Source organism: Ambystoma mexicanum, chromosome 5q (assembly GCF_040938575.1).
Source record: "Ambystoma mexicanum isolate Mex_15411 chromosome 5q, UKY_AmexF1_1, whole genome shotgun sequence".
Classification (NCBI taxonomy): domain Eukaryota; kingdom Metazoa; phylum Chordata; class Amphibia; order Caudata; family Ambystomatidae; genus Ambystoma; species Ambystoma mexicanum.
This window is the reverse complement of record NC_090933.1, coordinates 453,227,233-453,299,321: the sequence shown is the minus strand read 5'-3', so window position 1 is coordinate 453,299,321 and position 72,089 is coordinate 453,227,233.

Here is a 72,089-nt window from a genome sequence, read left to right as displayed (position 1 = left end):
GTGCCGGTGCATCCAACCTCCCCATTCCCATTCAGCCCTATGGGGACGAATGGGAATGCGGAGCATCTTTTTTCCGGTGCTCACAAATGGGTAATTACTGGGTCCGGCAGGGCCGTAATGACACAGTAATTGGCCATTTGCGGGGGCGGGAAAAAATTGCAAGTTTGGCGGCAGCCTGCCGGTTTTACCGGCAAGGCTACCGCCAAACTTGTAATGAGGCCGAATCATTACTTTCTTTTTAGAAAGCATCCATGTACAGGACCCTGAGCACAGCAGGAAAGGGGCATCATCATTCAGAATAACAACACATACGATCTCATTTGTCCATGAATGTAAGTTCAGAGTCATTGGCACTCATTACAAGGCTACCACCAAACTTGCAAGAAAGTCTGGCACCCGCAAATGGGCAATTACCAGGCTATTCCGCTGGCCCCGGTAATTGCCCTTTTGAGGGTGCTCAATGGGAATGGGGATGCCTGTAGCACCGGCAACGTTCATAACAGTGCCGGTGCTACAGGCACGATGTGCTCACGGGTGCCTTTCACTCCGCCAGGTCAGACCTGGTGGAATGAAAGGCACCCGCGAGCACAACTTGGAGTTTGCCAGTCTGGATACCACAGTACCGGCAAGCTTACCGGTACCATTGCATCCGGACCGGCACGCTCATAATGAGGCCCATTGACCCTCTAAAAAAGGCACTCAAAGTAAACAATTTGTATGGCCTAATTCAAACAAACTTTCAAATTCAGGTAAAGTTGAGGATGTACGTCAATCTTTTTCTTGGATGGGAATCATCCACTTTACCGCCACACTCAGAAATTACTGCTGCAGTAAAAGTGGCAGTAATTCCTTTACTGTGAAAGAAGTAGTGATAAAGGAATTACCACCATGTTTTTACTGCACCATCACACTTGTAGCGAGGCCCTATAAGTTACTTTGAGATTCGGAATACTACATCAAAGCGAGCTCCTGAAACATAGAATCTGATGGTTTTGGAAAGTTGTGCATACTGCAATAAACTAGTAGAAAAAACTGCTCACTTTATGCTAATCTGCCCTTTGTATACAAGATTCAGGAAACTTTACTTAAAACTGATATTCCTTAATCTGGGAATCAAGAACACAGCACACGCAATTGATCTCTGTTATAGAATGGACAACAGAGCCACAGACTGCCTACTAATGCTACTAGATCTCTCGGCTGCCTTGGATCTGGTTGACCACGACAAACTCTGTACCACATTAGCCAATAACTTCAACCTGTCCAACAATGCCACTGACTGGATCAAATCTTTCCTGGCAAATAGGACTTTAAGAGTGTCCATTGGCAAAGAATCAGCAGACCCCATACCAGTTCCTTTAGGCGTACCACAAGGATCTTGTCTATCCCCACCCTCTACAATGCCTAAACAAAGCTGCTTTTTGCAGCCCTGGATGCTATGGGTGTCATCTACACTAATTTTTCAGATAACACCCAGATCCTCATCCTGCTAACAGGCAACCATGAGCAAGACTCATTGCTCATCAACAAAATGTACTCACTAATCCAAAACCAGATGGCCAACAATACCTTATGTTTCAATTATGACAAAACAGAGCTGATCATACTAGGATCAGCTTATAAAATGGACTCCCTACAGCCTGCTTATACATCCTTCATCATTGATGGCACCACAATCCCAGTGCTCAAACAAGTTAAGACAATTGGTGTCTACCTAGACTCCACACTAACGATGTCCAAGCAAGTCAATACCCTAGCCTCCTCCACCTCCTACACATCTGAACTCATCTCTCTCAGTCACAAATTCCTCACAGTCGATAACTGCGTCACATTAGCAAGAGCGCTTATACTTTCCAAGCTCGATTTCTACAATATCCTCTTCCTTGGTACCTCCAATACTAATGCAGCCAAACTCCAATTTATGCAGAACAAAGCCCTGCGAGCTGCACTAGGCATAAAGAAATCCGAACACATCTCTAATATCAGGAGAGACAACCATTGGCTCCCTATCAAAGCTAGAATACTATTCAAAACCCTAAGTATTACTCATAAATGCATCGCCAACAAAGCTCCCAAATACCTCCTCAATACAGCTATGAAGAAAATTCACACTAGACTCCTCAGATCCAACAACAACGAAAACCTTGAAATCCCACGATAGAAAAGAGAAAAAGCGGGAGGCAGCAGCTTTTAAGTTCTCGCTCCCAGACATTGGAATGCCTTACCTGCCAATATCAAGAATGAAACGTCCTACCCACAATTAAAAAATCACTGAAAACTTGAATGTTCAACCAATACTAATGTGAACTGAGACCCCTACCCACTTAGACCAGACTGCTCACCTCTTTTTGTATATAAAATGTATGTTTTATCCTTTTCTTATTTGACTGTTTCTCTCATAATATTAAGATTGTATTTATCCATTGTCTGTAACTACGCTGTGATACCTCTGGGTCTGGGCATATAACAAATGTAATTAATAAATAAAGAAATACATCAAATAGCTCAAGAGATCGTAATTCCTCAAGCTTGTGGTATGAATTCTTCTCTGCCATGCTCAGAGGTTAGCGTATAGTACTACGATTCACCCGAGGAATTTTCGTGATACATAATAGTTGTCATTATGGTTGTACTAACGTCATTGTAGAGCTATTGTTTCTCCTACCACTGTAGAAAGTAAGGTTGCATGGTTGGCTAATAAACAAATGCATCAACACTTTTTTTCTTACAAAGGCTGTCATATCGGCTGTAATGAAATTAGTTATTTTGTAATTTGTGCTATTTTAAATGTGTGTTTTATGAATTTTATTTGAAGAGTCTGATAGATGGTTCAAGGGTTTGTATTAGTAGCAGTTGAAAATTGACGTTTTAATGCTCATGTGATTGCAGGTAGACCTGACTACTGTGTAGCACTGACTTGTCCCTCAACCTCATGTGGGCTGCATCCACCATAACATAGGATTCCCTAGCATTCAGGGTTAGCACGAATCAGAGAGATCGGTGACCTGTAATGCATACTTCTATCTTCTTTACATTGGGAGCACCAAAATAAGGCTGTATATAACAAACACCCTCCCGGGCTTTGCAATGGTGTAGTGCACTAAGAATACCACAAGGATCGTCTCAGTGATGTGCTGAATAGTGTCTGCCACTCATTCTCTCTCACCCACAATACCTCACTTTCACACCTATCCAGCTCCTCCACTGTTCAGCTCTCTTCTCCACATTCAGTCCTTCTCGTAGTTTCTTGGTCCATCATCACACCTCCTTACCTCACCCATTTACCTTTCACTTGTCTTTCATATCTGTTACTTCATGTTTCAGCTCTCCCCGCCTCCCCCATTGGGTTCTCATTCCACCTGACCTTGGGACATAATCTCCATCTGTCTTTTCCCCTTGGGTTGCGTTATTGTAGTGCAATGCTATATAAGGTCACCTTAGCTCGATCCCCTTTTGGTGTACAGTGTTTTCTACACAGTTATTTCCTCTGTTGGATATGGGCTTGGTGTTCTTTCTACTGTGAGCCGTGGTGACAAACACTTCCCTCTTCTGAACAGGGCTGGAGTGTCAGAATCTATCTGGAAATCATCGGCTCTCTCCAGTGGTACACTGAAATAAAATATAGAGCACTTAGGCCAGAATATGTGGTGCAAAAATTGTGTGATCAGAAGTAGTACCATAATCAACAATAAAGGTACATAGAGAGGTCCTTGTCCCCCCTGATAGGTTTAAGCCCCTGAACCTGTCACATACCTTTCCCTTGGCTAGCTCTTCTTGCGATATGCAGTTTCCTAGAAGGACTGTATGCTGACTCCCAGTATCTAATAAAGCATTAACCATTTTTTCCTGTACAATTATGGGAAAGTGGAACTGCAGAGACTGTTCAAGGAATTAGACCAGCAAAGCCAGTGGTTCTTGTGCCTCCTCTTGCTTCAAACTTTGATTGGGGGAATATTACGGGAGGATTACAGTGTCCTCTGACTCAGAGAAGCTTTGTGAGGACGCTCCTCTTGGGGTTCAGATAAAGTAAGTCCATTGGTTCGTCCATCTTCACGTCAAGACAAAATGACACAATAAGCCCAGGTTTTCTGCAAGTAAAGCACTGGATGTCTCGGTCTAGCCTAGGATGAGATTACCGCTGGTTTGATCTTCAGGAGTCAGCTTCTCACTGGGCCAAGGTACTATACTGAACCACCCTCCAGCAAATCTTTACTCCCTAGTTTGGCTCAAAGGCATAGTTTCCCTGGGATTTTTAGATCTGATGAGTGGTTCTCTGTGGTTCTTGGCCCTTTGAAATTGATTTCTGGTCTGTTTTGCCTCTTAAAGGGAGAATTCATGAAGTTGGTGAATGCCTTTCTAATGGTATGTGGGCAAAGAGTCAGTAACTTGCTCTAAAATAAACATGTAACATGTTCATATGTCTTCCACCCCATCATTTTACTCAGCATATCCCTCATTCAGTTAGCCAGCTATCATGGGGTCTCCCCATGCCATAACCACATGCCTGAGCTTCTATCTGTAATGCTATACTCATGCCCCATCCTCTCCAATATTCTGCAGTTCAAATCTGCATATGAGTTGCTTCTAACCAGACGTAAGGTCTGAAAGGCCTGTCGGCTTCACCAGTATGAAGGATGCTATATACTGGTCCACTAGTCCATTGGTGTATGGTTTTGGCCAGCCTTTCAACGTTCACAAAAAATCCTGCAGGATTGTTTCCACCTTTTAACTTCTGCAGGATCATGTGTGGGTTCCCTTACTGACTAGGTCTGTCAACCAGTTCTCCAGGTAATGCCCGTAGTGTTTCCTGGTGTTGTTGGTATATAGCCAGCTGACCTATAAATAGGGATCTGAGCAAACCCTCCATGGTGACTTGATGGAGTTTTACTTCAAGGTCTTCCTCATTCCTCGCCCCCCACCCATCTCCATCTCCTGCACTTCTCTTCACTGCACTTGCACGTCCGAATACCACAAGGCCTAGTAGGACCACAACTGTATATTTACTGTCTTGACAATGATTTTCTCTCCCCTGTTCCCTTCCCATTTAGCCTTGTGGCGCTTTGAAACACAATTCTGTTGCATAAGCACCTAACAAAAGCTTGATAAAATAAAAAATAAAAAATGGTCTTGGAGGAATTTGGTCTCTTCTTCTTCCTCATCTCTGGGCTTGTATTTTCATTGGATTCACAGATCTGCTCTCATATTTCTGGGCCAGTGTTCCAGACTGTCCTAGATCCCCTACATTGGATTGGATATCTTCCTACTCATTGAGTTGGAGGAATTCTAGTCCTCTCCTCTATCAATGAGTTCAACTGCTGTGGTCAGACAAGACTCACTGGTTTCATATTTTCAGTCATCTTTTTTTGAAGGGCCTCTCTATCAGGGCCTGAACAAATCCACTTCTGACACCCCTTGTCAAATAGATGGCCTTCATAATCTCAAGAGCCCTTAAGATGGTTAAAGGTTTTTTAATTAATAGTGCTTGAAAATGAACTTTTTTGGTGCTCTTGTGACTGCAAGTAGACTTGACTAATGTGTAGTTCTAAATGGTCCCACAACCTCACATGGACTCCTTCCACCATGTGTTAGCATACATCCTAGATATCTGTGACCCCTACTGCCTAATCTATCCTCTCAACAATCAGAGGGTCTAAAGGCCAAGATGTTATCAAAATAACTGCCTCTGGAGCCTCCTAAGGGTGTCCTGTTCTAGGAATAGCACAATATTGGTCTCACTGATTTTCTGAATGTTCATGGCAGGCACAATCTCATTCTCTCTCTCCCTTCATTCCATTTTTCTTTTTCTCCTGTTTCATGGTAGGCAGGGTTTGTATGCAGTACCCTTTGGGACCACTACACACAACTAAGACTACAGGTGTAAGCAAAACCAACCTTTGGTATAAGTCTGTACTACACAGTTTTGTGGTTTTGACCCGTGATAACCTGGGTATCACTGGTCAGGCTCTGGCGTGGCTGACCTCTTTCCTTTCCAATCGACCCTCCCAGGTCCAACTTGGGTCCTTCCTCTCCGACATCTTTTTCTCCACCTGTGGTGTTCCCCAGGGATCTAATCTCTCTCCCTGGCTGTTCAACCAGTATCTGGCACTCCTTGCCCACCGCATCTCCGCTCTCTGCCCCAACTTTCAGTGCTATGCGGACGATACCCAGCTCATTTTCAGGCTACCCTCGGCCTCCTCCTCTCCTTCCCTCATCTGTGACTGTCTGTCTGCTATCCAGGAATGGTGTGCCGCCAATGACCTCTGCCTTAATGCAGACTGAGATTCTACTCATCGGCACACCCACTCCCTCCTTCCCTCCAGCCCTCTGGCCAGCCTCTCTTGGCCCTCTTCCTGCTCCTACCTGCAAGGCAAAAAACCTCAGGGTCATCTTCGACTCCACACTCTCCTTCTCTCCTCATATATCTGACGTCTCTAAGAAGTCACACAACCAGCTGCACCTCCTCAGACGTATTCTCCCCTTCCTCTCCTTCCCCCAGACGCTCACTGTCTCCCGAGCCCTGGTTCTCTCGAAGCTGGACTACTGTAACAGCCTCTATCTTAATCTGCCTGCCTCCACTCTCGCCCTCTGCAACTCATCCAGAACAGAACTGCGAGACTTGTCCTTGGCCTCAAGCCCAGGGACCGTATCTCTCTAGGACTGAAATCTCTACACTGGCTCCCAGTGACTGCAAGGATTAAGTTCAAAACCCTCTGCATTGTCCACAAGGCCTTCTGGGGCCTAAATACCTTCGCTCATCCGTCTCCAACTCGCTCAGGGTCAGCCGCTTCTCGAAGCAACACGCTGGGGGTAGATCTCTCTCCGCAGCAGGGGCCTCCCTCTGGAACAGCCATCCTGCCTCCCTGAAACTTGAGGAGAACCATCACCGGTTCCGGAAGCATCTCAAAACCTTCCTCTTTGCTTCTGCTTTCTCTCTCCCTCTCCCGTGCTAAATTCTTCACGAAACTGCACTGAATCTGCAACTGGGCCACTCTCAGCGACCTCGGTCCTGGGCCCAGCCACTCTCCACTTGCACTGCCTCCCTGGCAACCCCTGCACTGTGGGACTGTCTCTGTATCCCTACAGCCCCCCCTTCCCAGCACTTGTCTGCACTTACCTTGCACTTGCCACCATCTGGCCCTATTTATTTATTTGTATTCTACTTACTTTGTACTGCACCCCCCCCCTTCCACTTTTTCCCTTCCCCCTACCCCTGCACTTGCGTGGTCTGAATGACACCTGGCCTAGTAGGATCGTTGTCTGTCTTCCCCTTGTACCCCCCTCCCTGCCTCGTCGCGCCTTGAAACACTTGTGTATAGGCGCGTTACAAATGCCATATCATATCATATCATATCATAGCGTTGCTGAGCAGCCAGGCTTATTTCAAGCGGGAATGTGAGCTGTAAGGATGTTACACAGAGGTCTATAATTACAAGTATTCAAACAGACTCCTATACTCAAGGTTTCTTGATAAAACACTTATTAATTTATTTCACAGTCAGTTAGAAAAAAATCACTAGAAGGAGGCAATCTATATCACACATAAATATACTTCAGTACCTCACAATATCAGGTTCTGAGGCAATTAAACTAGTTTGAAGGAAGAGCAAAATGACTTTCAGAGCATTTGAAGTAGGAGCAAAAAGGCATACGTTAATAAAACGAATATCACAGTTACTCTTAAAAAGTGCAAATAGTTTGAGTTCACCAGAGGAGTTGTTTCAATGCAATAGGTTAGGCCAAAGTCAATGGGCTAAAGTCTTGTATGGGATAAATGGTTCTGGTTGTTAAACGGAAAAGTCTTTGCCAAAGTTCTCAGAAGTAGTTAATAAAAGAAAGGTTCATATGGTGGGTCACAAGCTGGCTAGGTCTGCAAGTTGCCAAAGTTTTAAGCACTTTTGCAGTGAGAGGTAAGTTCTCTCAATCGGGTTTTCACAGTACCTTACAATAAAGAAAAATATGAAGCTGAAGATGTCTGTTCCTGGCAGTTCCTGCAGATCTCGCTGTTCCTGGGCCTCAGTCGTGGGGACAAGAGGGAGGATGCCGGGGGACTCCTGCATTGTACTGGGACTGGTCAAAAAGCTGCCAAAGGCAAATCTTCAATTCTGGTAGCTTTAGTCAAGCACACAAACTGGTGTCCTTCTCCCTGGCTATTCGGTGTCCTGCAGCACGCTGAGGAAAATACAACCAGTTGAAAGAATGGTATCCAGGTGGCTAACGAGTTGATTGGTCCCACTGATTCAAAGGGAGAAGTCGTCCTTGAAGGGCTTCTCTGTCGAGATGAACTAGGCAATTCGGACCTGCAGCAGGGCTTCACCGGGAAAACCAACAGTCCAGGAGTTGCAGCTGCCGTCCTCTTCCAGCTCGTCTCTGGTTCTTTCAGTCCAGTGGTCGACTCTGCCTTCCAATCCAAGAGACTTGCCTTTTATCCAGTTTCCTCCCATTTATTCCAGCCTAGCTGCCACTCACCCAGCAGAGTGGCTGTTCTTGGCAGACAGTCAGCCAGCCAATCACGCCAGAGTGCATTTGGGTCTTCTAGGAGGCTAAGCACAGGGAGTTTCAGGCACCTCCCTCACTTCCTGCCCACCCCAGACACTCAGGCGCCAGAGGCGGTCTTCAGTCGTGAAGCCTGTCAAAGGCGAAGGAACAAAGGGACCAAACCTGGTTTGGCGCACAGAAACAAACCCTAGAGGGACCTTTCCAAAAAGAAATGGTGAAAAAGAAGACCCGGACCTGTTTAAACAAAGGGGGCTCAGACGCCATCTTGAAAAACATGGCTCCTGCGATTTAATGCTACCACTGTTCGCGGTCAGGAAAAATCATGGTAGTTTGTTGTAAAACCACTGCCACCAGTCATTTTGAGAGGAATGGATAGCATTTGACTGCTGAATGAGTTTCTAAGCATGAGTTTCTAGACATAGGGGATACTAAGTAACCCCTCCCGGTGTGTTGGGTCTAGGAATTTGAAAAGACTAATAAAGTCAATTTCACGTTACTTTCTCTGGGAAACAGTAGTTCATCCCAGAGAAGGTATTTAAACCTTGGGACAGCCTAAAATGCTTTCCTGTGCCACTGCACTGAGGGGTCTGTGTGACACAAATGAAAAGATGGTGCCTATGGAGTTGTCTAAAACTCCATAATCAAAGAACACAAGAGTAAAAACACATTCAAAATACATGAAAGAGTGGGTAAAAATGGCTCACACTCTCTCCAGGTAAGAAAATCAAGTCCTCAAAATCCAACAAAGTTGCTTTGGGTCTCTAAGGTGAAAGGAATTAGCACATTTATGAGAATTCTTCCTACCATTTCAGCTAATCCCTTCTCACCCCATTGGGTCCTCATTCAACATATGTTCCGGAGCATAAGCTCCATCTGTCTTTTCTCTCCATGCTGTTTTTTTTACATAGTGATTTGAACAGTCTTTGTTGTTTCCTTTGTTGGATATATGCTTGGTGATCCTCTCATTGTGAGTTGTGGTGAGTAATGCTTCTCTCTTCTGACTGGCTCTGGAGTGTCAAACTCTGTCTGTAAGTATTTGGATTTCTCCAGTGATCCACTTGGCTCTCCAGGCACTTCATTGAATGCTGCTATTTGTAGTTCTTAAATAAAGCAAAGAGAACTCTCACCAGAACAGTGGGTGCAAGTTATTGAGTGATTGACAGTGATACCAGAATCAACAATCAAGGCACATATAAGGAACAATGGTTGGGGCTCTTCCTAACATCCTCACCACCCCTCTGTGGATTGAACAGCTCTGGCATATACCCGAGTAGGGTGACTATTCAAAATCAGGAGGGGGTCTCTGTTCCGATGTGAAAGGATCAAGCCACTGACCCTGTCACACTGCTGGTAGAAGGTGTGCTCTTTTCTTAAAGTTGGTCTATAGCTACACCTACAAGCACCACTAGGAGATTATCACGAGGGACATATTGTGGGACAGACCTTTATTTGAGATGAATTGGACATCAAATGTGGGTGGGACATAGGGGAAAAAAATGTCTTCCCCCTTTCTGTAGATGACATTTTAATTTAGACACAAGATCTCAAGATCTTTGAACGTACTTGTAGCTGTAATTCTTGTTGGAAAACGCAATAAAAAAATGTAAAGGGCACCTTCTTATTTCTAGAATAAAAATGTAAAGGGGTTAAAACAGATTTATTACTTAAACATGCTAGGCTATTCTCCTCTTCAAGCCATATCATATTCCAACCTTTCAATGCCTATAATCTAAGTGAGAAGAGAAGCATCACAGTCCATTTTATGAGTTGGAACACACTAGAATTCATGATTTTGGAATATTTTTATCCACACCACTGTGCCACACTGTACCCCTTTGCCAATGGGGAAAGAAAAATGTCAAAAATTGAGGAAATAACCCTGTGCGTGCCAAATCTGAAAAACTGTGCATGGTGCATAAACCACCAAAAAGCTGCACACCCTGCCACACGCACAGGCAAAGTTGGTAAAAAAACAGGAATCACTGCTGTCACATGTCATCTGTCACTGTCACTTGAAATAAGGCCACAAAAGGGCTAACATCTGAAAATGCTCTTAAATACAGTTTCCTAATCAATTCCAACCTTCAACGTGCTGTTTCGGCGCTAAATTCAGTCATTTCCCAGTTAATTATTGAAAGGAAAGTGTGCTGAAATCATGGATTATCCAGGCAGTCATTGGAATCCAGGCCTCACTGACTGACAGCTACATCAGAAAATTAGCTGTCAAACCCTGTTTAAAAGTGTTTCTATTCCCTTATTAAAATGGCAAAAATCGCCTCTGTTGGTGAAGGGCTCATTCTTTTAAAATGTTTAAACCCTTTATAAACTGTGCTTATATTTGATATGGGAAATGAAAAAACTTTAATGTCAAAGGGCCCAGTCTGGCACCAATCCACTATGTAATTCTGATCTGATAGCCTGGCCTGGGAAAACTTACATCTCTGCTTGACACTTCCTTGAGAACAGGAAGGCTAATGGCTGTTAATGTGTCCCGCATAATGAAAACAAACAAAGCCTCAGACATTTGTCTCTTAGCTGACCCAAGGACAAAGGTAGCCTTGGTTACCCACCTTCCTAAAGGAGGGGCCGGATGTGGAGGACGTTTCTCAGTGAACTTCAGAGGACTGGCCATTTGCTCACTTTGAAAGTAAGAAAAAAAACCTGGACTGGATTTTGAATGGAAATTACTTGTTTTTGCTTCAGAACTTTATGACATTTAACATGACAGCCAAAATAAGTAGACAAGTGAAAAATACACACTTACACATCTTAACTCATGCTAGACAGTTGAAGATGTGCTAGGAGTTTGTACTGTATAAGGAACCAAAGATACACTAAAACACTGATTGTGGCAAAACTATTAATGCTGCAAGATTAAAACTGTATGTACATGATCCCCTGATCAGCGCCCAGAGATGTATCAAATAACACATAATTAATCCAAAGCATTATGGATAAAATTGATAAAAATCCATAGAACAACCAATACAGCTCTCACAAAGATGGGAAGGGGATGTAAATGTAGATAATCGAGTATAAAGTATATGTGTACAATTTTATGAGGGTACATAATGGAAGAAATGTACATTTGTGCAAAAGTATGTTTTTGGTAAAAATCCAGGTGGGAGTTCCTAAATTCTGTCACAAGATGACAGCTCTGTTTAGACTGCCAACCAGGACAACACACACGCCAGTAGCCACTCACAGACATGGGGGTGTGTTTTGAAGTTCTGCCCACACCATAAACTGGGGGATGGCATTTGTAATGTATGCATATAGAAGTTTCACTACACAAAAGAGAGTCTGCTTCCAAAACACACTGATTCCAGAACCCTTACAGATGTCCGCACAGCACCTTATTCCAGAACTCTTCAACTTGCAGGTGACTCCAGAATTCTTGAAAGATCCAGATTTCTTAGCAGAATCCAGACTCTAGCATTGCAAAATTATTACTAGCCTGACCCAATTGCAAACATCCCGTTCTGACTTGAGTGTCGTGTAGACCGTTGATACCTCCGTCCCCAAGTGACGCACAGGGGAACCTAAAAGAACCCCGCTGTGTGACCTTTGGAGCCACAGGTGGGAGATGTTGCTTCCCGGATCCACGGAACCTCAGGAACACCGATGCTGCTGCAGAAAGAACGGGGTTAAGTACCAGGCAAATACAATACAATACAAGCATCACAGGGTCTGAATAAGCTTACCTATCCGGTGGTTGGAAAACCTGGGAGACCTAGTGGAGGAGGTTCGAGACTCAGATGAGAGGTAGTCCCCAGAACAACAGGGACTGGAGTCACACGTGGGTACAGGACAGCCCACCTGAGCCAAGGGCTGGAGTCGTAGCGTGAGTCTCCAAAGGGCAAGGGCGTAGCGAAGACAAACAAAGTTCCAAGGGATGATCCGAAGGCAAGTGAGGGACGGGCCGAGGTTCAGCAATGAGTCAACAGTTCCAGCAAAGTTACAGAGGAAAATCCAGGTGAGTGATCCAGAGTCAAGGTAAACCAGCAAAACAAAGTCCAAACGTAGCGCCAAACAGAGTCGAAAGACAGCTGAGAAGCGGTGAGTGCTCCGTGCATCAAGCGTTATGTACTGGGCGCTTCCGGGTCACGTGACGCCGTCCATCGTCATGTGGGAAACGCCGCCCTGAGTCACGTGAGCGCGCCCTGAGTCACGTGAGCGGATGACTGTCCGATGCGGAAGCGTTCTGCCGCCCCTTCTGATGTGTGCTCTCCATGGCAACTGCTAGTGCAGGAAGGGTTGCAACCGGGCACGTACATTGTACCCGGTACGGAGCTTTCGGTCCTGTGGAGCAACCAAATCACGTGAGTCTCGAAACCTGGGGGGAGTAGTGTGGGGGCCCAGGGAAGGTGTTGTGGGGATGCTAGCAGTGTTCTGATGTACGGAGGAGTGTCTAACACATCCCAAACTTGAAGGGATTTAATTCTGATTCAGCTTGGCTTGATACCACAAAGGCTTGCCCACTGAAAACCTGTATCCTGCTATCTACCGTGTCCAGGAACCAGAAGGGGACCTTCCAAATCCAGGTTGAGGTGCAGTCCAGTTGACCAGAACCTTTGCTGATCCAATCCCGCTAGAGGTGCCTTGCTGCCGGTAGACCAGATCCAATTTATTGAGCTGAGCTTACAGTCCAATTTAATAATTTCTTCTGTAAGTATTACCAGGAAGAACAGTGACCCTTAGTATATCTGCATTGTATTATCCCTATCTCAACCCATCCCATCTTTAATTCAGAACTCCAGTAGTGTTAAAATTCTGATTGTCTTACCTGTGTTCCAAAACCATAACTCCATGGTGATTCTGATAACTAAAGTAAATCCCAGGAAGAAGTAGAGAATACACAACAGGACGGGTTACGCTTATCAGGTGACTGTAAAATCCATCTGTGGCATTCTCTTTTTCATAGTCATAATATCATGTAATCAAACCCATCTGTCATTTTCAAAAGCACATTTCTGTTTTCAATTTCGCACCTATTTTGCAAAAACGCCTCTCACTAAAACCTCTATAACTCCTTCAGTTTAGAGATGATAGAAAAGAAATTTCAACTCTCACTGATACCTAACATCCTTAGCTATCTCCACAACTAAAACAGGAACAGTGTATTTGACCCATTTTTCTTCAATATCACAAAGTAAAAGTTTGCCGCGAATTTGCAAAATTCCCAAGTTTACACATGTCATTTCCCCATTTCAAAGTGCTTTTTCCATCCCATCCTGATCTCAAGTGCGTATTGTTGTTTATATTATAGCTTATGTATGTTAGGACCTGATTAGTGTTGCTTTCTTTAGAAGTTGTCTCCATTTAAGCATGTTTGCACCTTTTTGCAGTCTTTCACAAAGCCATTTTTCATCTGCCAGTTTACAAGTGTCATTTGCTAAAACCGTTTTCCTCTCTTGTTTACGGTGGGAAGATTGCCTATAACTCTAGACATTGTGTTTCATTCCTGAAAACCTGCCGATAACTCACATTGGTGTACGACTGGTCAATTGTATTTAAAGAAAACTTTGCAGGGGGAACATTAACCTAAACGATATCTGTTTGCAAAACAAACTTCTTTTCCCCAGTGTTTTTGATTTTGCCTCCTTCTAAGTGAACTCAATTGCTTTGCTTAACTTTCTGAATTGTATTGTCACCCTTTGGGTGATTGCTGCCCCATATATATCTATATTAAACCTATGTGTGATTAAATATTAAATAAATAAATACATCTTTACCTTTGCCAACTAGCCTGATTCCTGGTTCAGTGTGACCTGGGTGGTATTTTGAGAAGGGTGTGATATGAGTGGTACATCATTCAAAATATTGAACTTTTAGACAAAAATAAAATAAGGGTTTAATTTGCGCACTACATACTAGGCGAGACCTGGGTGTGTGCCTGATTGAAATCCCTTACAGCTTGGGGGCTCATGCCGCGATTCTGAATTGAAATACCACCTGTGACAGTCTAAAACACCATACTAGCCTGCAGGGTACAGACACCCTGCTGGGTTGGCATACTGTGCTACACTGTACAAGCACCCCTCAAAAGTAAATACTCAAAAGAATTGGCCCTGTTTACAAAAGTAAATTAACCCTGAAATAAGCCATAAGGAAATTGGTATTTCTGAGATGGTGACACCAGTGGAAATTAATATTGCTAGGGAACTCTCCTGCACAAACAGTTTGTCATGGGTCAGTGGCAAGAACAGGATGAACAGGTATGGTTGCAGGAAATAAAAGCACAAGTCACTGCAATAGACCTGAATACATGGCAGGACAAGGGTCCATTACATCAAGCGCTTAGCGATCTGTACATGGCCCCAAAAATAAAAGAGGAGCAGTGTAAAATTGACAAAATAGCAGCCTACCTGTACCTCCACATAGGAATCATACAGGAAAAGCATGCAGACAACATAGATCTGGCAAAGAGGCAAGAGGAAACACTGTAGAAAATCCAGACTAATCTGGACTCTGCAGAGCAAAAGCACCAGAAGAGCCAAGAATCAGAAACAGAGGCTAGGCAGTATGTCACCAAACTAAAAGAAGATTGGGCTCTCTTACAGCAAGAGAATTCAGAACAAAATAATCAAATACAGACACTGCAAAAAGAATGTCAGGAAAGGCTTGACTCTACAACAGAGTCAACAAAAGCTGGCACAACAATTACATTTTAATAGAGCCTGCGCAGAGCAGATAGTCACATTACAGAACCACATGGAATCCTTCAAAGAGGAAAATAATAATTGAATTATTAAAGACATCCACTCTCAAGAGGAGTTTGATGAGGAGCGCCAGAAATCCCATGCATTTAAAAGACAAAGGGATGACCTGGCTGCACAGAGGGGCACTCTAACTCAGGAGAGGAACGCCTTAGGCCAGGAAGTCAGCCAATTAAAAACTAAGTTGGAAGAAAGAAAGCTGGCTCTTCAGGAGTTTAGTGAAGTTACAACTGAATATGAAAAGCTACTAGAGCACACCAGGCGGATGGAGGATGCTCTGGCAAAGAACACTCAGACCAACAAGGACCAAACTCAGGAGGTGATTCTCATTCAGCAAAAATTGGCCCAGTATTCCCAATCCAGGCAGGAAGCACAGAGATACAATGAGGCTTTCTGTGAAAAGAATAACAGGCTCCACAAACAGATAGCCATGCAGGAGCAAATCATTGAGACCAGTAAGTCCTTAATAGAAGAGCAAAAGGGTCAGACTTTAGCATGTCACCAGGGAATAGGGGCTGAAAGAGATGAGGTAAGAAGGGACAGAGAAACCCCTGAGCATAACCTCAGCACCCCTGTCAACAGGGACTTTAACCCCTTCAGTTCCATGGACTCTGCCACCCTCATGTCCACTGGCTCATATGAACCAAGGGCCACAGGGATGGTAGACTTCAGCAGAATGGGAAATATAGGACTGACAGATCAGCGCCTCCCAGAACTGGACGGGCGGGCGTCCGTGTACAGAATCCCAAATGTTAGGGCTAGCCTTTCTGATCAGGAAGATGCCAGTGAGGGGAGAATCAGAGAATTTGATCCTCAAAAATACTGCTTACCGAGGGATGAGTCTGTCAAATTTGGTGGGGAACGCCATGAAACCAGACCCACAAAGAGCATCTTAAAGACCTCTTCCCAGCTAGGGCAGTGGGGTGGGGGGGGTACTCAGCCAATCCTGGGAGCAAGGGAGAGTCAGAAGACTCTTCTAAGCACCACAGGTCTCGAGAGAGACATTCTGCAAGCCATTCCCCAGCAGAATCAGAGAGAGCCTAGAGGCTCAGAATGCCACCTCCTGTAGCAGTGCCTCTGAGTCAGAGGATGAGTGGACAAGGGTGACCAAGACTAAAAAGGCCAACAAAATTAAGAGGGCCCTACTGAAAGATCCCCTGAAACAGATAAATGCCATTAGGAGCATCATAACTCCCTATCATTAAAATGCCAAATATTCAGTGTGGGAGCACCTCGAGTTATATGAGCAAATGATGGATACTTTCCATTTGAAAGATAGCCAGAGTTGCATTCAATATGTCAAATGGATATTTTCCCCTGAATACTCCAGCTTCTTTGTGGGGCTGGAAGATCAGAAACATTCAAGATGGTCCACCTATAGGGCGGCCATCTTAAAGCATTTCTCCATACATAGGAACCCTCAAGAGGGCCGCAAGGCAGCCTACAAACTGCAATGTGGGGAAGACCAGGCCCCACAAGAATTTGTACAAGCGTTAAAATGTGCCTTTGCGCAGACCAACAGGAGGGTGCGCATAGACAGTAGGGAGTTCATTAATACCTTCTTTCATGCACTCCCTAATTACATCATGACCCAGCTGGTGAGGGACTTTCATGAGAAGAGATCACTAGACTGGGTCATTGAACAGGCGACTCGCATTTATGAAGTGCAGAACCCGGTAGAGAACAAAAATACAAATAAAAACCCCAAACCAGCCAACACCCCTGCTGCTGCTAAGGTGGGGGAGGTGAAGGTTGCCCCCATTTTAGATCTGGAGATGGGGGGCCTAAAAATATTCCTGTGCAAAATCCTCCTAACCAAAGACCCAGAAGGCATTCGGGCCAGTCCCAAACAGGTAGTCAGGGAGGTAATCCCACAAAAGGGACCCCTAACTCCCCTGACTATATCAACCCCCGTTACAAGGGCAACAGACCCATCCTGGGCTATGTGTGGACTCACCTAGCCCAAGCGTAGGGGGGATCCAACCAGGTAGCTGGAAACCCAGGGAACTTCCCTCCTAACTTTCCCCAGGAGGGCAGTAATCCCCCAAATGCCGGGTTGAGCATCTTTCCCCGGTACCCGTCAAACATCAACCCCCAAAACAACCCTTCATTCTTTCCCCACTTTCCTGAGCCCAGACAACCCAATATGGGAGACGGGAGGCCAAGGGTGGAGGGGTACCAGAACTATCCCAACCAAGGGTTCTATGGGAGAAGGGACAGTTACCCTTCCTGTGATCAACCTAGGATGGACCAGAGACCCCCGTACCTCAAATCAAGGGTCTGGTACTCCAGAGCAATGACGGGGAGAGAACCCTGACAATCCACTGGTTCCAAGGGAGGATGCACAGGGGGAAGGGGGATGTAAAACCTTAGAGGAAGCTTCCTTCCCCACTTGTGAAAAGCCCCTGGAAACCAAAGAACCGGAACCAAAATCTCCTTCCCCCTGAAAGTCTGCAACCTAAGGAACAGAGGGCGGGTAGGAGAAATAAAGGGCTTAAAAAGACCCATTTTGTGGAGGAGGTTAGAGTCTTCCAATTTGAAGGAGAGGGGACCTTAGAGGATTCTGGGAAAAGGATCTTCTCCTTGAGGGGTGGGGGAACTCCTCCCAAAGAAAAATGGGTTCTGAGAGATCCTAATCCAGACTGGGTAGATGTGGGGACTGAGTTGAAACCGCCCATCATTGAACCCCAGAATGACCAGCCAGAAAATCACCTTGCCCAAACCAATTCTGGTGACTGCCTCCAAAAAGGGGGTGGAAGCCCAGAATCAGAACCAGGGGAGCTCTAAACTTCCCCAATATCCAACTGTCACCTTTTTCCTACAGATTCCCATACTCCCAAACAAAATCCTGCCCAAACTACCCCTCTGTCAGAATCAAGAGTAAACAAATTAACCCACCAATTGGACCAAAATGCACATTATCTTTGCCCCCTTGAGGGAAAGGAGGGAATATTTTATGCCCCGGTCCAAATACAGGGGCAATGTACATTTTTGGCACTGGTGGACACTGGATCCCAAGCCACCCTTCTGTCAAATAGGGCCTTTGATAAGCTGAATTCAGTAAAGGGGGAGAGATACCAGATCCCGCTCACCCCTCTTCCTGGGCAACTTCAGAACTTCGATGAGAATGAAATTCCTGTCAAGGGGACTGCAGATTTAGACATTAAAATTGGGTGACACAAGGTGAAACACCCGGTCATAGTTGTGACTCCAGATGGCACAGCATGTTTACTAAGGAATGACATCCTGCATCTATTGTCTCCCCTAAGAGATTGTGTAAACAAGATCCTCTGGACCCAGACTTACTAACCAATAAAATTAAAACATAGTGTCAACCATGTTAGTTTAAATGGCACATGTCACATTGTTGAACAAAAACCTGACCAAAATGAATTCCATTTTCAAAACAACCAAATCCCTGACGTGAGAGTAATTGCAGTAGGACAACAAACTGGTGATGAGAAGTCCTCTCTATTTCTGAAAATCAACCTTCCTTCCAGTCTAAAGTGGCATTCCACACTGGAAGGAAATACTCTGAAATTTTATACCAATTCACAATCAGAAAGTCCCACTCCTATAGTCCAAAATGATAAGAAATCAGCTCAAAGCTTGGCTGACATTCAGAAAATTCGAGAACAGTTATTCATCCCCATTCAGTTAAATGGGGGAAGGACTTTGTTCTCGCCCGAGTGTGCGTGAACAACGGTCAGAGCTTCATCAGCGAAGCCATGTTCCGAAAACTCCCAAAATATCCAGCCATTCCCACATTTAAATTGATAGACAAATGGAAAATGGACCGGGAAACTCCCAATTCCAAACATCTCCTGCCTAGCAGGTGTATACTCAAAATTTCCATAGGAAATAAGAGCATAGTCCATAATTGATGGGTCGTGCAAGGGGTCCCTGCCGCATTTTATTTAGGCAGTGACATTCTCAATCGCTTTGCCATAAGTTTGGACCGAATAAACTTCAAAGCCTGGTCCTGATTAGCAGGTAATCCCATGGACTTGGAGGACCCAGAGAAAGCATTTCGGTCAGCTCAATTGCTGCCATATGCAGTTGAAATTCAGATTGGAGAGGAAGTCACCACCCCAGAATGGACCAGAAAATTCACACTTAAAGTAAAAATGAAAAGGAGACAGAAACTGCAAAATCCTGATGCATATGTTCACCTCAACGCCCATTTCCAACAGCAAGGGTTGGGGTTAAACCCAACACCACTAGTCAATACAGAACACAACCAGAACACAACACCATTCCGATAGTGGTGGATAACAGCGACCTTAGGAGTATCACTCTGGGTGCAGGCACCATTATTGGAATGGTGGTTGATGACGGACATTTTTCCATAGATTTAGGTAACGAACTGGTAGGACCAATCCCCAATGACTGTTTTGACAGTGATAGGGACAATGACACAACACCAGACAGGATCTTCACCCGGCATGGGGGGAATTTCCTGGTGTACTCTTCCTGCCCGTATGGTAAGGAAGAGATGGCCTGTGAATTCAGGAGGGATGACGTGATCTTTCAAGCCCACCAGGACTGCCTTCCCCACCTGAAGCCATCAGTCCAAGTCAGTACTTTAACCAGGGACTTCTCCACCTAGCCGGAGGAGGCCACTGAGATAGCCAAACCAGAAGTCTTTCCGGGCTTCAGGCAGATGGTTGAAGAGAGTCAACCTAGCTGATGCCTGTGAGACTCTGGAACACAAGCAATCATTTTTCTTAGATTTTCAAGATCTCTTTGCGGTGGACTAATATGACTGTGGTCGCACCGAAATCCACATAACAACAATTCCCACAAACCCTGGCATGACTCCAGTGTTTGTGAAGCAATATCTTTTGTCTCTCGCATTAATGGAGTCCCTTACAGAAATAATTAAGAACCTTGAGTACCCCGGGATAATTCAACCAGTCCACAGCACCTTCAATAATCTGGTGCTGGGGATTTTGAAACCAAATGGCCAGTGGAGACTCTGTTCTGACCTAAGGGAGCTGAACAAACAGGTCCACACTTCCCGATGGTCTCTTCCTTACATTGACCAAGGTCTGGCCCAGGTCCAGAGGTCAAAGGTATACACTGCCATTGACCTAACTAATGGGTACTGCACTGTACCTGTCAGTAGGGTGGACCAATACAAGCTGGCCTTTACCTTCGGGGGGCAGCAGTACACTTGGACCCGGACTCCCTTTGGATACATCAACTCCGGCAATGAATTTAAAAACCTTTTGCATAAGGCCATGCCCGACTTGGGTGAAAGGTGTAACCTGGCCTATGTAGATGATGTTCTAATCAAAAGCTCAATTGTCTGGGCATTGAAGAATTACCGCCCGTTCATCCAGGGGGAACACATCATAGTGGAGACTACACACCAGCCTCTGCAATATCTTCAAAGGGACAGAATCTGGGCCGGAAATGTGAGTAATTCCCAAATTACTTCTGGATTCTGTCAATGCAAGGCTTTCCTGTGGAGGTCAGATATGGCCAAAACAAGAAGAGTCCCCTCGCGCAAGATCTGTCTGACTTGCATGATTGTGCCAGAGAAAACTGTCTCGAGGACGAAAGTCTTAAAATCAAGGACAAGATGGAGGCGTACCTTAATTTACCACACAAAGTCTATGAAGAAGACTAGTGTAAGGGAATGCCCACTGTCTATGTGGATGGGTGCTCCTACCATGTTGACAACAACGGGGAAAAGGAACTTGTGGCCGATTTGGGGAATGCATGGGTGAATGATATCCCAGAACCCTCCACTGGGTACAAAATTGGTCCCCATAGTAGTCAAGTGGTAGAGCCGATGGCTGTGCATCAAGCCATCCTCACTGGTGTCCAACACCAACTCCACAAACTGGTCATAATCACTGATTCAGATTATGTACGGAACGGGTTCGTGGAGCACCTGGTTAATTGGAAAACCAGAGGCATGCTAAAACATGGAAAATTAATACAGAATATTGATGATCTGGTCACCTCAAATGGGATAACCATCTATTGGAAAAAGATCAAGGGTCATTATAAAGTAGAGGGACCAGACAAAACTGGAAATGACCCAGCTGATCAGCTGGCCAAAACCGGAGCCATCCAAAGGGATCTACTTGAGATCGAGTCCCTGTTGGGGAAAATCCAGGTCACTGCTATCACTAGGTCCCAGACAAATGCTCACAATGAACTCTCAACTACCCAATGGAGTAAGGAGACCCCAGATGCTGATTTCATTATGGCTCAAAAAGGGGATCCAATAATTGGTAAGTTTTATCAACACATTGAGGACCGTGAGAACTTTCCCCTGACGGAAACCGATTGCATTGGGAAAGAGGACCTCAGAGTGTTGATGAAATGTCCAAAAATGTTCCAAATCCAAGACGGGTTGTTGGTGAGGAGATCCATATCTGGCCATGACAAGTGGGTGGTCCCTACCCCATTCCGAAGCCTGATGCTAAGTCACGCCCATGATGCGGCCACAGCCGGTCATCGGGTGTTTCATACGACATTAGAAATCTCACGAGAGTTTGCATAGTGGCCACACATGGGGCAGGACCTCGACCAATACTTGAAGGGGTGTCTTGGGTGTGCACTATTTCAGCCAACATCACTCACACACCATGCTCCCCTCCAAAAAAGGGGGAGGACACTGCCTTGATCAGATTTGGAAGTCGATTTTATCGGGCCTATGATTCACTCCTCTAGGGGGAACAAGTACATGTTAACCGTAACATGCTTGTTTACTAAATGCGTGGAATGTCTCCCGGACCCAAATTGTAATGCAGAAACAGCAGCTGCCCTGATGATTAATCACATCTTCTCGCGTTTTAGGCTACCGCAAAGGATTGAGTCAGACTGAGGAAGTCACTTCACTAGCGAAGTGATGACAAAGATGTGGGAGATACTTGGGGTAAAAAGGAAAGTACACATTGCCTACCGGCGGTCCTCTAGTGGTGGAGATGAGAGATACAATAAAACTATGGTGAGCATATTAAAAAAGTTTGTGGCAGATTCTGGGGCAAGTTGGGATATTCGATTACCACTTGTCCTTACAGCCATCAGATCTACCCTTTCTTCTGCATCAATGGTGTCTCCATTTGAGCTGATGACTGGACAAAGCATGGTGCTACCCCAGCATCTGCTGTACAGAACCGAAGAGCAGACCTTGATAAATGCCTCCACAACTCATACGTTGAAAAGATCTGCAGACAGTATGAAGAACCACTAAGACCTTAAGACAACTAAAAAGGAATATCAAGTAGGAGACCGGGTCTACTTGTACAATTTCCAAAGGAACCAAGGGCTTTCCTTTTGAAATTGTGGACATAATCTCACCAGTCACCTATAGAATCCGCATCCCCAAGGGCAGTTTTACAGAAGGGGAAGACAAGTGGCTCCACATAAACCAGCTAAAGTGTTGCCATCCCAGGCATACTTTGCGGAAAATAGAGGAGCCAACCGGAAACCCAGAGGGGGAAAAAGAATTATAAAGGTTCGTGGAGTACGTACTAGGAAAGAGTGTTAAGACCAGTATTAAACATAGGTGGGGAATATTGTAAATTGTATTCAATGCATGCATCTGCACCACTACATCCTTGGGGAGTAGTAGTGGGGAAATGTCCATAACCATGCAATGTTCTGTTTTCTAGCACTGGAACTAAAGCTCAGCTAATCACCAAGGAGGACTCCTCGGGGACCGGAAAGGAAAAAGAACCATGAGCCCGGAGTGTCGCTCCAAACTCCCAACCAGAAAAAGTATGGAGATCGTGTTGCATCTATCGCTGATGAGAGAAGCAACCAGATTTTTCACATGAACCGAAAGAAAAATAATCCCACTTGCCCAACTCCCCCACGAATGGACATTGCGCTGGAGTCGGGGGGGATATATGTGGAATATTTGTATCCACACCAATGCACCACACTGCACCCCTTTGCCAATGGGGAAAGAAAACTGTCAAACATTGAGGATATAACGCTGTGCTCACCAAATCTGAAAAATTGAGCATGGTGCATAAACCACCAACGAGCTGCACACCCTGCCACATGCACAGGCAAAGTTGGTGTAAAAACAGGAATCACTGCTGTCATCTGTCATCTGTCACTGTCACTTGAAACAAGGCCGCAGAAGGGCTAAATCAATGGCAACCTTCAAAGGGCTGTTTTGGCGCTAAATTCAGTCATTTTCCCCAGCGAATTATTGAAAGGAAAGTGAGCTGAAATCATGGATTATCCAGGCAGTCAGAGGAATCCAGGCCTCACTGACTGACAGCTACATCAGAAAATTAGCTGTCAAACCCTGTTTAAAAGTGTTTCTATTTCCTGATTAAAATGGCAAAAATAGCCTCTGTTGGTGAAGGGCTAATTCTTTTAAAATGTTTAAATCCTTTATAAACTGTGCTTATATTTTATATGGGAAATGAAAAAACTTTAATGTCAAAGGGCCCAGTCTGGGACCAATCCACTATGTAATTCTGATCTGATAGCCTGGCCTGCGAAAACTGACATCTCTGCTTGACACTTCCTTGAGAACAGGAAGGCTAATGGCTGTTAATGTGTCCGGCATAATGAAAACAAAGAAAGCCTCAGACATTTGTCTCCTAGCTGACTCAAGGACAAAGGAAGGCTTGGACACCCACCTTCCTAAAGGACGGGCCGGATGTGGAGGAGGTTTCTCAGTGAACTTCAAAGGACAGGCCATTTGCTCACTTTGAAAGTAAGAAAAAAAAATCTGGACTGGATTTTGAATGGAAATTACTTGTTTTTGCTTCAGAACTTTATGACATTTAACAGGACAGCCAAAATAAGTAGACAAGTGAAAAATACAAACTTATAAATCTTAACTCATGCTAGACAGTTGAAGATGTGGTAGGAGTTCGTGCTACATAAAGAACCAAAGATACACCAAAACACAGATTGTGCCAAAACTATACATGTTGCAAGCTTAAAATTGTATGTACATGATCCCCTGATCAGCGCCCAGACATGTATCAAATTAGAAATGATTAATCCAAAGTGTTATGGGTAAAATTGATTATAATCCATGGAACGACCAATACAGCTCTCACAAAGATGGGAAGGGAATGCAAATGTAGATAATCGAGTATAAAGTATATGTATACAATTTGATGAGGGTACATAATGGTAGAAATGTACATTTGTGCAAAAGTATGTTTTGGGTAAAAATCCAGGTGGGAGTTCCTGAATCCTTTCATAAGATGACAGCTCTGTTTAGACTGCCAACCAGGACAAAGCACATGCCAGTAGCCACTCACAGATATGGGGGTGTGTTTTGAAGTTCTGCCCACACCATAAACTGGGGGATGGCATTTGTAATGTATAAATATAGAAGTTTCACTACACAAAAGACAGACTGCTTCCAGAACACACTGATTCCAGAACCCTTCCAGATGTCCGCACAGCACCTTATTCCAGAACTCTTCAACTTGCAACTGACTCCAGAATTCTTGAAAGATCCAGATTTGTTTGCAGCATCCAGACTCTAGCATTGCAAAATTATTGCTAGCCTGACCCAATTGCAAACATCCCAAACTTTTTTTAATTAATTTAATTTTATAATTAACATTTAATTCTGATTTAGCTTGGCTTGCCACCACTAAGGCTTGCCCGCTGAAAAACTTGCATCCTGCTATCTACTGTGTCCAGTAACCAGAAGGGGCCCTTCCAAATCCAGGCTGTGGTGTAGTCCAGTTGACCAGAACCACCTTGCTGATCCAATCCCGCTAGAGGTGCCTTGCTGCCGGTAGACCAGATCCAATTTATTGAGCAGAGCTGACGATCCAATTTAATAACTTCTTCTGTAAGTATTAACAGGAAGAACAGTGACCCCTAGTATATCTGCATTGTATTATCCCTATCTCAACCCATCCCATCTTTAATTCAGAACTCCAGTAGTGTTAGAATCCTTCTTGCGCTGATTGTCTCACTTGTGTTCCAAAACCATAACTCCATGGTGATTCTGAATAACTAAAGTAAATGCCAGGAAGAAGTAGAGTGTTCACAAGATGACGAGTTACACTGATCATGTGACTGTAAGATCCATCTGTGGCATTCTCTTTTTCATAGTCATAATATAGTGTAATCAAACCCATCTGTCATTTTCAAAAGCGCATTTCTGTTTTCAAATTCGCGCCTATTTTGCAAAAATGCCTTTCACTAAAACCTCTATAACTTTTTTAGTTTTAAAGATAGAAACGAAATTTCAACTCTCTCTGATACCTAACATCATTAGCTATCTCCACAACTAAATACAAGAACACAGTATGTGACCCGTTTTTCTTCAATATGGTATCGTAAAACTTTGCCGTGAATTAGCAAAATTCCCACGTTTACACGTGTCATTTCCCCATTTCAAAGTGCTTTTTCCATCCAATCCTGATCTTAAGTGCGTATTGTTGTTTATATTATAGCTTATGTATGTTAGGACCTGATTAGTGTTGCTTTCTTTAGAACTTGTCTCCATTTAAGCATTTTTGCATCTTTTTGCAGTCTTTCAAAAAGCCATTTTTCATCTGTCAGTTTACAAGTGTCATTTGCCAAAACGGTTTTCTTCTCTTGTTTAGGGAGGGAAGATTGCCTATAACTCTAGATATTGGGCCTCATTACACGGATGGCGGTAAGGATTTACCGGTCCCGGTAAAATACCGGTACCGGTAAATCCTTACCGCCTTACTACGAGGTCCCTTTGCGGGTTGGGGGATTTAACGCCTGCTTTTTGCAGGCGTTAAAATCCAACCTGCTAAGGGACCTCGGAGCTAATTACGGCACCGCAAAATTGCGGTGCCGTAATTAGCACCTTCCCCATTCCCATAGAGCCCTATGGGGCAGAAATGGGAATGGGGAAGGGCAATGGTGGAAGGGGGATTTACCGCCCCTCCAACCTTGGAATGGGGCGGTAAATCCCCTTTCCGCCAAGGCGGTGCCGGTATTTTACCGGCATGAGCCATGGCGCTAATAGCGCCATGGCTCACCGCCTACCGTGTAATGAGGCCCATTGTGTTTCATTCCTGAAAACCTGCTGATTACTCACATTGGTGTAGGACTGCTCAATTGTATTTAAAGAAAACTTTGCAGGGGGAACATTAACCTAAACGCTATCTGTGTGCAAAACAAACTGTTCTTTTTTCCTGTGTTTTCGATTTTGCCTCCTTCTAAGTGAATTCAATTGCTTTGCTTATCTTTCTGAATTGCTTTGTCACCCTTTGGGTGATTGCTGCCCCATATATATCTATATTAAACCTATGTGTGATTGAATATTAAATAATAAATAAATAAATCTTTACCTTTGCAAACTAGCCTGATTCCTTGTTCAGTGTGACCTGGGGGGTATTTTGAGAAGGGTGTGATATGAGTGGTATATCATTCAGAATTTTGAACTTATAGACAAAAATAAAATAAGGGTTTTCATTTGCGCACTACATACTAGGCGAGACTTGGGGTGTGCCTGATTGAAATCCCTTACATGATTGCCATAATGAAGGGCTCAGGGATGCAAGATTATATTGTTCCTAGTGTAACATGTCCCACCATTGGAAACAGGCACCAGTTATTAAATATATGGGCAGTTCCTGGTGGAGATTCAGTGTATCTTATGCAAAGCCAACATGTCACACATGCCTTGGTCCTTTATGGATCCGAGCAATAACTGGAACTTTTTACTGAAATAGACCGTATTTTACAGAAACGAATCTCCAGGTGGGTACAAAGAATTTTGTTATATGACTTTTAATACCCACAAAGCTCTGGCACATATGGCTTTCTACTGTGCGTATAGTTGCAAAATCGAACATCCTTCGTGAACCGCAATTAATCCAACGGTGGTGCAGTAAAAAAGAAGCAGTAATTCTGTGAATTACACTTTTTTTTATCTGCAATGGAACTATTGCTACATTTACTGCACTGCTAACTTCATATGATTGTTCAATTTTAGATCCATCCAGCATTATAGTCAGCTCAGGGGTCTTTTTCTTTTTACCTGAAAATAAAACATTCACTTCGTTTTACTACCATTGATTTTCAGACCTTGCTCTTCACAAAACTCAATAAACATGTTAAACTGCATTCCAAGACTAGCAGGTGTAAAATAGATTAGTACTACATCATCAGCGAACATCATTAGAGGGTATTTGTCCAGTTCCAACCTGTGCGCATCTATGGGACTAGATAGGATTCATTCTATTGCTTTGCTAATGAACAACAAAACAAATTTGGTGCAAGTGCAAACCTCTGGCAGACTCCTTTTTGGATTTTAAAATGGCCTAGAAACTTTCACAAACCAAAAATAAAAAGCAAAAACAAAGAGGTGATGGCTAGAAGGTTTTGAATTAATCTTAAACCTCTGGCAATTTCTTTGGGCTACCCTCCAGACCATCGTTCTTCGCCTGCCAAGTCATTACAGAAAGGGGAAGACCATATGCAAATCAGGCTTGGGCCCACCCCCAAAGGGGCAGTTCAGTCCAAACTGCTTGGTCACATCCCTTCTGAATGAGACCACAAGCATCCACAGACATGTTTCAGCCTCATTGGTCCCCATGAGTGAAGAGTAGCTTGGGTCTTTAGGCCCAGCAGGCATGGGACCCATGTCTGGGCATAACCATCCCACTTGGGGTGGCAAAGCAAAAACAAAGAGGTGGTGGCTAGAAGGTTTAGAATTAATCTTAAACCTCTGGCAATTGCTCTGGGGAAAACCTCCAGACCATTGTTCTTTGCCTGCTAAGCCATTACAGAAAGGGGAAAGACCATATGCAAATCAGGCTTGGTCCCACCCCCACAACGGCAGTCCAGCCCAAACATCTAGGTCCTATCCATTCTGCACAAACCCACACGCATCCCCAGACATGTTTCAGTATCATCAATGAGGAGTAGCTTGGGTGTCTAGTCCCAGCAGGCACTGGACCATGTCTGGGCCTACCCTTCCCACTTGGGGTGGCAAAGCAAAAACAAAGAGGTGATGGCGGGAAGGTTTGGAAAGAATCTTTAACCTCTGACAATTGCTCTGGGAAACACTCCAAACCATCATTCATCACCTGCCAAGCCATTACAGAAACGGGAAAGGCCATATGCAAATCGGCTTGGTTCCACCCTCAAAGGGGCAGTTCAGTCCAAACTGCTTGGTCACATCCCTTCTGCACAAGACCATAAACATGCTCAAACATGTTTCAGCCTCACTGTGCCTCATCAGTGAGGAGTAGTTTGGGTCTCTAGGCCCAGCAGGCATGGAACCCATGTCTGGGCATATCCGTCCCACTTGGGGTGACAAAGCAAAAACAAAGAGGTTATGGCTGGAAGGTTTAGAACTAATCTTAAACCTCTTGCAATTGCTCTGGGCAACCCTGAAGACCATCGTTCTTCAACTGCCATGCCATTACAGAAAGCAGAAAGACCATATGCAAATCATGCTTGGTCCCACCTCCAAAGGGGCAGTCCAGTGGAAGTGCTAGGTCATATCCCTTTTGCATGAGTGACAAGCATCCTCAGACATGTTTCAGCCTCATTGGATCATTAGGCCCAGCAGGCACAGGACCCACGTCTGGGCATACCGTCCCACTCGGGGTAACAAAGCAAAACCAAAGAGTGTGTATGGCTGGAAGGTTTAGAATTCATCAAACCACTGGCAATTGCTATGGGCAACCCTCTTGACAATCGTTCTTTGCCTGCCAAGCCATTACCTAAAGCGGAAAGACCATAAGCAAATCACACTTGGTCGCACCCCACACTTTACCACCTAAGTCCCATCTCACCCTGGCTGCATTGTCAGAGTGAAAAAGCATCAGAGGGACTGAAAATAGTGTGGGGGTTGAGAGGATGTGTAATATTATGAGAACATTCCATAGCCTGGCTGTCGGAATTCTGTCAAACGCTTTCCAGATCTATGAAGATGCAGTAAAGTTTCATTTTCCTTAGTGTTACATATTTTTCAACTAAGAACTGCAATCTCATACACTGTTCGACTGTGCGTATTACCAGCTGAAAGCCTGCATGTAGCTGGTTGATTAGGTCTCTTTCCTCCATGCAATTTTAGAGGTGTTTCAATAGCGCTCAGGGAAACAGCTTTGCTGCCAAATTCAATAGGGAAATAGGTCTGTAATTGCCAGGATTTTCCCGACCACCCTTTTTATTCAGGGAAATAATTCTGCCCCTGTCCGTGACTCGGGGGGACTGCTGGTAGCCAGGGTGGCATTGAATAAACATGTAAGATAAGGAACCCAGACACATGTCCATAGGGATCTTGTCTGTGCCTGGGGCTTGGTTAAGTTTATTTTGTCCAAGGGCGGTGCCAACTTCTTTTGCAGTAAAACCTAGCGGTTGGTTGTCCACAGACAGCAACTATTCATACTCGGCACCAGATTGGGGATCTTCCCTGACGTTTTGCCATAAATATCTGTAAAGTAAGTATACCATGTCACTTCAGGGATCCAAAATTGTTGGATTGACCCACTCTATGGTGACCCTGTGCCCATGATGCGCCAGAATGCCTCCATATCTTTATTCCTTATTGCCTCTATTAATGAGTCCCAGGTGGAATCTACATACTGTGCCTTCTTTTTCTTTAGCAAGTCTTTATAGTTGAGCCTTGCTTTTTGCAGGACCAGCTTCTACAAGGTAACTATGTTTTAGACGCATTGAATTAGCTCTGACTTGGCATTCCGGCACTCAGCATCAAACCATGGGGTCATTATACACAATCTTTATTCTATTCAACTATGGGGTTTAGTCAATAAGGCTTGAATTTTGTTCTATATTAGATATCAGAATGACTTTATCCATGGCCTCTGGATTGCTAAACGTCCCCTCCAAGGATGGTAGGACTTTAGCTTTATCAATACAATCCCATTTGACATTGTGTCTAGCTTGGACAATGATACCTATAAGTAAATTGCCCTCACTCCAACTTACACAGTTTTCAATGGTGGACCACATGACAACTGTTAAAGTCAATAGACGATGCTTACCCTCGGTACGTGGCAGAACTTCAAATGTCTTTATTGATTCTCACATTTCTAGGTTCAATAAAATATAGTCTATGTGACTAAATCGGGTCCCAGAAACAAAGGAGGCCCTTGCAGGATTATCAACGCCCACCCTGCCGGATCTTAGCCTGACTTGCTGTCTGAAGAGCAACTACATGTTGTCTTTTTGGTTTTATAGCGGATAGGTCAGAAATCTCCCGGTCCTCATCTTCCTCATCCAAAATGCCTGTCATTAACTCCATGGGTTCGTATTGTAGATTAAAATCACAGGCCATGGTTAGTATAAGGTCTGTCTGGTATTTATTTCTCGCCACAGTCCGATTCTTTGCTTTATTAAATAGAGAGAGTTGATCCTGTTTGCATGATTCTTTCTGTTATAAAGACCTATTAGCAACATTACCTGATTGCCATTAAATGTGATGTGGGCCTCTTAAATATCTTTATTCCCAACATCAATCAACTCTGTGGTTGTGTTCAGAGATGAATCTGCCCAGACTAAGAGGCCACTATTTCCAGCTGATCCTTTGATTGCTGGGATGACATATGATGTATAACCCTGTAAATCAATTCGGAGCAAGGCCCAGGTCTCATACAGACAGCTAACATGGTGAGATTTTATAAAAGAGCACCAGTTGACATCCACTATATTTTTTGCTAGGTCAGCTATGTTCCAGGACAGGATTTGCACCTCTAAAGGTTGCAGATTGACAAGACCATTAGAGTGGTCTAGGGAAACCCTTCTCATGAGATGTTCCTCTGGTGGGTCTACATCATTCAGATCCTCATCTGGAATGCTAGTGGGACCAGGAGATATTATAACGTTAAGAGGCTGGCGGAACATGTGCTCTGTCACAACTGCCTTGCCCCTCATTGTGTTAGGGTTATTCGTTTCTCATGTGGCAATAATCCTGACAGGTAGAGGGGGTTTGCCTCACTGTAATGTGTGTGTCCTGCGTAGGATAGGATCTATATTCAATTGAGAGTAGTCATTCTGCTAGCCTCTCATTTTGTAATTCCACTCATATGTAGTCTGCATTACTGCTATCTTGTGCTGGGTGATGAGAGCAGCCCCAGATGATAATGATCTAATGATCGAGCAGCTGCCTCTTTATATAATCGAATCCAGTGGATGGTTTCGTTCACCAATGATTCTCTGGATTTGCTGACTTGTCTATCTAATTTGGGGGACATTTACCAAGTAGAGAGGCTCAATCCGCACTGCTGAGTGATTTAATCTACTATTCAGTACAGGGACTCCCTTATTGTGAAGCTCTCGCCCTCTGCCCTTGGGTCCCATGACCTTTGTTTGGGGTGGGTGGTCTATTTTGCTCTACAAATGTTTTCCACCCATATATATGGCATTTTGGGGATAGGACCTCCCTTCTGTGGTATTTTTTGAATCATGCCTATTCATCGCCCTATTCACTTTGACTACTAGGATGTTTTTTGTGGTATTGGCTTTCATTATGTTGGCTTGTGCCTTGGGGGGTACTATGTGTGCAGTAGTCAACTCACATGGTAGCATTCTATGAATGCCTTTATTGTATACATGATTTGCTTTACGCATGTCAATATCATTATGTAACATCATGATTATGTCCTTCAAACCCAGTATGGAATCCATGACCCTGTTGCAACAGAGGCAGGGGGCTCAATCCTTGTCTATCCATGCTTCCACCCTCCATGGGTTGTGCAACTATGTCACTCCCACCCTCTCTTGTATCTTATGTTTTGGTAGTGTGCTCCATCTCTGTGGTTGGCCTATTGTCAAGTACAGAAGTAATTATCTCAGTGTTGCATTCTCTAAGAACCTGGAACCTATTAGAAGTATGGACATTTGTGGGGTATGCTACCAGAACTTCATTTGTAGCAGGGACATTACAACCAGTTTTACTGTCTAGTCCCAGGGGATTAGGGATTGTGATCTGGTGTAGCATTAATATCTCTGCGAGAACATTTTAATTTTTGCCACCCAGCAGGTTTAGGTTTTTCGAGATCTCGAAGACCCTATATTTCTCCCATGACAGGCTGTACCAATAGGGGCATTTTATCCACTTTGGAAATGTTTCTTCATATTGTTCCCCCTACCTAAACCAATGTTGTTGTTATCCACCCCCATGTCCCCCTTGATGATAGTGGATTTTACTTTCTCAGGTGAACAATGTGGTGTTAAGCCCACGTTCCAAGGCCTAGAGCGGGGGTGTAACAGCCCAGCAGTTACACGGGCCATTAACGAGGGCTTCATCCCGTTACCCCCATGCCAGCCCTTGGAACAGGGGCTTAATGGTGTTAGCACCCCGGGTTACCAAAACTGTAACCCGGGGTGCTAAAAAAAAAGTAACAATAGCTTCGCTTATACATTTGCAATTGTTGCAAATCTGACTTCCTCCTTCCTGCCGTTACTGTGCACAACAACACGGATAATCAGGCAGAGAAGAGAAGAAAAAAAATCTGCACACTCATTTAACTGGTTTTCAGAGTATGCCTAATTCTGCAGTAGAGAACACATTTTATTAGTGGGTTATATTAAAATAAGGTTTTATTAGTCAGGTTAATGGTTAATAGGTTAGTTGTTAATTTTCAAATGTGTCTCTAGCAATATAGGCATTTCAGGTGAAAAATAGTGTGCATTTTTAAATGAACACGTGTGCTTTTAACTGTAAAAATAGCTTTGCATCTTATATGTTAAAATCGTTTTTGACTGAATAGCCTGTCTTTCCTTGTTAATCTGCTAACCCATATAGCAATGCACCGCACCATTGTGGTGGTGGTGCTGCAAAAAAAATTGTGCTACTTGTGCAGTATTGCTGTACTGTGTACTGTAACACGCCAAATATCCTTACATATACCCTCCTTTTTTTTTAGAACTTTGCTATAATCCAAGCCAATTCCTAAAAACAACTTGTTCTTTCTTTTTCTCTTAAAATGCATGTGTATTGGGATATCTTTCTCTTCCTGACGTAGTCAGTAAAATCAGTAACATTTTCATTTTTACTGATAGCACAATCAACCATCCACCCATGATTAGCACCAGGATAGCCAAACCCACTATTGAGCGTTCCCCCCAGGTTCCCCAATTAAATCTTTCCACTTCTATTATGCCCAGATTACTAATTGTAATATTGTTTTTTCGCAAATTCATTTTCATAACATGTCTTTCTTTGTGATTCAATAAATATTCCACATCTGGATCTATTGGAAAAGTATCCCTTTGAAAAAAATCGATATTTTCCACTTGGCTTTCCCAAACATCATTTGTTACATGGAACAATGTTAATCCCCCAATTGACACAATTGCATCCTTTGGAACCTGTAAATAAAAAACATTATATTTTACCTGTTTAACCACGTATGTTCCATGGTTTAAATGTACTACCGTCATGTTCTTTAAACAGGTGCTGACCAACCATTTACCTCTGACCATCTTAGCCTGTGCCATTTCTTCACTCCCCATATTACTAATAATCACTTCACATCCCTCTGATATACTTGGGTCAGATTTCAATCCACAAATAGCATCTGTGGCATCAGGAACAAACGGTTTACCTGGACACATATAATTTTGTTCTTTAAATGTTACACATGTTTCCAGGTTTGGTATTAAATAAACTTCAGGTTCCCATGACTGAAATGCCACCACTTCTGGAGTCTTAATCTTAATGAATTTGTCCTCTTGCCAAAATCCCACGTTGTGTACCCACTTCGTTTGATAAATAAGTTCAGGGGCTACAAATGGGATGCATAGCAAAAATCCGATCTCTAGTCTTTCCAAGTCCACATATAACGGCATTGCATTCCCCATTTCGAATGCAATTTTTATCTGTATAAGGTCAATTTCCCTCCTGGTCAATCTTTCTATCATTTGACGAATGATATCCTGCGAAACAAAATACAAGGGAATATGTCCTTGAATCAATTGTGAAACTGCAGTTTGAACTTCTCTCATATAATTCGTTAATAGTCTATCAACAGGACTCATTATGTTCAATATTTCATTTAAAGTTCTGTCATGCTTAAGTATTATTTTAGTCGCCCGTTGCATCACATCCGCTTGTTCATTTAGAATGATTGCAGTTTCATTTATGAATCTTACTTGTTCATCCAGTCCCCCTCTAATTCCATCTAATGTCTTTTGTATTATTTCTAGGTCAATACTCAGTTGTTGTGCTTTAGTACTCAGTGTTCCTACCGAAATAGAATTGGCTGTTGATATTGTAGTACCTATTATTGCTCCAATTATAGACATTACCATTGATATCGCGAGCATCACCGCACCTCTCTTTCCTCTCTTCTTCTTAATGTCTGCTGAATTCACGAATGTTTTTTCCAATTGCATTAATATATCTCTTATTGACTGCTTAGTGTCCTCTTTTCTTATTTCCAGCCACTCTTTAGTCTGTTCAATCTTAATTCCGGTATTGTTCAAGTGTTTTTCAATCAAAATCTCAGGATTTAATGGAATGTATATATTTTGGAAAATCATCCTTCTATCACTCATGATGAATCCTGGTGCCTCTTCCACCGCGATACCAGATGCTGGTCCAGGTTCAATGACAACCTGTGCTTCTGAATTCTTGAAGATCCCTCCAAATATCACCATCGTTAAACATGTCATCGGTATCATCTTCAATGCTGATCGCTTTGTAGCCTTGGTCTTCACCCCTCTTTGGGGCTTTCCCGGAATCCGTCCTCGCGGTCTCCAGGACTCCATCGTCTCCCGTGGCCTCTGGTCCCAGAACCTCCGACCAAATAATGTTAATTGTCTAAATCAAAATAGAAAATAAACAGATTAAGTACATAGCACAATACTAACTTCATCCTTTTGCCAAAAATAAAACATGCTTGGTAAAAATACTTCGTTTTTTTTTTTCTTTTTTTTTTTCTGAAATTAAACACAAGTTAAAAGAAAACAAACACATATAAGACAGCATTCAATATTTAATACACTTTCTCTCTGCACACCAACCACGAGCTTCCGTTATATGTGCATTTATTTATTTATTTATTTATTTATTTATTTATTTATTTATATTATATATTTTCACATATATTACAGTGTTTATGTGCCATCCTAACAATCAACTTTTTTTTAACTTCTTTGTCACTGCCTCCTGATCACACCCATTTATTTTCTCAAGGGACTCTATCCGTTTCCACATGCTCAAGCTGCCTGATCTCATGTCTGGGATGGCATGGTTTGATTTGATTTACATGGACAAACTGCTCTATTGCTGTTTCACCTTCATTTTTCAAAATTTTATACACTACAGGAGAGACTTTATCTATAATTCGAAATGGCCCCTGCCAGGCTGCCAGAAATTTAGAATTTTTCTGTTTACTTTTTCCAAAATGAAATTTGTACACCTGATCCCCTACATTGTATTCCTTTACTGATGTCTTTTTGTCATAATATGACTTAGCACTGTCAGCAGCTCTTTCCAGATTTCTCTGCACAAAAGCAAATGCATGTTGCAAATGCCTCCTCAGTTCATCAATATATTCATGAACTGTGGATGCACTCACTAGAGTTTGCTCATGTGTTCTGTATAGTAGGTGTTGTGGTAACACCATTTTCCTACCTGTTAAGACCTCATGGGGGCTAACACCTGTTGCTTTGGCAGGAGTCGACCTGATTGCCATCAAAACCAATGGTAAACGCAAATCCCAGCTGGAACCTGCTTCTGCCACAAATTTCTTTAAAATGTCCACAACAGACCTATTGCTTCTTTCAACTGTACCTGAAGACGCCGCCCGATATGCGATATGTAGTTTCCTTTTCACACCTAGTATTTGCCATACCTTACTCATTAGAGTACTTGTGAAATGACTTCCTCTGTCTGACTCAATTCTTTGTGGCAACCCAAACCTTGAGAACACATGGTTCACCAGCAATGTGGCTGCTGTTTGCGCACTACAATCTGGTGCGGGAATGCACTCAATCCACTTTGACATCAAACATACCACACTCAAAATATAGCGGTGTCCCCTGCTCGACCTTTTTAAAGGACCTACATAGTCTATTTGCAAATCTGACCATGGGAGAGTTAGGCCTCTTTTCATCAATGGTGCTCTATGCATTGGTGAAGCAGGTTTAAATTGGGCGCATACTAGACATCCTCTAGTATATAATTCCACATCTTGGGACATATGTGGCCAGTAAGCATAATCTTTTAGTATTTCTAATGTCTTTTGTGAACCTCTATGGCCTGCAGTTATGGCATCGTGTGCATGGTGTAGCATTAGTCCTCTGAATGAAAGGGGTACTACCCACTGTATTTGCCCTGTTATGGACTCTCTAATCATGAGTCCATCCTGTAATCTAATTCGTGTTTTGTTCTTTAATAACACCCTCAACTCTTCTTTTCCCATACAATCATTTTCTGTTAAAGGATTTTGTTCAGGATCTATCAAATGATTATAATAGATTCCTAAAATTTGATCATTCTTTTGTGCCTCAATCAAATCTTGGTCTGGCGTGTCATGACTCCACTGCACCACCGGTTGATCTACCTCCTTTGGTGCTTTAGAACGTGTGACTGCATCAATTTGTATTTCACCCATTAAATAATCAATAGGTAGCAATTCTCCCATCACAGCCCCAATCTTAGCCAGATGGTCTGCCTTATCATTTCCCTCCTTATCCTCTCCTGGTGTTTTTAAATGCCCACGAATTTTTCTCCAGTATATTGTTAAATTATTTTCTGACACCAATTTGTCTATGGCTTGTATCATTTTTCCATGTTTAAGTGGCTTTTTGTTGTATGTAACCATGCCTCTTGCTTTCCAACCAGGCAAATATTCCACAAAGCTATTCCGTGCATAGTCAGAATCAGTCACCAGGACAATTTCACTGAACTTTTTATCAACTGCAGTAGCAATTGCTTTATAGATGGCTGCCAATTCCGCCACCTGACTGCTCCTATCTCCAATCCTCATCCCTATACTAGGAACGCCTTCACATTTCAACCAGACATTTCCTATTCCTGCCACTAATTGTTTATTACTGTCATTTTCAATGTGAAAAGCACAACCATCCACATATACAGTTGGCAAATCCTTGCATGTTTTTTCATCAAAAGCTTTGTGTGGTGATTGTTCAAATTCCTGTAAACTAGCTTCCACATCCATTTCATTTGTTATTTGTTCAGCTGCACAGTCATGTAAGTCAGCTAACCCTTGAGCAATTGGGCTCTTTTTATTTTGTCCATATCTTACTTCTACGGGAAAACCTTGTAATGCCAGTGTCCATGAAGTGATTCTGGATTGCGCTAGATTGCCTGATCTAATTCTTTTACTCTCTAAAAATTGCAAAGGTTGATGATTTGTTTCAATAATCACCTTTTCTCCCTGAATAATGGGGCGGAAATGTTGTAGCGCCCACACAGTGGTTAATAGGGCCTTTTCGCATTCATTAAATTTCATTTCAACTTGGGAAAATGCCTTACTTGCATATGCAATGGTTTTGTGATTCAAATCGTGTTTTTGTGATAACACTGCTGACATACAATGTTCAGAAAAGCCTATTTCTATAAAGAAATCCCTGTCCTTTATGGGGTATGCTAAACATGGTGCCTTTACAAGACATTCCTTCAATCTAGCCACTGCATCAGATTGCTCTCTTTCCCATCTCCAGGGAGTATTTAGTTTAAGCAGTTTAGTCAATGGTTGAGTGATTTCTGCATAATTCTCAATGAACTTTCTGTTATAGCCTGTCATCCCTAATAAACTTTTTACTCCTTTCACATTTTTAGGATCTTTTAATCTTTGTATGGCCTCTATTTTCTTCCTTTGTGGATTTAGCCCATGTTCAGTCACTTCATGCCCTAGAAAGTTCACTTTTTTCTTGCACCATTGTGCTTTTTGCAAAGATACTTTGGCGCCTGCTTTCTGCAATTGGCCAAGCACATGTCTTATTTCATCAAAATGGCTTTTAAGGTTTTCATTTTTTATCAAGACATCATCCACATAAACTATTGTCCCTCTTTCCGCTGCATCCGGCATGGCCTTTCTCAAAAATATGCCAAATTCACTCCCACTATTGATGTACCCGAACGGAGCTCTAAGCCAGGCATATTGAGTCCTGTCAAATGTAAAGGAAAATAGGTGTTGTATCTCCTCTGCCAATGGCACACACCAATATCCAGATGTGAGATCTAACGTGGTAAATACATTTGAACCATGTATCTGAGCTAGGCCCTGATCAATGAATGGTAGTGGCCATCTAGATACTGGTACTCTTTTATTTAACTCTCTTAAGTCTGCACACAGCCGCCATTGACCATTTGGCTTTAACACACCTAAAATAGGCGTATTGGATGTGCTATGAATGGGCCTAATTATTCCCTGTGATTCCAAATTTTTAATAATCTCTGCCAATGATTCTAAACATGCCAGCGGTAGTCTATACTGGCGTACAAACACTGGATTTCTGCTACAACCTTCTGGTAGTGTGGCCACATGTAAATCAGTTAAACCACAATCATAAGCATCTTTTGCAAATACATCCTTAAACTCCATAAATATTTCCCTCAGATTGCGTCGATCCTCATCGCTGTTACATGCATCCGCTAAGGAGATCTGCTCTTCTACCATTCTGGAAAATTCTGGAAACTCTTCTGGTAAAGGAATCTCAGCGCTTTCCTCTAACTGTGTGGCTGTGTCTTTTTGTAGAGCTGCCACTTTCAAATATTTTGGCATATCAGCTTCCACTTCAATGGGCTGATTTCCTGTTTCATTTTCATTTAAATTAAATATTATGCAATCCTCTTGATGGCAGCACACTGTCTCATTTGAATCATAAGGATACACAGAGTGAATTTTAAATATTCCTTTGGGCTGAGAGTCCAGGTGTTCTGGCAACTCGCCCTTGGCATCTACATATTTTTCAGGAATATTCCCAATCACCATGTTATTTAAATCTGCCGTATAATGTGATTTTTGTATGGCCATTCCTAATGGGGAGTTTTCCTCTAAATGAACGTCCTGACAACCTTTATTATTTACCATGATTTTTACAGATCCCTCACCAATGTCTACCAATGGAATGTATTCATAATCCAGGCCTTGCTGTTTTATGGATTCATTCAGGCATACAAATGCATCAGAGCCTTTCATCTGCTGTCCATTTTTGCATTTCAGTGTTATTGCAAACTGTTTTGTAAATGCAGGAACAATAGTATTTTTCCTCATTTGTAATTCGACTGCATAAGGAACTAGTTGTGCACAATGATAAGCCCTTCTTTTGTCTTCAAATTCAGGTGCCGGACCACCTAGGCGTGACCATATTTTTTGATTAAGGAAATCTAACACCATACACATTCTGTGCATGATGTCATTGCCCATGTAAAATTCATTTTGTGCTCCATTCACTATCCATACATTATGGTAAATTGTTTTCTGCCCAATGCTAATTTTAAGCATGCATCTGCCTGTAATTCGGTTTTCAAAGTCTGGACTGTCCAACCCAGAAACATATTGGTTTTTAATCCTAAATTTCGGGATTTCTTCCCTCTCCATAATTTTTTGCAACAATTTCTCATTAATGAAACTCCTTTCATGTTCAAGCGCTAAAGTGGCTTTTATTGTTTTAAGATAATCATTTATACCAGCGTGAACCCATGGTTGCTCATCTTCCATGTGTATCTCTGCCAGAGTGGTAATGTGTTTTTCTGAATCTGTTTTAGGAACAATATTCTGTTTGCATGTATTCTCTTTTAAGTAGAAACGTAATGTGTGCTCATCTATAGCAGTCTGCCAATCTTTCCTTGGGTCCAAGTATATTTGTACAGGTAGTTTTTCATTGTCGCTCTGATCTTTGTCTTGACACATTAATATAACAGTGACACTAGGTATGCAGCTATTCTGGAGATATACCTCCACAGCATCATTTGTTTTGGCAACGGTGTGACATTCTTTTATATTGCTGTTTTGTGATTTTAGTTTCTTAGGCCTCAATGGTTTTTTGGTTAAGGACCACAGCACTCCATTCACCCCATCTATGAGAGGAGACAATCTTTTCAGGCAATCTGTCCCCATCAGAAATGGAATTTCACAAATAGATGTGATCAATACCTCTTGTTTCATTCTGTGCTTTCCTATTTTTATGTCAACCTCAGTTACACCTATGATGGGCACCTCCTCCCCATTAAAGTTATGCACTGGGCCTTGATTTGCCTTCACTGTGATCTGACTCTGGGGAGGCCTCCCTTCATTGATACTCTTTACCAGCTCCTTGGACATAATTGTGGCCTGTGCGCCAGTGTCAATCATAGCAAAGGTGTGGCATTTTTCTTCTACAGTGATGGGTGCATAATATCTGTCCTCAACTTCCTCTAATACACATAAGAAATGTGAATTCTTACTGATTTCAGGGCTCACCTTTCTCAGGTCTTTTTCACTTTTGGCTAAGCACATTGGTAAATGAAAAGACATTTTTCCCTCCTTTTTACCCATTTCTGTGCGAGATATTTTATTCATTTCTCCATGTTCAGAGGTTTTTTGGAGTGTGGCCACCGTTCGCCCATCCATCTGGGTAACATCAGAGACCACATTACAACCTTCCAACTGAACATGTGTCACAACATCATTCAGCAATTTGTCATTTTTTAATTCTGTGCATTTGTGATCATTTAGTGTAATACCAGCCCTTTCAGCCTCTTCAAAAATATGTGGCTCAATGAATTTTTCAGGTGATTGACTTGTACCCTCCTTGTGAGTATTTCCTTTTTCTGTCTGTGTTTGGTCATTGTTTTGCTTGCCCAGGGAAGGAGCTATGGCATCCCCACTTACTCCCTGTTCACTGGTATTCCCCATGCATGAGTCATTTTTCTTAAATCTGTCCCTTTGTTCTTTTGGAATTCCTAATGTTTCTTTTTCATTTGTGCAAATCTTTACTGTTTTATTTAGCTCTAAGTTAAACCGTACCTCTTTTTTAGAAGTATTTACACTTTCCATCACAATTTCATTTACTGGTACTTTCATTTTTAATCCATTAGTCATCTCAGAGTCGTTATGCAAAGTTATATCAGAGCAATCTGTCATTTTGGCACTGCAGTTATCATGAGTACTTAGTCACTTTTCGGAAGCCCCCCGGTCATTGCTATGGCCATCAGCCCCCTCTTTGGAAGGTTGTTTTTGCGCTGTATAGAGCTTTCCTATTTGCTCAGCTAACATTTTCACTTGGGCCTCAAGGCATTGGAACCTTTCCACCTCTCTAGGATCCTCTTTCTGTGGCCTAGGTCGATATTGGTTGTTTTCCCCCTGATTGGATCTATTCTGATACCTCTCAGGTGATTGATACCGGTTGGGATGGTTTCTGAACTCTTGATTCATTTGTGGAGGGGAGCGGGTTGCACCCATCCTTTGATTATAGTCCCCTGGTGGGGAATCATTGTACTGGCGTGGACTGTAGTTCACGTTTTGCCTCATGTCCTGTCTCTCAGATTGTGGGTACTGGCCCCTATGTTGATTTCCATTATCAGTAAATCGATCCACATATCGGGGCCTATCCTGATTACCATATATCATGGTGCTGGGATCAAATCTGCTCTGTGTCCCCAATGACTGGTAGGGACCATCATTTCTTTGATCTTGATTTTGTCTCTGGTTATTGTTCATACCTGCCATATCAGACCGGTATCTTACCCGGGGTCTATCTCCTAAATATCTAGGGCTGATGTAGCTCTCTCTATTACTAGGATCATGTGATTGGAACATTGGTACAGGAAATGGCGATCTTTGTTGATTACCCCTTTGTTCAGGTGTCACATTATTTTTACCTTGGCTCTGAGCAGACTCAAGGGACATTTTGGCTGACCTGATTTCCATTACTGTGGCTGAGGGTTCTTTAGATTTAGGCCTAGTATCTTTCATTTTATCACTTTCTCTACCCTGACAATAGAGTACCTCATATAGCTTGGTGCTTTGATGTACAATCCATTCAAGGGACTTGTCACGGTCAAATTCACGGACCAATTGGGATATGATGTCTTTCTGTAGCCCATAGAAGTATGCGGTTTTAAATTCATTGGAATTTGAGTCAAAAGATACATCAAAGCGAGAGAATGCTCTTTTTAAGTCTTGTAAAAATTGGCGAGGTGATGTATTAGGTCCAGCAGTAATAGTGTACGCGACTTTCTTTGCCTCCTGCAATGACTGAAAAGGAGAAAAATGACGCCTAATTTCTTTTTCAAACTCCAGCCATGTCATATTCTGCTGTTCATTTAATCCCCTTATGATGCTGGCCGTCGGGGCATCTAAAGTTAAATGAAAATATTGTCTGTACTGTTCCTTAGGTATCTGGAGCGCTTTAAAAATGTCATGCACCGCTTCTAAGTGATCCTCAATGCAGCATTCACCTCCCTTTTTAAATGGTTTGATCAGGGCTTTAATGGATTTCATTATTTTTATGGGGCTACTTGTTGCAATGCATGGAATTGCACTATTTTGTGATTCAATCCTGTTTTCAGGTGTATGAGATTGGTGGCTGCCCCCAATGGGAGTATCAAATCCCCCAAGGGCGCTGCAACCAAGTTCAGTCACCGGCCCAGTCACTGGGGCACTAGCTCTTTGGGCAGAGCTAGAATTCACCTCCACTCCATTTAATGTGGTACCCTGCCGCCTCTCCTGGGACCTGGGAATGCACATTTGCTGTTCTAAGTCCTTACACTTTTTAAGGAGTCTGTTGGCTTCATCATGCAAATAATTATTTTCATCACTCATTTTATTAATTGCCTCCTGCATATCGCACATTTGCATTTGGCATTCATTGAACTCTTTACTTCTCTTGTCTCTTTCTTGGATCATTTTAATCATTTCTTGTTCTACACTCTGGAGATCACCTTCTTTTTCGCAATGTTCTTTTTGTAAAATCTGCATTTCTGAAACAACCTCATCTTTATCCTGCCTAATGTGATCCACTAAGGCTTTTAAGTGTGTCAATTCTTGCTCACTATCTTCAAATTGTTTCTTGCTTTTGGATAACTGAGTATCAAAGTCTCTGCATTTTAATTGCATGTCTTTTTGGCATACATCCAATTCTGCTCTCAACATTTCCTGATTTTTACTTGCCCCATCTAATTCAGTCTTTAACCTGTTAATTAGCTGAGTATCATTCTCTTGCATTCGCAGGGACTTGTTTAAAATAAACCATATTTTGCCGCATAGCCGTATTAAACAGTCTTTCTCTGCACTTTTATCGGCTGCATTCAATAATCTTGTAAGGCAGACCTGAATTATGCTGCCTTCTGCAAAAATATTGTCTAGTTTTTCTTTCTGCACCTCACCCTGAATGCGGTTACTCCATTCTAAGGTACTGTTCGAAGACCAATTCCCATGTGCAAATAACTTTGCCTCTAAATATTGCACTAGATCTGAGAATGTGGTTTCCCTTTGTGACATTCTGAAATTCGTTTTTAGTGGTACACTGCTATTATAAAATGGGTTCCCTTTAATGTGCAAATGGCAGTGTGAGACACGCTTGCCACGCCCAGTAGGTACTCTGTGATCACTTTCCCGGCCTGCAACGCACCATAAATATGTAGGGTATTTTGTGGAGATTTGGGGCCTGACGGTATTTTATTACCGCCGAAAAATAACTTAGCAATAATCACTCTTTGTATTCAGATTTGGCTATGTGCAACAATAATACAATGGACATGCATTATTTCAGCACCCAGACCTGCATATTTGGTATACGTGGTTGGTGGTATTTTGGTGAGCATAATTCCCTTGTTTTATTTGTGGCCCCAATGTCCAGAATCCCTTATCTTCGCTTAGATTTTTCGTGTGATCACTAGAGAGACCTCAGACCTGCATTCTAGAGATACCACAATTTCCAGTGATAGTGTTGGTGCGCCACCATGGGCAAACTCACTGACTTATTTACGACAGAGAGCTATATGTGGTAGTCTTGTGGTAATTTCCACTACCTTATATACGGTAGGGAGCTATGTTCAGAGAGTCTCTCTTCCCGTTGGCTCATGTACCTCCAACAAGTTATACTACAGTCACCCACAATTATTCATACTGATTCTGACATACACACATCTGTCTTAAAATGACCATTGCACTGTTTAAAAATCTCCCCACATCATTGGCATTGTAATGGTAAATAGAAAATAAACCACCCGTCTGTTTTCAAATATTTTCTGTATTATAAAAGTTGCATTTAGACATGATCTCATTCTTTACAGCAATAAAATGGAACAATCAAAGCATTTTCTATGACACACTGCAATTATAGTGGCGGAGAACAGAACTTAAATTGCAACATTATCACTTGATTAAGACACGCACGGGACTTTCATTTTTCTACACTGACTGCATGCTTTCGTGCACACACACAGCTCCCCCAGTTAGGTAATTACCTTATCTGTTCAGAGGCTTCTCTCTGTGAATGTGGCTCTCTTGGCTTAACTCCAGCAAAAATGAACGCTTGCCTTCTCAAGCCGGGGTCATTGCCTGGAATTCTCAGCTTTTTCAGATAGGACTGCCTCTGCCAGTGGAAAGGTAATTCTTTCAGCTTTCCCCAGTCTCGACTGCAGCAGGACACCCCCACAGCCAGGTCTTCTCCCCAGTAGTGCAGAAAGATGTCTGCCTCTCTTTTTCCCTGCTACTGCCCACTAAAACTTTCCTCTCAGCCCTCTTTATGACGTGTCCCAATGAAATCCATCATCTCTCATCCTCCTACTCTTCAACAATAGCTTCGCTTATACATTTGCAATTGTTGCAAATCTGACTTCCTCCTTCCTGCCGTTACTGTGCACAACAACACGGATAATCAGGCAGAGAAGAGAAGAAAAAAAATCTGCACACTCATTTAACTGGTTTTCAGAGTATGCCTAATTCTGCAGTAGAGAACACATTTTATTAGTGGGTTATATTAAAATAAGGTTTTATTAGTCAGGTTAATGGTTAATAGGTTAGTTGTTAATTTTCAAATGTGTCTCTAGCAATATAGGCATTTCAGGTGAAAAATAGTGTGCATTTTTAAATGAACACGTGTGCTTTTAACTGTAAAAATAGCTTTGCATCTTATATGTTAAAATCGTTTTTGACTGAATAGCCTGTCTTTCCTTGTTAATCTGCTAACCCATATAGCAATGCACCGCACCATTGTGGTGGTGGTGCTGCAAAAAAAATTGTGCTACTTGTGCAGTATTGCTGTACTGTGTACTGTAACACGCCAAATATCCTTACACCCCCATGCCAGCCCTTGGAACAGGGGCTTAATGGTGTTAGCACCCCGGGTTACCAAAACTGTAACCCGGGGTGCTAAAAAAAAAGTGTTTTCAGTCATTGAATGGGACGCCTTGTGCGTCGTGTTCAATGACTGAACATACTGTGCAAAGATGGCCACCGCAGAAAGGGAAGGTAGGGCTCCATACCAAGCCCCTCTTCCCTTTCCATAGCAGCCCGAAGTTCTGAGAAGCTGCGGCCACGGCCTGCACCGCCGCAACAGGGGATTTGGGCAGTGGGGTTGGAAATGGTTAAAGAATAAGGTTGTGGGAAGATGGTGGCTGGGTGAACCAGCCATTTGGAGACTTGGAACGCGAGCTGAGATTGTAGGTTTCAGCCTGCGTTTCTATCCACCTGATTGGCTGGTTCTCCCATGCCAGGTACCAAAGCTGATTGATCATGTTCAGGCTGTCAGTAAGGGTTATGCTGCAATTCTGGAGACTCGAGTTTGAAGCTGCAGCCACTACCCTAACTGGCTTATCCAGATCACATAAGAGAGTTTTAATCTCACTTAATAGAACATTAACTTTGTTGATTGGATTGCAAATCTCAGGCAATATCTTAACAGATTTCGAAGTGGATAGATATGTGTTTGCTTTCCATTTGGCCATTATTTAAAATATAATACTAAGAAGTCAAAAAGTGCAATATGCAATAAGCAAAAACATCATAAATATCAGACAACAGTCAATTAATGAATAACAGTTTAAAAAAGTCAGACAGTGCAGTGTGCAGAATATAATAAATATCTACCGTTATTTTGTTAGCAGTAAGAGAGAAGAACATTTAATATTATGGAACAAGGCCAAATAAAAAAATTAAATTGCTAGGTGCAACGTATGCCCTAAAACACTAGTACGCTTAGTAATTAAAGTTATATGTAGTTGGTGCTGTAAATGACTAACAGCTATAGGGGCACCCTTAGTCCAACCCCCAAACACTGTGTTTGCTAACAGAGCCCAGGATAGATCCTGGTAGGGACTGGGTTGCCACAATTGAGTGAAATATATGGCACGGAAAGTCACTCACAAAAGGTGCCGGGGAATACATTTTGAGCTTGACAGGTGCAAATGACCAGCAGGGCCCCTTTGCATGGGACCAGACTGAAATCTACCATGGGCTCCATAGCCACGAAGAATGGGATACTGGATATAGGGTTAAAGACTCACGAAATAATTGCCACCAATGGCCTATGTAAACTTTACTGACCTTAGGCAGTAGCAGCCTTATCCTTGGCAGATCGACGTGGATGCAGGCAGGCATCTACGAACACAAGCAATTATAGTTGGTAACATGCATGATGGTGGCAACACATATGGCAGTATCCTTGTAAAGTCCACCATTGCAAGCCCAACAGCCCTGACTGCCCCAACTGCGCTTGTGCCGTGCTTCACTGTGGCTTCACTGAAGCAGTGATTTTAAGCAATCGTGGGCTATGGGGTCACTGGTGTCTCTGCCCCCCCCCCCTCATTCAATAGACTTCAGACTTCCCGGGTGAAAGTTCTCCGAAGGGCTCCCTCCAAGCCACGACTGTGCGTGTGCCGTGCTTCACTGAGACTTTGCTGAGGCAGGGATTTTAAGCCTTTGCGGGCCACTGGATCACTGGTGGTACTGGCCTCCTCATTCAACAGACTTTCGGCTTCCGGGTAAAGGTTCTCACCAGGGCTCCCTCCAGGCACCAACTGCACTTGTGCCACACTTTGCAGCAGCTTTGCAGAGGCAGGTATTTTAAGCCTTTGCAGGCAACGGGATCATTGGTGGCTCCACCTCTCTCAGTCAACAGACTTTGTTCTTCCTGGGTTTTAGTCCACAGGTTGACTTGTATTCGTAGATTTGGACATTGGTACTATTGGTGAGGTTTTCCCTTAAAATAGTGGTTTAATATGTATACATTAGCAATAGCATGGAGCTTTCAGGTTTTAGGGAAAGCATGTTCAAGATATGGTGAAATTTAAGTGAAATGGTAGTTTCACATTTGTCAATATTTGGTGACAGAGACGGAGATTCGGTGTGTTCCTTCTTAAATTATATGAGAGTTCCTCCTTCCAAAATGCGTAAAGATCATGGTTTGATATTTGGCAACCAAGCCCCAAGGAGGTCCGGTCCTCCTATCTCAGTCATACAATCTTACAAGTCTCTAAACACTTCTTTCTTTGTTACCTTATCATTGTGCAAGACGTATATAGCAAGTCCGAGAAATGATATGATATTTTATTCATAGTGTGCTTATACACAAGTGTTTCGAGGCAAGGGAGGGAACAAGGGAAGACAAGACAATGATCTTACTAGACCAAGTGACATTGAGATTGTGCAAGTGTGAGGGAGAGGGAAGGGGAAAAGTGCCAGGGGCAGGGGAAGAGGAGAAGTGTGAGACATAGGATCAAGGACATTGAAAAAAAGAGTGTGGCCAACAGGTGGCAGTGCAGGCGTTGGGTGCAGACAAGTGGTGGATAAGCACAAGTAGGGGGACTGCAGGGATGCAGACACAACCCTGAGTGCAGGGTTGTCAGGAGGCAGTGCAAGTGTGCAACTGGGAGGGCAGGGATCTGGGCTTGTGGTTCAGATGGTAGCCAGGTAAGCAGTGCATTATCAGACAGAAGATCAGCAGGGAAGTGGAAGAAATAAGGCAGAAGCATAGAGAAATGTCTTCAACTTCTTCCGGAACCAGAAATGCTTTTGCTCAAGTTTCAGAGAGGCAGGGAGGCTGTTCCAGAGGGAGCTGCCGGCTAAATAGAGAGAGAGAGATCCGTCCCCATCTCGTTGCTTAGAGAAGCAACTATCCTTCATGGAGTTGGAGGTGGAAGAGTAAAAAGCTTGAGAAGGAAGATATTTCTGAAGAGAAAGCTGGAGGTATTTTGGTCTCCTAAATGTGTTAGAGTGGAGGTGACCAGAGTCTTGGTTCTGTTCCAGATTGACTATTGCAACTTGACTGGCCTAAGGGCCTGATTCACCAGCTGCAATTGATCCATCAAAAGTAAGGCAGCTAGACTGATCTTGGGCTTGAAACATAGGAATCATATAATTCGAGCATTACTCCCTGCACTGTATTCTTCTAAAAATAATCTATGCATTATCCAGTGCGCTTATGGGAGATCATGACCTACTGCTAGCGTCCAAAGATGAACACTCACACCTTTGCTCTCACTCCTTCTCAGGTGAGAGAAAATAATTTGATGACAGATTCCTGATTACTGCTGTCACCTCTTTGTTTTATTGAGAGGGCAAACAGAATCTGAAAATACAGAGCAATGAAAAGTAGTATCTTCGCATTTGCCTTTTAAAATTCAATTACTGGTACAACATGTAGCGATGGAAAAAAAACACACACAATGACATTCTTTTGCACCATGCCAATAGGAATATTGCCATTTTGATATTCTAAAATGATATAAGTTTGAAAAATATACCATACACGGTTAAATGGAGATGTTTTCTTTGGCCCAATAGTATGTGTAAACCCAGTGTAAGTTCTCATAAATTCCACCCACCATTATGGAACTATCGCCCTTCTATACAAAGATTGTTAGAGAGCCTCCTCTAGTTCTTTAGCATTCCAAAGATGTTTCCCTCTGGCAGCTGCGCTGCCCGACTGCTGTTCTCCTGGTGATCAGGCTGCTGAGACATCATGAACTTCTTGAACCATGTAGCACTTCTCCTAAGCTACAGGCTCAGCACTATGTAGGTTGTACCGGCTCTGCTCCCCTAAGCGTCCTTATGTTTTAACTTACTTGGTGTGTATTGCACTTCCCACATCCCTTTCCTTGCTCTTAACTATTCTGGAAAGCTGTAAAGGATCGGATTCCTCATTTCCAGGCTCTCCATTTCCACTTCCTCTGCCCTCCTCTTGAGCTAAGGGACTGTATGTATTTTACACTGGGCAATTGTGCAATCTCTCATGAAAATACCATGTCAAAGGATTGTGATTTTGTGCTGCCTCCTGAACAAATTAGCTCACACTCTGGCTAATTTTGTCTTATCTTCTGCAAATGGTCACATTTCAATCTAACTGATTTTCTGTATTATTATTATTATTATTATTATTATTATTATTATTATTATTATTATTATTATTATTATTAGTAGTAGTAGTAGTAGTAGGAGTAGCATTAGTAATAATATTTACAATAATACTGATAATAATAATGATGTATTGGACCTGAGCACTAACCACAAATATGCAGAATGTCAAATGGTCTCAGTTGTGAGGTTCAAATCTCTTGTACCTCATTTACTCAATTTTCTTTTTTTTAATTTCATTTCTTAGATCAGGGCAAACCGAATAGCACAGAATACAAGGGACATTGCAGCAGTATTATTAATGGAACAATGAAATGAAAATCGTTGAGACTGTCACATATGGCAGGATTAGATAGACCCAGTCCGGGGTCCCGCACCGACGCTCTGAGTTTGGCTGTGTTTGGCAAGTTTCCCAGATAGTTTTTGAACTCTGATCATATGACCTCCGGCCGTAGGCGTTGAGATTTAAAGTTCCACTAATTCATGTCCATGTCACAGCTCAAGACAAAGTCCCTCAGCCAATCACCCATGGAAGGGGAAGATGTATGCGACAATGAGAGTAGAATGCAGCACTTTTCCATGAAGAGACATATTGCTAACACTTGATAAGAGGATTGAGACATCCCACGTTTTACCCAAAGCAGACAGATCATTGGCTCCATTGGTATAAACTGATAAAGCGCATCACTTGTAATACATCACGCCTGAATCTGAGTATTAATGGACATAACCACGTCAAATGAAAGCAATCTGCTTTATCGCTAAGGCAGGCTCCATTGTGCAATGAATCACATTTGGTCTGTCTGGCTGCGGTACTGTATGCCTGATGCAGAACCTTAAATTGTATCAGCTTATAGCTGGCATTGAGGTATACCCTACATGTGTAATTACGCGTGCTCTTCCATGCAGAATTATAAAATGTTATCCACAGGTCTTTTTTCCATCTAGTCCTGACAGTGGGATGTGATGAGGTGGCAAGGGCCTGAACCATTTTGTATAACGTAGACAATACGTGTTTACATCTAACAGAGACTACTATTTATTTTAAGAGGGGAGCGGGCATAGGTTCACTGGGGGAATGCAGGATCCCAAGCTCAGAAGGCTTCTATTATTCTGGGCTATTGGAAAAGGGGGCCCAATTTACCACCCACCTTGGCTACAGCGTGTTCCTTAGTCGTGAACGACCCTCAGAATACACACCCTTAAGGTATGCAATCCCCAGCCTAGACCAGGATGTAACTACCCATTTGGTGCACGTCAGGGCTAGGGCCTTAATCCCCAAAGCCCGAGTTTTAGAGCGTTGGGTGTAATATCAATACACCAAAGAAGCCTTTTCCATACATCAACCGTTGTGCAACTAACCAGGTTGAATCTACACTCATCCTGTCTGCCTCGAGAGATCAGCAACAACTGAAGAGGATCGGCGTGTGCTGAAGTCTGCTTGGTTCTGAGATGTGGATGTGGTAGGTTATTTGGCATCCAAAAGGATGCAAATTGTGCCTTGGCAGCAAGGTAGTGGAGTGGCATGTCCAGGGCTTCAAGGTCACCATGTTCAAAAGGTCTGTCAGGCACCACCCATCTAATTCGGGTATATTTCGGGTTCCAAGTCAATTGAATTAGGAGGGATTGCATTTGATCAAAACATTCTCTATCAGAGTTCAATGGGATATTTTGAAATAGGATTTGCATTTTGGAAAGAAAAAGCATTTTTGCGAGAGAGATTCTTCTCCACATCGACGATGGTAACGGTTTCTAATTCTAATGCTTGCCAATAAATATCTGACAATAGTTGTGTCTGATCCTTACTGACAGTGATCACAGGTATTTAGCATTGGAGAATTCCCTTGTATATTCCCCTATGTTTGGCAAACATGGAGTACTGTCAGTGAGGGGAAACACTTGAGACTTGGACCTGTTAATTCTCAGACCGCAGTGTAGCCCAAACTGAGTCACCTCACGGGTTAGCAGGTCGAGGGTAATTTAAGGGTTCTTTATGTACAAGTGGGCATCGTACAAAGACATGACCTCCCTTCTCTCATCCATCGCCAGGCACCTCTCCAAATTAAGTTGCCAAATTGTATTGCATAGAGGTTCCATCAATATCGCGAAAAGGAGCAGTGACAGGGGGCAACCCTACCTGGTCCCCTTACTCTGACCAATTGGCTCACTAGTGCTCCCATCTGACCCTCTGGTAAATGGATTTGAGTACAGTAGATCTACACAGTTAAACAAGTAGGCCAATATTCCCATGGCTTTAAGTACAGAGAAGAGGTATTGCCAAAAGATAGAATCAAACATCCTTTCTGCTTCTAGAAGGGTGGCGATAGCCTGAGGTTTGGTGTTGATTTGTGCCATTATTGTGAACAGTCTGCACAAGGTCAAAGCAATTGACCTGCCCATGTGAATAGAGACTGATCCAAATGGATGAACGGGCTACATAGTGTAATGAGCACAAAGCTAGCACCTTAGCAATATCATGGTGTCTAGATTGAACATCAAGAGGGGTCTGTCTATACGAGGCACAGTGAGTAGTTTTTTTTTTTAAATTGGGTTTAAAATTAAGGGTGATCAGTGCCTCATTCATTGATGGGGGCAAGGCTCTCATATCTAAGGGCTCCTACCAAACTTTTTTCAGATTAGCATCCAGCTTGGGGGCAAATGCCTTATAGAACTATGTTCCAAGGCGATCCGAGCCAAGAGATTTTGCAGGTGGGAGGCCCTGGTATTTTGGATCTCTTTGATGGTTTTAGGAACACGCAATGCCTCTAAGGCTTTAGTACTCAGTCTGCCTGGATAGGCACTCGAAATATAACCCTGCAGCTCCTGTAGAGGTATATTGACACTTTTTTGGAACAGCTTAGCATAGTACTCCAGGAACCTCTACAGGATTTTGTTAGGGGAAGTTTACACAACCCCATCCTTATTCTGTAGGGTTGCAATGTCAGCACCCCAATCTCACCCCGCACCAGCCATGCCAAGGCGCAGCCATGGTGATTTATCTCACCATTTTTATGGGCCAGGCCAGGGGCCTGAATGAAGTGTACCTCTCTCTCCTCCGCTGACCAACATTGGTCTAGTTTAGTTTTGCGTGGGAGGAGCTCATATCTATCATGATGGTGACCACATGGAGTTCAAATACCTTAATATCTTTTTAAAGGTCAAATAGCTCATACCTTATGGTGCAAAGGACCCCCATATCTGTGCTGTTACAAATACCACAGACATAGACCTTAATGCCCTCCCAAATAGAGGCAAATTGGGTCATTGAGCCCAAATTGGTGGTAGAAAATAGGCAAATGTAAGGATCCAGTGTACCTTTAAATGCTAGATCTAGCAGGAACTATGGTTTGAATCTCCACTAGGCTGCCTTCTCAATGCTGTATCAATACAGGGTGCATTTTATGGGAGAGTGGTCTGAGAGTGCTCTGGGTAGTATTGCACATGATAATGTTTTATGCACTAATGAGGGGATAATATGGATGAGATTGATGCAGGAATGCATGCTGGGTTCCATGGAACAGAAAGAGTAGTCATATATTTCCTGCTTAAGGGTTCATCACAATTCCAGGATATTAAAGAATACATGTCATGGCTAGTATGGTGCTGAAGTCACCTGCCCAAATAATTGGAGTGTTAACATATTTTAAGCATTTGTCTATTAAATGTGAAAAGAATTGTGGGCTGTCAACTTTGGGGGCACATAAGTAGACTAGCAGCCCAAACAGGGCTTCATTGAGGAACAATTATCTCCCTTCTGGGTCTCCATCATAGGAATCTAGGATGGGTGGGAGCAATTTATGAATTAATTTAGGAATCCATGTTAATTTGAGGAATATGTTGTATAGAATTGGGATGGAATTCAAGACCTGATGAAGAAAGGGGGACCTGGCCCAGTGAAATGAGACTTGTGAATTAAGATTATTTTGGCATGTTGACACTCTCAGTATGCCTGTACCTTCCTGGCCTTGATCTCATTACTGAGGCCCTCAGACATTAAAACTGATTATTGTACATTTTTCACCCATGTCATGACCGCACAGTGGTTAGGCAAGCCATGGTGTTCGGTAATCTTAGGAGGCGGGATGAGCCTATGTGCTGCTGGATTTTTAGTTGTCTGTGCTATGACCATGTTAGATAGAAATATTTAAGAATAAACACAACAAAACCCAAAGTGTGCCACCCTCCACCTCCCTCATTGCATTACCCAACCAACAGTTCCAATCCAAGCCCACACCAACAGAAATCTACGGCCGATGATCCATGGCTCAAAGAAAGCTAACCTCATTAGGCTCCATATAGAGAAGACCACGGCCATCAAATTCATTAAACCTAAGATGATAAGTTATATCTCTGAAAAGGGTTATATCTGAACAACAGCACAGGAACACCGACCTTCAAACAATGTGTCAGTATAGCTCATTAACACAGTCAATGGAAAGAGCCTCCAGGGGTTTCAACACAAGGCCGACTGGCCAAAGTGTCCAGAAAAACATTTTCCGGTGTTGTGAAGAAGTGAGTCTTGTTGTTATATGTCACTCTAAGTCACACAGGGAAAAGCATGGCGTTTTATTATTATTATTATTATTATTATTATTATTATTATTATTATTATTATTATTATTATTATTATTAATATTATTATTATTATTAGGGTATTTATTAAGCACAGATCTACCTTTGAGGAGCAATGGAGTGCTTTACAATCATAGGTTAAAGAACACATTGAAGAAAGCAGAGAAAAATTGAGTGGGAGCTAAAAAGTGACGGTGGGCAATTGGCAGCAAGAGGTCTACAAGCAACCAGGGGAGGAGACACTGGGGAGCACATCACTGAGTCTCAGGTAGGGTGGGGAGTGCAAGGTGTGTGGACCTATGTGTTAAGGAGGAGCCATTCCTTGAAGAGAAGGTCTTGAGCTCTTTCCTGAACTGAAGATGTGATAGGGCAGGTCTGTGATTGTTGGGGAGGAGGTTCCAGAGTCTTGAAGAGTAGACAGAGAAGGCCTGTCTTCTGGTTCTTTTCTTCCAGCACTGTGGGAGTTCAAGTGTGCACATTTCCTTACTTCTGGTGGATCACAGGCTTTTCAGTGAGGTAGATTGGGGAATTCAGGGTGACAGCCTTCTAGATGATGCAACCGGATTTGAAGATGAAACAGGCTTGCAACGAAAGCCAGTGTAGTTCGAAGAGGGTCGGAGTAATGTGGTCGAATTTTCAGAGTCTTTTGATATGTCTTGCTGAGGCATGCAGGACACATAACAGGGGTGCCATCCAAAACAGCATTGGCAACATCCAGGAAGGCGAGGACAGCAAATCTGAAATTGTTTTCTGGGATGAAGGGCTTCACTTTCCGCAGTACTTTATGCCTTTGTCTCTCAGTCTCTGTTTGGCAGCTGAATAAGTTTGACATGCCTCTTGAGTGCCCTCTATCAGGCCCGGTTAGAAGGAGATCTGAGTTTCTTGTTCGCATAGTTCACCCACTCTCACGCTCATTGCAGGATGGAGTCTCAGTATTTAAGTAGGCGTACTATCACCAAACAGGTATTCTTTCCCGGCCTCAGGGTGGGTCCCAATGACCTGTGGGCTCTTTCCAGCAGAAACTGTGAAGAAGGAGGGTGGACTGAAGAATGACGTTGTTGAATGTTTCCATAAAGGCCACCATATTGTTGATTGGAGTGGACTTGGGTAGGACGACAACCGTTACATTATTTCTGCAGTATCTCAATTCTAGGTCCTTGCTTCTTGCCTGACCAGCTTTCATGTTTCATTGCAGTTGTTGGAGCCCTCATCGCATCTGACACTCATTATCTTCTATTGTGCTGATGCATATTTTGGCATTCGTAATCTGGCCTCTGTCCTTATTGATTCTTTGCTGCAATAGGTCGACCTTACATGCGAAATTGTCTAGCGTGCATTTCACCAATCAAATCCTGCCTTCATTTGTGAAAGGATGTGGGATAGATCAGAGGAGCTACCTCCATAAGCTCCCTGGGAGGGTGGGATGGAGTGGGCTACTCCATTACAGTTCCAGCTGAAGCCACCACCCTTTCTATTGCTGACTTTTTCTGGTTAACCTTTGCACAAAGTTGAGCTGGGTCTGCCGCTGGTTGACCTTGGCCATGTGGGCCAACCTGGTCCTCATAGACAGGAGCCACTCATTGTTACATGCACGGACCTGGTTAATAGAAAGAAGGAAGGTGACTTAGGGTAACCTGCATGTTGCTGAAGAGTGTTGCTATCCAATGGAAGAGCAGTCTTAGTTTGAATCCGCCCTAATCTTTCGTGCCAGACCACTGAGAGATGCCAATTATCTTGCAGGGGAGTGCAAAGGAGGGAGGAACGTTGGATGCCACCGGTGCAAAATGTTATTTGTGTTGTGTTTTCGGGTTGTATCTCAGAGCCCCCTTCCGGCGGGAACACAGTTAAGGGAGGACCTCTGCAGCCCTGCAGTACACAGCATAGGCCTGGAGGGACAGTCAGCTCCCCACACGGGAGTGAATGCAGCCTGTGACTCAAGGCAGTAAAAGGCACACACTGGCATGCATAGCCGTCTCACGGCCCTTACCCATACGGGATCCCTTCACAGGCCGTGAATTCACCTCAGGTCAAGGCCTCACTTGCACCCAGCCTATGGGACCCCCACACCATCTCAGCTGAGCATTCAATGAAAGTCTCACCCGTGCAACAGAGGTGTCTATCAGAGCACACAAGTCCAGATCCACACCACGGGAGTGGAGCCGCATTCGGTCGCCTTCTTCTTCGCGGTTGGAAGCCCAGCCTAGGCGATAACGAACCTGGAACCCTTCAGGGCCGCAGTCCCAAGCCTTCTGTTACTCTGACGACACATCAGTGAGTCTTGTCTGGATTTTGCCACCCAGCATCGCTGAAAACTGCTGAATGCAGTCTTCAGATTATGGTCTCCTCCTGTGGAGCTATTTGTCTAAGCCGCCATTTATCTCAGTGGCTCTCATTTACTCAATTCTTCCCCAAAAGTTTGACTTTTCCATACTCGTGGCCGTTTTGGATTCAAAGTTTGTTCGAACAAGTTAGATGTTCTTTGCCAAACCTTATAAAGTCTCTATAATCAGTACATGCATAATTTCATTAGACAGCTCAAGCCAAGGCACTCAAGGTGAGGAGTAGATACACAGGCTGTTCAAAAAAGTGGAAAAAGCATGCTGTATTGTATCTACAATAGTAGATATGTCTTTTAGCAGAAGAATTTGCTTTAAACGGCCTTAAAACATGCCAGAAAAATCCCACAAAATAAGCATAATGCCGTCCGTTTATTGCCGTAGGTATGACAAATATGTTTTCAAGTTAAATATGGCAGTAATATTTGAAACACGACTGGAAGTATTCCACTTTTAAATATGATTGCAGAAAAAAATATCGGCAATAATATTATTAAAGCTACTAATCAGTGCATATTATGCTCATACAGCTCATTAGTCCAACCACGTTCTGAAAATTAAGAATCCATTGCATCTGCGTCAGAAAAGGTAGCTACTGGCGTGTAATTTGAATTCATTAAATTATCATTCGCCTTTGTCTTAAACGCAGGCACAATTTGATCGCTATGAATTCAAGATTAGTAATTTCAGACCTGGGAAACAGTTTATTAATTTGTTGATTGTAAATTGTGCATTACCCTATTATTAATGTTGCTTCATAATTGTCATGCTCTTGACTAGCTGCACCGAATTGCAAAACACTGCTAATATATCATTTGCTTGTGCTGCAGATCCTGCCAAATAGCAAATGCATCGTTTAAATTGTGCTGTTACTCTAATATCCGTTGGCATTGTCTCTAGTCAACCAACGCAAGCTGTCTTTTGCGAGACATGTGTATGGTTTTTAAAATGTCAGGCACTTCTCAGACTAGTCGTCTTCTGCTCAATTTGTGGCAATACCAGTCTAATGGCGGGATTTTCGCAGGGGGCTGCTCGTCTCATTCGATGGCTGCTCACAGCTGCCTTAACTGGAGTGACACCTTGGAGCAGTTAGATAGGCCAGGTCCCTTCCTGGATGGGGGTCGTCCCATGGTGACAGGGTGACAGAACATGTTAGCTCGAGAAATGTATCAAAGAGAGATCCCTCTTAATCCTCAATAATTGTATCCTAGATGTGTCTCTCTTTATCCTCAAGCAATATATTGAACAGCATGAGTGATGTACTCCAGTCCAGGGAACATGTATCCCGAATGTTGTTCAGTGTTGGATCAAAACATGCATTCATATTGTGAGAGAATGACATTTTTGTGACCTTTTGAAAGAAGCAATCAGATGTCACTTCTCTGGGCACTCACTTTCCAATGCCCCAAAAATTCAGGATACACTGACATATTCCACAGGGCTTGCATTCCACCCTATTTCTTTCTGTTTTCCTGTCTTTCTCTTTACTGGGAGGGACACTATGCCCCCCCCCCCAAATCCACCCCACCAAAAAAGGGCAATACAGTAACCTGTGAAAAGACCACCATGGTGAGATGTTCCAGCACCCTTCACGCACGTGTGCACTTTCTAAAGAAAGGCTTAAGTGCATCAGAATGTGACTTTAACCAGGGCTCCTGAATTAGGGTGATCATGTAACACCGTGTATGAGATAAATCCCCTGCAGTGGACTGCAGACGCTAATAGGATGGAGCCTTGCAAGGGCCTTACAGGTGGGTTGGTGGTGATGAGGCATGCTGCAGAGCTTAGTCTCACCAGTGGCACCCATGGCATGCTTGGAAATGTAACCCCTGCATGGCGAGGGGGAAATATGCACGACTTATTCCGTTTTCATTCCACGTTAATGATAACTGTGGAGCTCACTTTCTTCATCCTGTGCGGCCATGTTATTAACATTTAGAAATGAATAACGGGCACACACAGTCAGGAGGCAGCAATAATGCTAGGGAGGTATAATCTAAAAAGAATGGAAAATGATGCAGTGACATGTGCGCAGGGGAAATAGTTTGGGGACTTATTACAGAGCACAGGATCATATTCAAAGGGGCGTAATGTAAGCAATTTGCGTAAAAGCCTTGTGTAAAGGGCTTTACGCATTTTGCTTATGCTACACCCCATCTTCTTGCATTTGTATGGTGGAGAAGAGGGGCGGAACGGAACTTGTGTTTCCGATCGTCCTTTATCCGCCAGACAAATACACCAGCATTTGCACCTGTATGCATTTTCATGAAGGTGCACATGCTGGTGATCCCAATAGAGCCTGCCAGCTTGTTGCACTCGCAAAGATGAGGCAGACTCTGTAATGATCCATTGAAATATGTGCCTGCCACGGCGGGGTGCAAAGTGACAAGGTAACAGGCGACATGCATGCGTGTACACTGCCTTTTGCCCTGCACTGATTTATTTATGTATTTATATTTTTTTTATTGATAACGCCAATGACCCAGAGGTATCATGGCGCTAGTGAGTACAGAACATTCTGAGTATAATGACAAGTACAAGGTTCTACGATATTGTTTAGTTTACAGACAATCCGTTGTGGAAGATAGTTTTAGGCATATTTGTTGAAAAGAACCGTTTTGAATGTTTTGCAAAAAATCAGGTAGGCGGATTCTTCTCGGATGGAGGGAGGGAGGGCCTGCTCGAGGGCGGGAGCGATGAGCGTGAAGCTCGTTCCTCCGGCTCTTTTTCTGATGAATCTGGGGTGGGTAATGAGTTGGCGGAGGAAGAGCGCAGTTTGCATGGGTTGGACTTTTTTTTGCGATGTGCTGGAAGAGATAGGGAGGGCAGTGTTATGGAAACAGCGATGAGAGATGGAAAGAATCTTGAACTCAATGCGAGCCTTAATTGGAAGCCAGTGTGCTTCCCGTTAACTAGGGAGATGGGATCTGATCGTTTCAGGCTCCACACTGCCCTGAGGGCATTGTTTGGATCAACCGTAATTTGTTGAGGTTTTTAGCATGGGTACCTGCGAGGGTGACATTGCAGTAATCTAATTTGCTGCCAATAATGGCTCTGGCTAGCGTGAGGCAGTTGTTGGGGTAATGAGTTTTGTTGAATATGCTGTGGACGAGGCTATAGCCTTGACATGTTTGTGCATGCTAAGTTCTGAGTCAAGGTAGACCCCCAGAGCCTTTACATGGTGTGAGATTGGGGTGATGTTCCCGTCGATGAGAAAGGAGGAGAAGGTAGGGTCAAGATGTTTGAGGCAGTGCGGAGAGCCGACGATAAGCAACTCTGTCTTGTCATCATTCAGACAGAGATGGAGGTTAGCCATCCAGGCTTGAAACATCCTGTAAATATGGTTAATATTAGCAGAGTCAAGTTCATGGTTGTCCGTGAGTTTAAGGAGGACCTGCGTATCGTCAGCAAATGTGTGTATGGGATATTAAGGCTATCCAAGTGGTCAAAGAGAGGCTTGGGGTACATATTGTACAGCATGGGAGAGAGGCAGGGCCCTTGTCTGCCGTGCAAATGACCAAAACCTGATGTTAGAGACTTGCGCATGCCAAAGAGCAAGCATATAGGTCCCTGCACTGAATTACACAGACATTCGAAAATGAGCCCCACATATCAATCAATAACTCTAAAAAGGAAAGGCAAATAGAGCATGTTTCAATCTTTATACACTCAAGCAATGTGCACTGCTGAAATAAACAGTGGAAGAGAAATAAAGGCAAACTAAAAAAGAAACATCTTTGGGTGTAGTTTCTACAGTAGTTATTTGGTTTAAGGTTGCAGAATAAAAGTTGTGCAGAGAGGGAATCAGGACAACACGGGTAATGCATAGATACCAGTTAGGAATGCGGAAATATAAACATAGAGTCGACTGAGAAGAGGTGACAAAACAAAACCAATGGTAGGCTACAGAATTACATGGTAAGAAGGCCTAAACCAGCATGAAGAACGTCAGAGCATGGCAGCTGAAATTAGAGAATTCAGGTATGTATCATCAGATTCAGTCTGCAATCTCTGCGTTCTGATGGGTTGCAGCCTCAGATTACTAATTCACAAGATACGACAGAGTTCCCTATTGGCTAGGGCATGCTGGAAGATGGTGACAGGTCTAGAAAAAATGTTGCTTCAGTAAACATGGAAAGTTTTAAAAACAAGTTGTGCTGGTAACAATTTAAGGGGATGGTATCCTACATTCTTACTTCCTGAAAGTCAAAGGACATACCTTTCTTGGGGATTCTAAGAAGGTTGGGAATGTTCAGTCAATCTATGTGCTCTGCTACATGTACGAGAATTCAACATAAAAGTGAATGGCTAATATTCCAGGCTTTGCAAACAACCAAACAACAAGCAGGTCTATTAAAGGTATTCCCAATCCCAGATGGACAGTCAGTCTACAAGCCTTACAAAATTAGAAATGTGTCCGACATTTGTGATGATGCGAGTTAACGAGAAAATGAGGGTTTGCAATTCTTCCAATGGTATGTTGTTGGAATACCCCAACCACGAGCAATCCATTTGTCCAGATGCGCAATGACACAGCCAAGTTGCATGAGAGCTTTGTGGGGTCTGAATCAAGAGGAAACACATCCTTGCATCTATTCAACTTACCTTGTTATATCTTTGAGCTGGGGATGAAAGGATCATTTCAGATCCTTTGATTTAACTAGGGGTGTTCGAAACAGAGCGATTTTGCTCTTGACAATTTTATGAACCTTAAACTGAATTTTGCAAATTTCACCAAATGCAAAAATGTAATTATTGAATTTTTAGAAATTAAAGTTAGCAAAATATAGGTATTGCTACTGACAAAATTAGATGTTCTCAACAAACATACACCCTTATTTTGATATAGGCTTAAATGTGACAACGCATCCAGAGAGACACACAAAATAAAGCATCACTTCCCAGCTACTGTATGCTCACACAAACGTAACACAACCTTGCAAGTGTATGTCATTTTCAATAAAGAATACAAACAGTTATTCCGAACTTTATTGTCCAATGCTTCTATTATTTTAATACAAACAAGTTTCACAGAGCCTGGTTGGTGCTTCCAAAGAATTCATCATGACACTGTTATTGTTTATTTCCCAGAATACGTATTTTAGGAATGTTAAGCAACAGTATTTACAAGTATCAGGGGCATTCGATGGGGACCACATTCACAAACTGTTTTATGTTCGAATTTGAGAGTGCGTGAATATTGAATCACCCAGTTTGGTACACATATCTGAATTACTTGGGATGATACATTGAGGACATCATTGGGATTTGGAATGGCACCAGAGTCTTTACATAGTTATTTGACTGTATGAATAATATTGATCCCAGAATATAATTTATAACTGAAATTTGGAATCCAAGCTTTCATTTTCTGGATGTAGAAATGACACCAACCAATCTAAGGTTATCTATATTTATCGCAAACCCACTGACAGGAACAACCTCCAGTGCCAAGTGCGTTTTCACCGCCTAGTCTTATTAGAAATCTACCCTATAGTCAGATCTTGATGGTCAAACATTTAGTTAGTGATAACTGTAGATGTTATAATGAGTTAGATTCTATGGCTCAAGATGCATGGACAGTGGCTATCATGTTGGTGAGATATCCACATCCATGAGTACCATGCAGAGTGTCACATGTGAATCTATGATAAGCACCACGAAACGTTTGGGGAAAAAAACTTTGGTTTACATCTCCAAATACGGTGTACAAAGTAATAACATTAAAGCATGCATTAAGAAACCTTGGAACGAGGGCGTGGCCGAACGGAAAAGAAGATGGCCGCCTAGCACAGATGCTCTGCCTCACCACAATTTATATTGGCATTTACTTCCTTTCTTTTGCGTTCTACTTACTTTTTTTATCTTCCTAATCAAGCGGTCCTTCCGCTCCGAAAAAAAAATCGTGGAGGTTTTATTGCTGCTCTGCTCTTCTAGAGGTTAGTACGTTGCTCGATGTCAGAGCTTCGACTGTGGTCCCGTGGCGTGTCGCATCTCATGTGGATAGGAGCAGCGTCACTTTCGACGTACCAGCTCCGGCCATACTGACTTCCTTTATCTTGCGACACCACCTTTGGTGTTGCAGGCTAACGGCACGAGGAAAAAACATAATAAGAAGTAAGAATGTTTTCTTTTCTTATTTGTAAAATACTCATTGACAATACTATGCTTGAACGGCTGCATTTCAAAAGCTACATTACAACAGACTACTCCATTGGATTATTGTTTCTCTTCATGACATTTTAAAGCAGAGAAGTGGTATTGCTTTCAGCTAGATATTTCCTCAAAGCAATCTAATATCACAAAACAGCAATTATTCAGTTTATACGACCACAGTTAATTCATGCTCCTTTTTTATTACATGCACACACATCTTAATTTTTATACCAATACGGATGTAACAGAGGAATTTCTTGTGCTAAGGTAAAAGAAAGAGTTATATTTACTGCTTCATTCCTCATCTTCTAGATCCTCAGCTATGTGTCTCTCTGGACTTTGAAGCCCTACTTTTAATTTCTGCACAGCCCTTCATCAAGGCTAGTTTTACAGTTGGAGCACATTAGGTTTGGACCATACTTCTCCATATGCATTGGTGGTGTTATATTGTTCTTTCTTATCCATAGTCTGCTCCTTATCATTGTCTGCCTATTCACTTTGATCTCTAATCACCGGAGATAGGCAGTCTGCATAATATGGATATAAGAATTGCATACTACGAGATATTATACCACCATAGTGGATCTTCATATACCCTCTCAACATGTCATTCTACATGATCATTAAAGGCTGTCTGAAACCACTGCAAACAGCACCATCATATTTTGGTCTACCCTAACTTCCTAATCTTCGCTTTAAAAATTGTTCTAGCTCTTAATACCTCAGTCATGATTACTTGCATATCCACTTTGACCATTAATATATCTTCAAGCACAGTTAAAATGGCTGCTAGCAAAGTCACTCAAAAAAATATGTCTACTGCAAAAGAATCCAACTCCTCGTCGACAAACCTTAAGAGACCTAAAAGTGACTCACCACCTCCGTAGGGTATTTCTGTCATTGATGCCACATTAGCTGAAATTAGACCACTGAAACCTTTTATTGAGACCACGAATCTTAAGCTACAGCAATTAGATGACAGATGGATGGGCTTTGACAATACAGTGGAAGAGTGGAAAGAAGAGTGGGGTTAATAGATGATTTATCCCCCAGAGTTGTACAGCTTGAAAAGTCCATTAAAGATCTTCGAAAACACAACGAAGACTTAGAAAACTGCAGTAGACATAACAATCTATGAATTCCTGGTCTCCCTGAAGGTTCTGATTCTATTGCTTTCCTGCAAAAATGTCTGCCTGCCATACTACATGTATCCCCGGATACAGCATTTAACATACAGTGTGCTCATAGAATTGGTCAGCCTGTTACCTCCATCACCTCTTGTCCCTCACCTAGAACACTAATTTCTCATCTCCTGGAATAATCCCAGCTTCAGCTCATTATATATACTGCCAAGGAACGCAAATCCCTCATCTGGCATGGTAACAAGTTATTCATCTCTCAAGACATGGCCAGAAGCACGGCCCAGTGCAGAAAAGTTTTCCTATCCTTTCGTCTGGCCCTGAAGCAGCTTAACATCTGATATGGGCTATACCATCAGTGTTCTTTTAAAGTGACACATGAAGGTCACACAGCGATGTTTAAGGGGCCCCTGAGGGACCCTTGGATGTCGAAACAAGGCACAGTCACCACACACGAATAGATACGCCAGACGCGAGGTTCTGTTCCCAAAATCTAGGGTTTATTGCAATACAAAATAGTCCCAGTTGGCCAAGTGGTCCCATGCCCCGCGACGTTTGTCTATCAGACCTCGGGGGACGCAAGAGAGAGTGAAAGGTACATCAGTCACATATATACAAACGGAGCATCTTACAATCAGTAATGACACATTTGATGCCGCCCCCAATTCATTTCCCTTTGAATTACAGGCGATGATTGACCATTGTGACAAATATGACACCTTAGACCACCATATTTAGTAACAGTTGATGACCCAGCTGAACTAAGGATCTTCATTCAATCCATCAAAAATGAAGGCACGGACACTTCTTCCCCTACTAGTGCCTCAACCTCATCCATTACCTAAGTACTTCATTCTTTCACTTGTTTTTTGCTACTTAATGCCATTGTTATTCAAGTTATCATGATGTGGTGGGACAGGCACTGTCACTGCGTCCTTCTTCCACTGTGGGTCATTCTTTTTCCTTTTGAAGGCTCAGCAGGCATGACCTATCCTTGCGACGTTTTATATCCCTTTTTTTCCCCGTGTCCCATCTGATCTCTGTTGTCATTTTTTTTCCTTGTCTATTTACATTCAGTCCATGATAAGACTCCCTATCCCCTTCCCTGATCCCTGATGTGTGTACCTTTTGTGTCTTTGCTTGGGTATTTACTCCTTTAATTACATTTCTACTGTACTGAATCTAAATTTATTTTATAGTTTTATGTTCTATGTCTATCACTATTTAAATGATTAAATGATCTTTAAGTGTATAACATGGAATGTCAAAGGCTGTAATAAGCCCATAAAAAGATCTAAAAGGATTTCTCACCTAAACATATTCAAACCATCGGTTGCATGTATACAGGAAACATGCTTATCTAACACTGAAGCTACGAAACTTAAGTCCCTCCGGGTTAAGGAGGTCACTTCCAGTCTAGCTGTTGCAAAAAAAAATGGAGTTGCTATATTCATAAGTAAAAAAACTCTTTCAAAATTCTAGACTAGGGGGCTGACACCAATGGTAGATGGATTTGGGTAAAACATTTAATTCAATCTACACATGTTTCTATTTTGAACATATATGGCCCTACTATGCCTGATCCCAACTTTTGGAAATTTGTCAAACAAATTATACTCAAAAATAACTTCACTAATCTGATCATGTGTGGTGATGTCAATCGTGTCCTCGATCCATTTCTTGATTGAAAATCTATCTGTATGTTTAAAACGAACAAAACCCATAAGTTCTTTATGGGCTGTCTAGCCGAAACAGGCCTAATTGATACATGGAGGTTGTCCCACCCTACACATCTAGATTATACCTTTTCTTTCACCCCATCACAACACAATATCATGCCTTGATTATATTTTCTCCATCAAAACCCTTACAGGCTCCATTGGCGACTTAAAAATGTCCAATATTATTATTTCTAACCACGGCCCTGTATGTACCTCCTTTTGTCTTTCAGATATAAACAAGACATATACTCGCTGGAAACTTAATAACTTTCTTCTACAAGACCCTCAATTTATTCAATCTGTACATTTATTCTCTCAACAATACTTTGCAGACAATCAAGACTGTGACACCTCAGTTGCAAATAATTGGGATGCATTTAAAGTGGATTTAAGAGGCCATTCTATGGATTTCTCGGGCAAAAAAAGAATCTACGTAATAAACACTTAGATGATCTTTATTCCCAACTCACCAACTATTATCAGGACGCTAGCCCGGCCAACCTCCGTCATGTTTTAGCTTTGCGCTTCCAAATCAACAATGTTATTACCGATATCGCTGCAGGGACCATACTTAAGTATAAAACAAAAAATTACCAAACATCAAACAAAGCTGGAAAGGCATTAGCCTCTTATTTGAAAACAAAAAAAGAAAGGTTCTTTATCTCCCACATTAAGAATGCTTCTGGCATCTCACATTATCACTCTGATGATACACTTAATTGTTTTAAAAAGTTTTTGTAACGCTCACCTGATTCCCACGGAGGCGCCGGTCTTGGCAGGATGGTGTCTGTGACTCGAAAAGTGAAGTGCAGGACTCGATTGGCTTCCGGGGCTGAGCCTCTCCGCACTGTGTTTCTAACTCGAAGAGTGAGATATCTGCAGGTGAAAGAATATGGGGTTAATGATCTGGGGTTGTCGGGTATCTCTCTCCCTTTCCCTTCCTCGCTTTTCCGTGGAGCCCCAAGGTCAACGTGCTCACCTTAGATAGGTGAATGCTGGACTCTCCATCTGCGTCTGGTGCAGGGTGCCGTTGCCAGTTCCTTCACTGGGTGAAACGTAGGCCTCTTGACATCAGAGGATTGCTACCGTCGTTAACTGCACGAACTGTGAGTTTCCGGACACCTTTTAAGTCCTTACAGTCTTTAGGTGCGTGGGCACGTTAATGTGGAACAGGGCTCTGTATAATGCTTTTTCTATTTGTCTTGCAGGGCTCTTGAGGTAGAAGATGGTGTGAAGAAAGCCGAAGTTCGAGCCAGAGTCTTGTTATGAAGCGCTTGGAAATGCGTAAGTAAATGCCGGTTGCCTGCTTTTCAAAAGCTCGCTAACTGTCTCTTTTCCCTTGCAGTTGTGAGTTCGGGTGTTGAAGAGACGCTGGAAACGCCGGAGTATTTGCAGGCGCCCTATTGTGGCGGGCGCGATGGCGCGTAAGTAAAATACCTGTCTAATGTCTCTTCTTTTGTCTTTCAGGTGCAGGATTGCAGCGTTGAAGAAAACCAGAATTCGCGGAGTGCCGGTAAGTAATTCCACACAGGAATAACTATGCTTTTGTCTTCACAGGAGGAGGAGCAGCGTGAAGAGATGGTAGCTGCCGATGGATCAGGTGAGGAAAGCGCTGCGCGTGAAGGTTGCCGTGCTAACCTGTTGTTTCTTGTCTTTGCAGGTGCTACCGAAGGCTGGATACAGGAATGGTAAGCGTTTGTTCTTGCAGGTTCAGGATCGGAAAGAAGAAAACTGGAACAGACACGGTGAGCATTCTGCTGCAGATGCAGAATAACGCGAAGCACGTTTCATCAATCGGGTGTGGTTTAAATAGCCTTGGAGTGATGAGGCGTCTTCCTCCACTGCCTCGCCTAGGTAAGAAAAGAGTTCCTGTTCCAGAAGAGTTCCAGTGTTGTATCCAGGGAGTGGAGCTTGCCCCACCCAGGTAAGAAAGTAGTCCCGGCTCACAGAGGATTCCTATGTGGCTGGTAAGTAAGCAGCATGGTCTGCTGCAGGTAAGTCCACCCAAGCATCTTCATACAAATTATGAGCCCGACGCTTCCAGTGCCGGGACCAGTGACTTTGATGAGCCTGGTGCCACCGGCGCCAGGACAAGGTCCAAAATGTCCCAGTGGGGACCGGCTGGTGCCTAGGATGAAGGTTAGGGGCCTGCTTCCAAGGACGTTGGGCTGGTCCTAGCTCCTTGGAAGCAGTGATCATGACAGCACCCCCCCTCAAGGCCCCTCCTAAGCGGGTCTTCTCCGGGGGTTTTGGCTTGTCGGGGTGATTTAGATGGAATTTCTTGACCAGACGAGGTGCGTGGACATGTTCTGAGGGTTCCCAAGACCTTTCCTGGGGGCCGTGTCCTTTCCAATCAACCAGGTAATATAATTTAGATTTGGAGATTTTGGAGTCTAGGATGTTCTTTACTTCGAACTCAAGTTCTCCATCCACTAGAACAGGTTCTGGGAGTTCGGTCAATCGGGTTTCTGGTTGCACTGGTTTTAGTAAGGAGACATGGAATACTGGATGTATTTTCATATGCGAAGGCAATTCCAATTTGACAGCCACCGGATTAATTATGGCAGAGATGAGATAGGGTCCTAAGTATCTCGGGATGAAGGTGCAGGGTCCTTTTAGAGGCAGGTGCTTAGTGGATAACCAGACCTGATCTCCCACTGCGTAGTGAGGGGCCTCTTTACGGTGTTGATCCGCTCCTTTCTTGTATAGAGCTTTAGCTCTTTGCAGATGGGCAGTGGCTTCTTTAAAAGTACGAGTGATCACCGAGTGCAAGTGATCCACAGCAGGTGTTTCGAATTCTTGGGGAGGATCCAGGTTAGAGGTCCTAGGATGGTTTCCGTATAATAGGAAGAAGGGAGTCTTCCCGGTTCCAGAATGGGTCGAATTGTTATAAGCGTATTCAGCGATCCAAAGGATATCCTTCCAAGGGTTTTCAGTTTGTTGGAGCATGCAACGTAAATATTGCTTCAGAGTTTGATTTGTCCTCTCGGTTTGTCCGTCAGTTTGGGGATGGTGACTGGTTGAAAGTCTCACATCAATTTGGGCTAAGCGACAGCAACTTCGCCAAAAGTGGGAGATGAATTGACTTCCCCTATCGGAGACCAAAACCGAGGGAAAACCGTGTAACCGAACGATGTTTTCTAAGAATTCTCGGGCTAATACTGAAGCTGAAGGTAGGCCCTTCAGGGGAATGAAGTGAGCCATCTTGGAGAATAGATCCACGACTACTAAAATGGTATTATACCCTGAGCATGGAGGTAAGTCCGTGATGAAATCCATGGACAGGGTATGCCATGGACAGGGAGGGATGTCCAGTGGGTGTAAGAGGCTGGCTGGTTTCTCCTTCTGACTCTTATTCCGAGCACACACACCGCAGGAGATTACAAAGTCTCTAATATCCTTCTTCCATGATGGCCACCAGAAATGTCTTTTGACCTTTTCTATGGTTTTGGTAATGCCAGGGTGACCCTCCATTAATGAGTCGCGATAACAGGAGATTACCTGTTTTTGTATTTTCTCACAGGGCAAGTACAATCGTCCTCGGAAATATGGTAGGTCTTGGTCCACTGAGAAACCCTTCCCCTTGAATTGCCAGTCCTGTAATTCTGCCGGAGTTAGGAGTGATTTGACTGTAGTCTCGATGTCTTCAAAGGATTGAGCGCTGACCAAACCCAAAATCCTTTGTTCTGGGATTATGGGTATTGGTTCAGGATTGGTCAAGTGTTCATCTATTCCCATCCGGGAGAGGGCATCTGCTTTTCCGTTTTTACTGCCTGGTTGATAAGTAATTATAAAGTCAAACTCAGCCAAAAACAGAGCCCAGCTGAGCTGCCTGGAAGTCTGAGCTTTGGCCGTCTTCAGATATTGTAAGTTGCAGTGATCTGTCATTACGGTGACTGTGTGTCTGGCTCCCAAAAGATAATGCCGCCAGGCTTTAAAGGCTGATCTGATAGCTAAAGGTTCCTTGTCTGTAAATGAATAGTTGATCTCGGGAGCCGAGAATTTGTGGGACCAAAAGGCTACAGGATGTAATTGGTGTGTGACCGGATCTCTTTGTGATAAAACTGCCCCCATAGCAAAACTAGAAGCATCTGTTTCTACGATGTAGGGGAGTTCTGGGCGAGGGTGTTTTAGAACAGGTGCAGAGATGAATTTAGCTTTTAAGTCCTGAAAAGCTTGTTCCGCCTCGGTAGACCACTCAAAACGTTTGTTTTTCTTTAATAGAGCGGTGATGGGCTGGACTATTCGAGAGAATTCAGGAATGAACCTGCGGTAAAAGTTAGCGAAGCCTAACATGCTTTGAACTCCTTTTACAGAGGTTGGTGAAGGCCACTTGATGATTGCATCGACTTTCTTTGAATCCATATGGACTCCGTTTGGTGACAATATGAATACCAGGAACTCAACTTCAGTTACGTTGAAAACGCATTTTTCAAGCTTAGCAAAAAGGTTATGTTGACGTAATCTCTCGAGGACCTCTTTAACGTGTTTCTGATGTTCCTCTTCAGATGATGAATAGACGAGGATGTCATCAATGTAGACAACAACACACACATCTATGAGTTCTCTAAGGACATCATTCATAAAATACTGGAAGGCGGCAGGAGCGTTGCATAGTCCAAAGGGCATAACTTGATATTCAAACAGCCCATACTTGGTGCGGAAGGCCGTCTTCCATTCATCGCCCTCTTTTATTCGTACCAAGTGGTAGGCTCCTCTGAGATCCAACTTTGTATATATACATGCGTCTTTGACTTGGTCCAGGAGTTCAGGGATCAAAGGTAACGGGTATCTGTTTTTAACAGTGATTTGATTCAGGGCGCGGTAATCTATACAAGTCCTAAGGTCTCCTTCCTTTTTCGGAATGAAGAACAAAGCCGAGGAAGCTGGAGATTTTGAAGGACGGATAAATCCGTTAGCTAGGTATTAGTCCAGATATTGTCTGAGGTGAAGATTCTCTGGCTCAGTGAGGGCATAAATCCTACTGCAAGGAGGAGTTTTTCCGGGTATCAGATCTATTTGACAGTCGTAAGACCTATGAGGAGGCAGGGTGTTAGCTTGGTCCTTCCGAAAGACGTCTTGGAATTCCTGGTATTCGGGAGGTAGTTTGGGAACCTCAGAAGAGATTGCCGCCAGTGAAACATCAGGCCGAGGATAACAAGCGGAGATACATTCTGGAAACTGAACCATCTTTGCTCGCCAATCGATCTGAGGATTGTGCTTCTCTAACCAAGGAATTCCCAGAATGATCTGGAACTGAGGGGCCTTGATCACATCGAACACGATTTTCTCCCGGTGTCCCTCTTGGCTCACTAACGTCACTTCTTGGGTGGCGTGAGTTACTGGCCCGGAGGCTATCTCCGTGCCATCCACTGTATTAATGACGTCTTTTACTGCCTTAGGGACAAGAGGTAGATTCATCCTTAATACCATTTCACGGTCCACATAATTACCGATTGCTCCGCTGTCGATGTAAGCTTCAATTGCATGCAAATGATCCGGACGTTCATGGCTAATGAGGACCATAGGCACCACGAAATGCGAGGTCATGGAACAGATTTTAACGCTCGGCAAGAGGACCTCTAAACTTGTCGGGCTAGGTCATTTCCCTGCTCAGAATTTGTGGTACAGGTATCTGTGGCTCCTACAGCCTTCTTAGCTGGTTTCACTGGACAGTCTCGAAGAATGTGCCCCGAGTTTCCGCAATAGAGGCATAATTGCAGCTGTCTTCTCTTTTCTCGCTCTTTTTGGGTTAAAGGTCCTTTCATGCCCCCTATTTGCATGGGTTCCACGGTGTCAGCTCCCCTAGTAGAGGTCTGCGGTTTAGAAAACACTCGGGTATCAAATTTGGAATGATCAGCCTTTCTGTTCTGTAATCTGTGGTCCAATTGAACAACTAAGTCAATATAGTCTGAGCATTCTTGTGGAGGATTCACAACTTGAGCTAACACATCCTTGAGCTCTCCACGCAGGCCTCTGTAGAAAAGCGTTATTCTTTTATCCTCAGGCCATTGAGTTTCCACTATAAGTCTGTTGAATGAGGCAATGTAAGTCAAGAGGTCTTGATTACCCTGTCGTAACGAAAGGAGTTCATTGTCCAAGGCCTGCCCATGTGCATGTCTTGCGAACAGTTTCTCCATGCTGGACTGGAAGGCCTGGAAATCATGAAGAACCGGATCATCCTCAGTGACTAAAGGGATCGACCAATCTGCGGCGCTGCCACTGAGATAAGAAAGCACAAAAGCCACCTTGGCCTGATCTGTTGGGAAGGCAGCTGGTCTACATAAGAAGTGTAGGCGGCACTGGTTAATGAACACTGCAAGTCTCTTTGGGTCACCAGAAAAGCGTTCGGTTGGAGCCAAGGGCACATAGATTGATTTGCACTGGATTTGAGGAGGATGCTGAAGGATAATTTCCTCCTGGAGCGGGCAAAGGTGTTTGTCCTGCCTGCGTTTGTAGCAATTGCCTAGCGAGGTCCTCTGTTCGCTCCTTGGATATTATCAGCTCTCTTCTTAGAGTGTTTGTTTCCTGACGAGCCTCATGTACTTCTGCTCTTAGTTCCCCAAGCAACTGGGCCAATTGATCAGTATCCAAGGTTTCCATTGCGCCTGGGTAGGAGTTTTGCGGTGGGCTTCGCGTTCTGTAACGCTCACCTGATTCCCACGGAGGCGCCGGTCTTGGCAGGATGGTGTCTGTGACTCGAAAAGTGAAGTGCAGGACTCGA